Source organism: Anser anser, assembly GCF_964211835.1.
Source record: "Anser anser genome assembly, chromosome: 3".
Classification (NCBI taxonomy): Eukaryota; Metazoa; Chordata; class Aves; order Anseriformes; family Anatidae; genus Anser; species Anser anser.
The window spans coordinates 14,571,099-14,643,187 of NC_139722.1; the positions used below are offsets into that span (position 1 = coordinate 14,571,099).

Here is a 72,089-nt window from a genome sequence, read left to right on the forward strand (position 1 = left end):
GCAGAGGCTGAAAGAAAGATAGGTATGTTCATTTAGCAGCCAGTTGGCCTGATATTTTTGTCTGCAAAGGACACATTCCACTTTGGGGGCCAAATAGGCAGCTTGCTCTTCTTTCTTCTGTGTAAGTGAAATGAGACTATGGATACCACAGTCTGCCAGAAATCATTGCTTAATTAGAAATACAGAGCTGTGAAGAGAGAGTATAGGTAACCATATGTCTGCAAAGCAGGGCTGAAAGAGAGAACAGGGATAGATAGACACAAATAGGGATGGCTAGTGTGAGTGGGCTGGAGTAGAGAAGGAAATTGGATGAAGAGTAAAACTACCATCACTGCAAGATACATTTTTCTCTGGATCCTGGTCCTTTGAATGTTCTTATCCTTCTGCTGTCATCAAATAACTGGAACACTGACAACAAAAAGAAAGGTTTTCTCCTCTGAAGGAAAGAACAACCTACTAATGCCAACAGTTAGTCTGTTTACTCAAGTGAGCAATTTATTTACTCAACTCTATTTACTCAAGTGACACAATTCCAGGCTGTCAGAATGACTTCAGCTAAGCAGTTCTCTGTCAGAAAATACAACTCTGTCAAAATCAAAATACTTCAGAATTCAATCACTTTGGTACCGTATTCCCAACAAAAGAGAGCTCACCAAGTCAAAGCATCTGATTTTTCCATTTCTTGAACAAAAAAGAGGGATAGAAATGAAGTATTTCAGTCTTGCAGAATTGAAATGCCCTGTACAGCTACAACAAATTCATTAGATATCTATTTTAGGTATAATATTTTGGAGTTTGTTTGAAACTGATGTTAAAATAAGTTTCAACATCGTGGTGGAAAAACAAACAAACAAACAAACAAAAAACAATGAACACTCTTTTTCTAGCTCTGTGGTGTATATTATTTGATGTGGGGGAGGGTTGTTTGTTTGGTTTGGTTGCTAGTTTTTGTTTTTCCAGAGGACCACTGCTTAATTCAATATAAAGAGTATGCTAGGAAATAACTTATGGTCTTTTCTCTCTGTTTTATATTTGTTTCTTTTCAGCAGGCTGTTATACACAAGTGATGACAAAGGTGCAAAATGCTTTTTCCTTCTTTCACTGGGGTCTGCAGAAGAATCAGGAAAAAATTAAAGCTCTGTTCCCCCTGTGAGAGCAGGGAGGGGAGGCAGCCATGATTCAGCTTTCTCCACCCTCTACTTAGACACCAGAAGCTGGACTACACCCTCCAATAATTGTGTTTTGAAGGCATAGCTACTGCATTCCTAGCAGCTCACAGAGAAAGACTGCTTCTGTGCTCCTTCTCCAGATACACACCTGTCTGAAGCCATGCTATAGTCTATGCCAAAACAGACCTGTCAGCCTTCTCTTGCTGTTCCTGTGATATCCCAGTGCAAGCCCTTTAGGTAGAAGGTTCACACACTGTGATCCAAAGACTGCCCTTGACCTGTTCAGAATGTGTTGGTTCTTATGGCGATAACTTTGCTGGTTCCACCTGCTAAATCATATTAAAAGACAGCTAAAAGCACATTGTTATCCTGGATATTACTTTTCCATCCAAACAATGCCAGTATTTGATACAGAGATAGTTTTCTCAGTCTCAGGATGGACTGACAATGAGAAAATCAACGGTCCAAGATGCTGCTAATAGGAAAAATATGGGAAAACATATTTTTCAAGACGTAGAAAAAAAAACCCAGAGCTCTCACTTGAGTAATGTATGTTCTCCCTTAGCAAGAAGAGCTAACAAGACAGAAGACAGTAATTTCCTTCATTTTGGGTGAGCTAATCGGTTGTTGAACTCTCCTGTCCAGCAATGACTTCTTTCCCCTAGGACCACAGTGTCTAAGCAACCCTTCTCTCTGAAAGGTAGCTAGGGGCAGGTGTTTCCAAAGGATTTCTGTATCAAAGCCTATGCTCTTATGTGCTCTGTCTTAGCACATTGAGACTCATGTTGCTCTGGTCTGTGCTGTGAAAGCTTACAAAACAGATAGATCAAGAGAAAAGCATAAACTTTTCCAGACATTTGAACTTGATAGAAGTTTGTTTGCCAAGAGCAATGCCTTCTTCCTCAATTATATATATGGCAGCATTTGTGTGAAGACAGCAAAATAAACACATTATTCCTCTTCTTTCTCAATGTATTTTCTCTGCAAATACACTTTGGCTTCCCCAAGGATACTAAAGAGGCCTTCCTTTCTCTTCCTTCTGGTGTAAGCTGAAACTCATTTCACTGAAGAAGTATGAAGCGATGCCAAAATAAGGGAAGAGAAATCACAGGCAACTGTGTGCTGTGGTGGAGGAACTTGTAGAAGCTTCATATTCAGCAGGAAAAATGACAGTGTTAGTACTTGCCTCAGCTAAGTAGATTACCAAATGTTCTGAATCTCCAATTTAAATGCATCAATCATTTTAGTTATTATTCTAGATTTAAACTATTGGAGCTAAGAACAAAATCGGTCCTTTGTTTTTAAGGCAGCTCTTAAATATATGAAGCCTACAGCAGGCTTCCTAGTGAAAATAAATAAATAAATAAATAAATAGACCTACACATACATCACACCACTGCTAGCAAATGTACAACTAGAAAATCTCAGGATTCATTATGGATGCACAAATTATCATAGCTCTTTTGTCATCGACTAAGCTGTACCAAATTGACTACATTTTACAAAGCAGCCAATTCATCAGATTGTCTGATAAATCTTCCATGGAAAACCCATAAAAGAACAAGAGCTTAGACAAATGCTTTCTAAAACACAAAAATGAGGTAGGCACCTAAATCTCATCATCTGTGCACATGGTGTCCCTAGTTACTGGGAATTGCCAGCAACTTAGATTGTCTTTTCACACTAAGTCATTTCTTAGGTATTCAGTTCCCCTTAAATAAGTCTGATACAAACTTGATTGGAGTGTGGATACAATCAGATCCTGTCCTGGTTTGAATAAGCTGAATGGCTTCTCAGTTGCTTTTGTTAGATGTTTTTCCCTGCATGAAAAATTCTATCTTTTACCTAGAGAAAGATAGGCAAACTGTGTTGTGGTTAACAAACATACTGCAGACTTGTATAAGAAAGTATACAGGTCTCATCTGGGAACCATTATGCGTTGATTAAATTCTAAGTAATTTCAACCTAAGGCTTACAATTTTTTCATTTGTTTGAGTTGGCTACCAAGATTGATCACCTTGGAGAAATGAATCATAACAATAGCAAATCCTAAGACAGACCATTCAATTAGACCTGCTGCTCTCATTAAGAGTTAGTTTTACCTTATAAGAGAGGACAGTGGAAAATATAAAACATCTGTGGAGTAAACAAAGCAACTGATCCATATATAAAGCATTAATCCACAAATCACCTATTATACCTGTAGGACAGTAGCACATGAATGGCTTGTTTGTGAATGATAAGGACTCTCATTGCTTATCGTTCATCTTCTGTTGTGCACATCCATATCATCCATCCCCTATCCTTCCCCTCTTCCACTTATTTCAACATGCCCCATCACTCTGACCCCTCCTCCCATCCCATCTCTGTACAGTTTCTATGCTCAGACTTGGGAGCAGGGCATTCTCTGGCTCCCACTCTTTTCGTTTTCAGCTATCCTCCTTTATCCTTTGAAAGTTCCTGACTCAGTATGGCTTTAATTAAAGTCTCAGTTACTATGCTTTGTACTGGGCATCAGGGTTCGTGCTCAGTTCCACTAACTTGAGAACAGCTGTGTAGGCACGAGCTCCATTCAAAGACAACTTGCAGGTGGCCCTGAAGACCTCCGGAGGGCACTGTAAGGACACATAAATGAGACTCTGTCTTTGGTGAATGCCTAAGGAACGAGTAGTCAATGATGAGCATGTCCATCTTGCCAGAACCTGGGCCTCCACTCAGGTAACTCATAGAGCACAGCTGGCCCTTTATAAAAGAGAAAGGTGTCAGGGGGGATCTCATTTCCCTCCTGATAGTCACTATCTTGTATAGTGGTCTTAGTTTTGCTCATTTGACTAATAAAACAGAAGATCTGGGCTCTGTGATCTCCTCCACATAGCCTAAGAAGGTTTGCAGTTGTAGTCTGAGGCAGAGAAGGGAGAAATCTTCTATAAGTAGTGTTTCAGATCCCACTCTTTGGAATACACATAGACATTGCCTATTAGACTATAACTGCTTCCACTTTTGTGCAGTTTTGGGAATATGAATCTGAATATGAGGGCACTGTTCATTGAATATGTGCCCTAATTGCTTGAATCTGAACTCACCCTTGATTACAATCACGGTTTTTCCAGGTCTCTGACTCCTGTCTGGACCAAATGTCACAGGCAGGTAGAGCAGAATATCTAGTATTGGTGATTATGGCTATGGCACTCTGGAAGTGCAATTTCACCTTGAATAAAGTAATCTCAACTACGTGTATATACCTAGCTTCAGGAATCCAGTTCAAACAGTGTTGCATGGACAAAATATGGCAGGGCTTATAGCAATTAGGTGGTTTGGACACTGGATAAGACTTGGTTGAAACTGAGGTGCCAAAATCTCAATATATATAGGTTTAAGAAAGGTTCTGTTCCTGTTTACACTGACGTTTTTCACAGTGAAACCTTGACTATTCTTATTACACTGATGATTTATCCGTTTCTTCTACTTTTGTCTAATACATGGCATTAGTCCCTCACTGCAGATTTGCTCAGCCCGTATTGTCATATCTTCCTGGCTACTGCAACACAACCACTCAATGATAAAATGAAAAATAAAGACAGTGGTATATTACACAAAGTTTTGCTGTACCAAATCAAAACTTGAGTTTATAAGCTTGTCAAAATACTTTTTAATGTTTGATGTTGAAGCTCAATTGAGTATCAGAAGCAGTGAAACCAAGCTCACCACTCAAGATATGTTAATTAGCCCTTCTTTAGAGTTAATTTTAGTAAACAAGGGCATGCCATGTTCGTATAGAATCATAGAATCATTGAGGTATACCCACAGTAACAATGATCAGATGCTTCCTGATGGAGCAAGAAAGGTATTTAAAGCAACCCAACAAATTAATTCTGGGTGTAACTGTTGAACTGTTATGCCCACTAAAAATATTGACTAAAATTAAGACATCTCAAGATCTACATCTGAAAGAGACGCCACTGAGACAATCCACAAGTTAATGTAATCCTATAATATCTGATCTGGAAGCATTTGATCTGAAGTTAATTTTCCATGTGATAATGTCAGTGGCTAGTACATCATGACATAACCCCTCCTTTAACAGCACATTAGGAAAAAAACATTACATCAGTACATTTAAATCATCTCGATTTTCTTTCTCTCTCTCTTTCTCTCTCTTTCTCTTCCTTCCTTCCTTCCTTCCTTATTTGCTTACGCTGTGTTAATGTATGTTTCATGACTTGTTGGCTGAACAAAGTGAAGCCCTATAGATGACTGAATGTTATATCAGTCTGTAAAATAACTGCAAACCACATTTTATTCATTCCAAAGCTTCAAAATAATCATGGGGCAGAACACATCTCATATTTACATAAGTGAGAAAACATAAAGGAGAAACATGCTGACAGATCATCTAATGTCACAAGTAAAAGCTATGTTCCCTATAAAACTCTGGTAGCAGCTTCTCTTTTTTCTTTTCTACTGGGTGTAGGAGAACCGTGCAGGTAGGGATGTCTTCATGCTGCGTTAAGCCTTTTCAGATGGAATTTTTGTTCTGCATTTGGGTTTTATTTTCGATTAACAATTAGTAGGTATTACAGTTATTATTTATACTGCAAAACTGCGTAAAGCTTCAGGCACCTGTGAGTGCCTTGTTGTGCTGAAGCATTCCAGAAGCACAGCAGAAAAGTACTCTCTCCTCCAAGAAGTTTACAAGACACACAAATCTTCTGAAAGCTACCAGTCTCTAACATGTTTTACTGCTAGATGTTACTTCTAAATCTATTATTTACTGTTCTACTTCTTTGTCAGTGAAAGCAGTGATTTGGAAATTATACAATTTTCTATTTAAGTAATCCTGTAGGTTCTTGCCTATTTGTAAAAAGTTGTGATTTTGGATTTTGCAACATATGCATTGCATCTTTCAAACATCTTCCAACGATACACATCTTTCAAAATGTCTTTTAGAGCAGTCTAGGATCACTAGCACCCCAAAGCTGACAGGAAAATCACTGGGTTTTGCTAAAATGACTAATAAACAAGTCCACCTACCTTTAAAGTTAATGGAAAGTCTGACATTGTCTTCTGTGGGCGTTAAATAAAACTCCAAAAACTCTCTGCAAATTCATGCAAACTAAGTATGAAGGTAACAAATATATATATATATACGTAGCATTTAGATTCCTTTTATCGAACTGTCCATTTAACTCCACATTACGGGACAGTATCAACTGTAACTCCTCCTGAACTGTTATCTACTTTTACCATAGTAGTTTGACTTATTAGTCTCTTTAGCTGACTGAATCTTGTAACAAATATTTAGATCTTACATAGCTTGCAGTTTGAAACTGCAGCCATTTGCATGCTGCTCATCATGTATCTGGAAACCTCATAATAATTACAGATATTTCAAATATAACAATTAACCATCAAAATAAATCAGAGGTAAACTGTTATTATGTGGATTTAGCAAAATTATTAAAAATGAAACAAAACAAAACAGATGTTTTCAAGTATACTTGGTTATAGAACAACACATTTTTCAAATAGTCAGTGTTATTACTGCTATCATTCCAATTGGAAACTGAGATCTATGATAACATTAAAAAAAAAAAAAAAAAGGGATTGAGAAAGAACAGAGGCAATCCAGTCCATAAGAGTGAGTCTTTTGCTTTACCCTGAGGTGAGTCCACATATATCTAAGGAAAGTGAAATTTGTTTTCTGCACTTGCGCAGAGCCTCCAAGCACTGATACAGTTGAGATGTCTCACCTTGATCTAGTTGACTCAGGCTGCATAAACAACATGACATAAACCAATACTTTATTTGAAATTATGTCGGTCTTGGCAACAGCTACTATCCCCCTTTAACACAGTAGTTCAAGAACAGCTTGAGCACTCATGTAGAAGGCAGGAGATCATGGTTCAGCCCTTCACACTGAGAGGCACATCTCCCAAGGAAGTGCCCTGACCAAGGGTTAGAAAACAAATCCAAGCTGTGGATCCTGGGTGAGGATGTCTTACTAAGGCATGCAGGGCTCAGAGATTTCCAAATTTTGTGATTTTTCATCTCTCCAGTTTAAGCCTTACTCAGTTTTCCACTGTTTTGTCATTCATTTTCAGGGGTCCAGATTTTGAAATTTCTTGGAGAGGGGCACAACACAGAAGTCTGGATTTCAAACAACACATGGCTGCCTGGATGTTAAGACCTGCAGTCCCAAACACTTTAAAATCTGAGTCTTCCTCTATCCCAGGTTATGCACTGATGGAAAACAATCGTAGGTGAGAATTTTCTATATGCCTTTGAATGTTATCTATTTAAAACCTCATTTAACCTGTCCTATGCCACAGCATCTGCTGTTACTACTAAAACCAATAAGCAGAACTCCCACGAGCCAATAATAGATATTAGTGATACATGCAACATGCAAATCATCAGCTATTAGTAATTCAGAGAGAAGCAAAAGTGTTAACAAATGCTGGTCTTCTGTTATCCGTATTACTTAATCTAAGCTTCACATTTTTTGTCTAGATGATTTATGGTAACCTTAGAATTCACAAAAGAGAAAAAGTGATGTCACTACATAACAAGTTACGCTGGTGGCATGTTATTGCTAGTATGTCCAAGAAAGTCTTTTGCTGAATTGTTAAAAATCTGGGAGTACTAAAAGAGACTCAGTCTTACAATGAATATAACCAAATCCTTGATAATATTCAGAGCAGTATGCAATTCTATCCCTTTTGAATCATTTATGGAGGCTTACATGTCCTGCGATTCAGCAAACCTGTACGGAGGACTTGTCATAGCAAGGTTTGCCTTCTTGTATATTTCCATGAAAGAAAGACTCAATAATCTAATGACAAAAAATCAGACATTTTAAAAAATATCAGCTATTACAAGATTAAAGGATATGACACTGATTGTTTACTCTTCCATATACTCCAGGTGTAATAGCAGCTGTGATACTTTAGCCATAGATTTGAAGGGGAAAATGCTAGGATGTGGCCTATCTTTTCCTACCTTTCTTCTCATAACCATCAAAAATGTGCCAGTTATGACACCATTCTTATTCTATCCAGAAGGAACTAAATTTTTGATTTGAAATAAGGACTTCAAAACATGAAGAGAAATCAGCATAAATAGCACAAATGATTAAATAAAAGATATTACTTTTCCCTATAAATATTGTTCCTTTTATCTTCTCCAATGTCAAAGAACTGAATAAGCCAGTTAGTCATCACATCAACCACAGATGGTAAAAGGTGGCCAGATCAGGTACAGAGTCCTTCTTCTCACCAGGCATATACATGACATAATGCTGCTAACTGACATGGAAACCAGCCAAAGCTATCAAAGCCTTCTCTACACCCGGAGATTGCTAACCGGCATATTTACAAAAAGAATGAATCAAAATGGGGGATAAAAAGATGAATAGAAATAGGGTTTATCCAGAGACAGTTTGTGTGGGAACCTAGCTGTGAGTATATTGAGCCCACGAGTATCCAGATGTGAAGCAGGGGAACAGCATATACACAGGGCACCTGCCTGTGTACATGCAGACTGCTATTGCCTTCTAAGTCAGGTTATGATCAACAATTAATTTAAGCTGACATAAGCAAAGACCATTACCAAAAGAAGTATCTTGTCCTTTTCCATGACTCTTTCTCCAGATCTTCAAACCAAATGCTTCTCCTGCCACCAAGCAGACTAAAATGTAATCTGACAATAAGAAGATATTAATTTCCACCTGGATCATTTTCTTGACAAGCAGAGCCATAACCCCATAGCTAATTGCTGCTGCAGAGAGACAAGGAAGACAGAAGGACACAGAGGCAGAAACTGTGAGTTGAATGGCACCTAACAGGTTCTTCAGTTTAAAATGATCCTTAAACCACCGATAATTCCCTTTCAAAAGAGAAACAACAGTTATGTGACTGCCATGCCCCAAATCTTTTGTTCAGTCTGCTTTTGTTCAGCATGCCCTTGAGAAAATGGTATGCCTAGAGGACTTTTGCCAGGAGCATGAAAATTATCAAGTACATTTATTCTATTAGCATTTTATATGGTGATTAGTGTCTAATTACAAGTCATTATAGTAATGGTGCATTTAGCAAGTATATCCCAACAGCACTATATCTCCTGCCTCATTATTAGATGAGTAAGTCATCACCTGCAGGAACTGAACCTGGAATTTCAAGTTAAACTGTTGCCTTCTCTTATTATGGCTAAAAGTTAGATCTTGCATCCAAAACTGCCTCAGACTCCACAGCACCAAAATGTATGCACAGGAGTTGTGGCCTCTCCTTTTTCCCCTGCAAAAGCTCATGCCAAGTTCATAATGCTCTTTGACACATATGCCCCAGGGCATCACACTTACATCATTAGTTCTCTGGATGGATTACCATCTGCAGACATTTAGATCTTAGGATCCCAAAGCACAAGTTTACACTATTTTAGCTGAAAAGAAAAAAAGAAAAAGAAAAAAAAAAAAAAAGGAAAAAAAAAAACACCTGATGAGGCTCCCAGGTCAGGACAGAATTTTGAGGGGCACTTTCAATTATTGTTACCCCAAAACAGCTGAAATGACTCTCGGATGGACCTTCCTCACAGGTTTCTTGCAGAAGGACTCTTCTACCAGGCTTGACTTAAGATCAGCAACTCAACAGCTTTTTTTCTTGGCCTATTTCCATCTTGCCAGAATCCTAGTCATATGCAGACTCTTTGTGATCATCTCCAAAGTCTTCCAGACTCTTTTGTACTCCTTCTCCCTCCTGACTGCATTTTCACATAACCCCTTCTTTCTGTCCTGCATCCTTTGTGTGTGCAATGGTTTTCAGGGAGCACAGCTTTGCTCAAGAAGTTCACCCTGTCCCAGACAAAGCAAACAGTCATCTTTGCAGAGGCCCACCTTTATAAAGGAACAAAACAGATAAATTACTGATAAAACAGTTATTTTGCATCATACACTGCAAACTAGAACAGTTTGTATTAACCTTTCAAATACATACAGTGTCATCAAAGTAGCAGAAACAAAGAGATGACCCCAGCTGGGATGAAAAAAGCTTTGACCAGAAGTTGAAAATGAATCACAAATCTGTTTACTTTTTTAATAATATACAGTCGTGCATGCTTTATATCATTACAAATATTTATGAATAGGAAACCTTTAAAGAAAACTATCCCCATTTAAATTACAAAAAATAAATAAACAGAGAAATGACAGTATATTGCTGCTCGCAAACCCAAGTACTACAATGTGTAAGACTAAATACAAGATAAGTACATAACATACTAGATTAAAACTTTTTTTTTTTTTCCTAGAATGTTTCCAATTAACTTCATATAATAATGTGGTAGGTCTTTATACAATAATGTTCTGAGCTGTTGTAAATCCTGGGAGCAAAGTGCAACAACAACAACATTAGGCTGAGGACTGGCTTCATAGCATGATCCACACCCTGTGAGAGAGGAGAAACTATAGTGTCATGTTATAAGTCTATGAACAGCAGGACCTCTATAAATTCAACTGTATCAGTATGTAAGGCCATTCTCAAATGTCATTTGTGTTTGGCATTTCTTGCCATAGACATTTCTTATGCTTGTATAGACATCTTCTTCCTTGGGCTCTGCCATAAGGTTCCAATTCTTGTTACTCAAAGATGCTGACCTGAGCTAACTCATCATGGTTAATTTTTTTGTACATATGCTTAAAGGTGAGTTTAAGTTAAAAAGTGTTGCCTAACCAAGATTTTAAATGATAGCCAAACAGTCATTATTTCTCAGGAAACTTTTAGAACTGTCTGTGTACTGGATAAAAAAAAAAAAACATAATAATAACTTTATCAAACATTACCTTTATTTAGTCTATGAAAAATAAACTTTTTGCCAATATATGGTATCAAAATCTTCACAATGATTATTTAAACCTTACATTTTTCTCTGTAGGCCAGCCTTTTTTTTCTTTTTTTTTTTTTGAAAACCTTCATTTAATCAAAACTTAATTTTCCATGGTGAAATATTTAGTCAGTCCTACATTTTCATACAGTTCTGTAGGAAATTGATTCCTTTATGTATTACCATACTGATAAAAGTGATTGATTCCCGTCATTTCATTTCATTTTTATCTTCCATTTTCCTGAGAAAAGTTAATGTTTGAGTTAATGGAAGACAGAAATTCCTGAGTCTAGAATCACTGGTCACTCCAAAGTAAAGATCAATCCTATTAAATGCGAATGTGAATTAAATGTGAATAATGGCTCACAAAAGATTCATATGACATATGTGCTCACTTTGGGGACCATCAAGCAGTAAAATTGTTATCCATACTTTAAAACATTCCTTTTCTAATCTAGAATATTCATATCAGAAGATATCAATCAATCTCTTTAGAAATATATACACCACTTTCTAACACAGTAGTCTGTACATAGAGTCATGCATGTTTCCCAAAGAATTACTGTCCAAAGGTTACTCTAGTATGCTGACTTTAAATTAGAAGAATTGAGGAAGGGCTGTAAGATAAGGACATATAAATTATAATAAGAACAGGTTGCTTTCATATCCTTTCCAATTTAATTACAATCACTGTCGTAAAAATGGATGAGATACTGCTGGTTTCTCTTCTCATTACCATCTTTGTCATAAGAATGAGAAATCCAAACTTTAATGCTTGTCAGTTTTAGCCAAATGCTACATAGTTCTTTAACCTTTCTACAACTATGTCATTTTATTGGCTAGCTTTTCCACTTCTTTCATCTTTAAACCATAGGAGCTTGCAGAAATGAACTGGAATGGATAACCAATCCCATAAGAGCATTTTGAAAAGGCCAAAGCAGTTCATCATTGTGTAATCAATATAATAGATTAGACAACACAAATCTTATTCTCATGAAAAAGAGTAACAAAACATGCTAACATGAATTTATCATGATAAAGATAACTTATATGGGGAAAACTGATCCACATTCTTAAAGTTTTAGCATTTTATATACTGAAGTTTTATACTTTGGCATTGCACAGATATTGCTGAAATTCACAGTTAAAGCTACAATAATGCTTTAAAGACATATGTGCACATTCCATATATTGTTTTTAAAATGCATCTTCCTTATTTCCTTTAAATTCTTATAAATTAATGTTCAGGTTTATATTCTCTTTTAGGAGGATGGACTAAAGTCCAGTCATAAAGAGTAAAACTCAGTAAATAGTGGCATTATTTTCAGGCTGGGATGCCCAAAGTGTCTGTTTTTATGCACTCATATGACAATGCCATCGAATGCATGTGCAAGAAAGCACTGGACATGTACCATGGGCACATGCTCCATGCTCACCTGCAGAGCCCTGGGGAGCGAAGGCATCTGCTTCCAGGATAGCACTTCCCAGCCACTGCCTGCTTCCAGTCTCCCCCAAGGACCAAGCAAAGTGCCAAGGAGCAAGCAAGGTGACATCTCCTGGGGACTTCTCTGTGATCTTCTCAATGGGCAAGCCTGCTCAAAGATATAAAGAAATTAAGTATACAAAATCACCACTCATGAAATATAAAATGTGAGACTAGCTTGACAGTGAGTGTTAATTTTCATGATAAGACATATCATAATACTATCACACTCCAAAATCCTATTTTTCTCCTGTCCATTGAATGGTGAGTTATACACTATTGTTAAATATAGTTTTGTTTTGTTTTGTTTTGTTTTTAAGCATGTCAAAGCTGAAGTCTGCAATATAGACAAATTTATTAATTATATCCTGGATATGACCTTGCCATTAAATGTGGGGGCTTCACAGATACACTAATCCACTTATTTTTAAACTATTAATTTAAGATTACTTGACAGCATTATTCCCATTTTACACATAGAGAACTGAGGAGACAAAGATTGAGACAATTATTTCTTTTCTTTTTTAATAACCTGTAAGGGCCAGAAGCATCTTCAGTGGAGATGAAATCTTTGAAGATATTAGCTGCCAATTACTTGAGGCTAAATCTAAGTGTATGGAGGGCCTAGATTATTTTTTATATCTTCATTATTCATTTTACTGAAGTGGCTGTAGATTTTACATTCATATTCACATGTTGTGTCCTAATGTAGCACAGACAACTGTTTCTCACTATACAGTAGAAGTCTAAGGATGGAAAACATCTATATTTTTTGTGGGAGTAGTCGATACTGACTTGAATCATTTCCACCGTACACACCCCAAATTAAATGAGGAATACACCTGCAGAAGAAAGAAAAACAGTTGAGGGCTTTCCAACTACTATTTATTTTGGTCAAGATAGTAATTTCAGATTTCAAGCGTAGGGATTAACATAATAAATATGCAAGTTTGCACAGCTAAGGTTAAGATGTAGTCCACAGTAAATGTTTTATCAGCGGCAAAGTGATGGTCCTGTATACCTCAAGTGACAGCTTTACTGGAAGTAGGAAGGGAGCCCAGGTAGCAAAGAGTTTTAACTTGGCAGTAAAAGATAATATCTATTTTATTTTAACAAAGATTCAATGTGTCTTTTCTCATATAAATGTCTGCTTAGTCAAACAGATTTCTAAACTGGAAGTTTGTTTTTCTAGGCTGCTAGGTGAAGAATAGAGATAAACAGTCTCCTTGGATAGCATTTAAAACAATATTTTTGTTAGATTGCTGTTGCCAGGAGTTGGGAATGAATATTGAAAAATAAGTACCTTGTATTTCTCTGGGTCATGTTCCTCTGTGGATATTTGCATTATGAAATATACAATGAAAAGAACATTAGTCACCAGCCACCAGAGCCTGATCCAGCACCCACTAAAGTCAGAGCAAAGACTTCCATTGACTTCAATGGAAATTGGATCAGGCCCACAAGACTCTTGTCCAAACTCTGTGTATTTTGTGCCAAACGTGTTGGTATTGGAACAGAGCTTTTTTCAGTGACCTGTCATATTGCCTCCTCCCCACCACGAGTTCCTGGGAGGAGCACAGGAGCTGTGTAAGGCTGGAAGAGAAGGGCAAAGGACATCTACTCCAGGCAAGGGGAAGGAGCCAGGCAAGACAGAGAGGAGGAAGGAGTCACAGGAGGGTGATTGCTGAGGAAGATGTTGTTCTGGGTTGTAAATTAGGAGTGGGGAATCTGGGGGAGGCTCTAAGGAAAGCTGGAAGGGAGCTGCTGGCAACCAGTGCTGCAAGATCAGAATGAAGTTTCCATGGGGAAGTCTGGAGTGGCTGGAAAAAGGGAGGCAAGAAGCTACTAAGACAGGCATCAAAAGAAACAGACTAAAGACAAAGTTCAGCAGAGTAGAACAGTTGCTGTAGAAAGTTAACTCTGGAAGCACAGAATGGAGTCTGCCTGATGAAGGTTGGGTTGCAGCATTTGATCACTGTAGTGTTAAGGACTACACGCTTGGTGAGGCATATCGTCATGGTTCACAGTGCTCAGGAATATGGGAGGAAGGTACTAATGAGAGGGATGGAGTGCACATACTAATGAGAGGGATGGAGTGCACAGATTCACAGACAAGCATAGTTACCTTTAAACAGGGCTGAACCTGGCCTCAGTGGGACTCGTCAGGTACCTCAGGTCAAGGCTTTTAGAGAACTGGGAGCTACATCACTATTAGAGAACACTGAAAAATACATGGAGCTGTTAACGCAAACCTGCAAAAACATAAACACATACAATCAAAAGATGCAACTCTGCTTGATTCTACACTTTATTGTTTCTATCCTCTCAAAACTTACACAACACAGCAGCTGTGTTTCATTCCTTTATTTGAATGAAACTGAAAAAGAAAACCTGGAGCTGTTGTACAAAGTTAACAGAATATAAAGATATAACCTGAGGGTGGCTTTAATGGTTTGCATTCTATATTGTTTTCCTGAATCATTGAATAAATATTTTTCAGTACAATAACTTTTAAATTAGATTATATCCAAGAGGCTGATGAAATTACAGAACTGCTCAATTGCATCGTTCTTCCAACATAACAGAAACACGGCTGAATGGATTCCTGATAAATTTTAGATTCTTTTATTCAGCTGCCCTGTGTATTGTTTGCAATACTGTAAATTTGGTAGAGAAATTCAGTTCTCAGTTGCTCTGTCCTATGACACATTGGAAATGCAAAGCTACCAAAGTCGAATTATTACTTATTATTTTATTACTTACATTAATGATATTGTAGCAATACCTAAGAATCTCAAATAAGATCAGTATTCTGTCTTGATAGATGCTGCTCTTATATGTAAAGAAATAGGCTTGATTGACTGAAGAAAGTGTTGAAAATGAGACAAAAGAAAAAGAAGTACCCTCATTTTTCATCTAGAACGAAACACACAAGAAGTTTATGGCAAAACAGAAGATCCAGTCTGGCAACTTGTACACAGTTTTGACCACCCTTTCCTCTGAAAACAAGTGCCAAAGGGAATGGCACTATACCTGAGAACAGGAGTTATAGATTATTATAAGAGTTATAGATTGCAGTCCTTTAATCTTTAACACAGATTAAATCAGTATCTTTCTCAGTAATATACCGCACTTTCCCCACCTAAAGGTCATATGCCATTTTGCCTACTCAAGGAAAAAAAAAGCATTTTTAAATGATATTGTAAATGATAAAAATGTATGAGCTCTTAAATAAAATGATAGCTTTGCAGGAACTGAGTGGCTGATGCACTGCAAATAAGTCACCTGTCACTACTGAGATTTCATGAGAGACCTTCAGAACTGAAAACAAACAACAGTGTTTGTTAAAAAAAAAGAAAAAGAAAAGAAAAAAGGACTGCAACAGTAATCAGTTTACATTTTTTTTTCTTCAAACCTACATTAAGAACCAATATTTATTGTTTTCCAGCAACAAAGTATGCCACCTTCTCATAGTCTGTGTGTAATCGTATTAGGTCTTAATATCATTAATCTAAAGATGTTAAATTCATGGCATACATGCCAGAAATGGTATATATTACCATAGTAGATATTATTTTGGGTTATCCAGAAAAATCCTTTTAGCCTACTAGCAACCCCAACAGGCATGCAAGGAACCTGGGCACAATGAAGTTCAGTAGTTATCCATTGACAGCTACCAGGCTGCCATGACCAGCCACTCAGGGACACTCTGAGCCCAAATTGCTACCCTGTGTTTAATAGATATTTTTGCTTTTGAAGCCAGGTAAAGTTTGACAACCAGAGCAATGTGTTGCACAATTTATATAAATGTAGTGTGAACAAAACCCTTTTCACATTGTTTTATTATTGTCACCTGGTAGCTTCATATACTTCCTTCTACTTTTTACATTATAATAAACATGAATAACTTTTCTCAAAGCCATTTATAGACAACTATCACATTGCTCTTCAGTCATCCATTTCCTGTCTATCTAGTCACAATCCATTTAGGACTCATATGAGAGTTGTGCAAGATTCTTCTTTATCCTTACTTTTTATAATTTGTTTTTTTTCTCATTTGATTATATTGTGAGGAGAGGGGAGGGGAGGGGAGGGGAGAGGAGAGGAGAGGAGAGGAGAGGAGAGGAGATTGAAGACTCATAGGATCTTGCAAAGACTTTTTTTCCTAATACTCTATATCATGCAATTTGTTTTTGAGTGCTGATGATGCCTGATCTGAGGTTTGCCTTTCTGACCAGAGGTACTCCAAGATCTCTTTTCTCAGTAGTAATATCTAGTTCAGAGCCAACCACCAATTATGTATAGTAGAGGTGATTTTTTTTTCCAATGTACATTACTCTATACTTAGTGTTTAAAATTATATTTAGTCTGCTGCTTTGACTAACTATTATCACGTAGCTCTGTAGCATTTCACAGTCAAGATTTCATATTTACTACACTGTCATATTTACTGCTCCAACAGCAACCTCCTTCCCCTGCTGCAGTTCTGGGAACATATGTTGCTGGTTCCTCAACCACATGTAAGGAAGCTGAAGTCAAACCTTAGGGCTGTGCTAGCCCAGCACAAACACAGGAGGGCAAGAAATGAGAATTATGAGGACTGAACCCCTCATTGCAGAACTTGAGGTGGGAGATGCCTTCAACATGTGACAGGACACCAACTTGAGATATGACAAGTTGTCTATAATTTCAGGAAAAAAGATTAACAAGGTCATATTGCTCTCATCAAAGACTGAAAAAGAAATCCAAATCTGAAATATATAAATCTTAAAAATGGTTCTTTCCTAGTGAGTGAGGTGCTAAAGAAAACTAAGCCTTATCAAGATTCAAACGTGTAGATAAGTAATTGCAGGCTTGGGCTTCCCCCTCTTCAAAGCAGACAGGATGATCAACTTTGAACAACCCAGGTAATGAGGTCTCAGATAGCAAAGACATGGCAGACTTTATCTGACATGGCCCTTAATAGCACTGTTTTAATTGCCAGAAGTCTCTAAAGCCTTGTGCTGTGCTGCAGACGAAAAGTGATGTCTGGAGGCAGTTAGATCACTGCTAAGGAGTTAGTTCCTTCCATTGCATTGCTGAGATTTTTTGTGGTCTATCAGGAGCCTCTTAGAGCCTAGAATGATAAAACAAAGTGGAGCAACACTCTCAGCATGAAATGAAATGCTCAGTGTAGGAACAGGTTGAGACCAGCTGCTTTTGCAAATGAAGATAAAACCACATAGACTCTTTTTGCTGTAGCATGTGGGTGGTTCAGGGGAGGGTAAGAAATTAAGCTGTTGTGGTGGCAAGGCTTAACTATGGCTGAAAAAAAATATTTAAAACTGAGTTAAATACAATAGGCACTATGAAAGCGGGGAGAAGTGGTTCTGTAATGAAAAAGGGCATCTACTACATATTAATTACTTGCAAAATAAAAAGGAAATAAAACATTAAGAAAGAACCGACTTATTCATCTACACCTGTCTAGAGCCTGATGTCAATTTTTAACTCTCATATTACTGCTTTCTATCAGGATGAAAGAAATTAGTGGCTTCACAATAAACCAGAAACATACAGTAGGCAGAGGAAGCAGATCCAGCTACAGAGAAAATCATTTGACAGTGCTTCACTATGAGAAGCTGTTCTCATTCATTGTACAGTCATCAAACTCAGCAATGAAAAAATATATCAGAAAATATGCTGGCCTGTAAGCTGAAAAATGTAACTAGGTAGCAGCCTGTATTTAATTAAGCACCAAGAAAGGCTAAGTACAACAGCAGCTTTTGCCTGTCAGGCTTCCAGAAAACAGCCCCGCGCAGTGCTGTCAGTGGTGTGCAGGGATGTCCGAGCTGGCTCCTGTGCTAGCATTTCTCTGCAACACAGTGCAGTGCTGTGCAGAGGTACACTGGCTTTGGAAACAGCAGGTTGTGTTAGCGTGGAGCTTCCCACAGACCAACCCTTCCTCCTTGCACAATCTCAGGGGATTAGGGAAATGTGTTGCTTCCAGCATCAGACCTCATTTGAGTGGTTCTAGGTCTACTCTATTTGTTCTTACAACCAACAGTGGTACATATGTGCAACAAACCAGAGAGTTTTGACTTGTAAAAATTTACTCCAACTTTAAGAAGTAATCCCAACTTCAGGTGACTGTGGCTGGTGCTGCATCATATATAGATGGCATGCTATACCCTCCCTGTACTCTCCAGGCACTAACTCAGGTGGACTAGACAACCTTCTTAAATAACCTGTATTCCACAGGGAGCAAAGCTATCCAGCAGCACAATAGCTCTTCAGAGGAGAGTTTTTCACCTGTTTCCACTGATACTACTTGTTGAAGAAGAGGAGGCTGCCTCTAGCCCCTTTTTTAAGGCAGGCAGTTTTTTGGTAGGCCTTTTAAGGTACACCAGTCCCAGCACTAGTCCAACTAGTGGCCCCATCCTAAATATCTATTATTTATATCAGTAGTTCAATATTTCAGTACCATTTTAGTAGTATGATAACTTCTTTTCATGTGAAAACCAAAAACAGATGTATCTCTGTATACTGGTATTTAGTAACTTCTGATAAGACCTTATATTATATTCCATGTAAAATACAGCTAATATAAAGATTTCATAAATCAAGTGTTACATGGCATCTCTTTTTATGCCCGTCTTCAGTTTCCTTCATAGCTAAGTCTATCCTGGTTAGTCTTTGGATAAATACTTTCTGTCATAATTTATTTACTCTTTTCCATGCAAACTGCATGCATATGCATGGCTGGTAGCAAGCATAGAAAACACAACAGACATGCGTGGCCCCATTTTTTAATGCTCACTTTGCAGTGTTTCATGCACTCCAATCTGAGTTCAGAATTTTAAAGGTGTTTAATATTAAAAAGCATCTTTAGTTTTATAAAGGTGCTGAGATGCTTGAGAAACTTTATGAAATACAGTAATTATTCATTCTCCATATTCAATTTTTGTTTTCATGTACAAAAAAGTTTCAATGCAAACCCAGGATACATCAGTTGCCTTATCTACATTTTGTTGGTTTTCCAGAACTGAAGGAATCCTCTGTGAAAGCCATCTTCTTGCTGGTATCACAGTTAGTTACTGGGCTAGGTTACTGAGTTCCTTACACAGAATCACAAACTCTCTCAGCCTTTCTGCATACGAGAAATGCTCCGTCCCCTTCATCATCTCTGAGCCCTTTGCTGGACTCTCTCCAGTAGCTGTTGTGCTGGACACAGCACTCCAGGTGTGACATCAACAGTGCTGAGCAGAGGGGAAGATCACCTCCCTTCACCTGCTGGCAACACTCTGCATTATGCAGCTCAAGAGGTGTTGGCTTTTTGCCATGAGGGTGCCTTGCTGGCTCACGTTCAACTTGTTTTCCACCAGGACACCCAGGGCCTTTTCTTCAAAGCTGCTTTCCAGCTTTTCAGTCCCCAGCATGTACTGGTATATGGAGTTGTTTCTACCCAGGTGCAGAACTAGCCATTTATTTTCTTGAACTTCTTGAGCTTCCCCTCTGCCCACTTCTCCGATTTGTCCAGCTCCCTCTGAATGGCAGCATACCCATTTGGCTTATCAGCCAGTTTCAATGGAAAGAGGCAGGCACCTACAACAATCAGGTCCTTTTCACAGCTTTAAATATTTTCTTCCTCAATAGCTGTAGGGGCAAACTAGAAACCAGCTTAGACTAGCTCCTAATATATAGGTACCTGCTGTTAAGGAATTTAAATCCTATTCATTTAGCCAGTTCAACGGACTTCCTTGGTTATTCGCTACCAAGTAATGTTGTTCATGATTATGTGAACACAGCATAGATGTTTTGTACATGTCATGTACAGTTATATGATCTCTTCTGTGATACTTATGGAAGAAAATACTTCCTTTTCATAGGCACTGAAAGCTCAGCTGCTTTTGAAATGTCTTCTTTTTAAGTAGACTTTTATAACCCCGTTGTGACAGGATAGATCAAAAAGGTCCTGACTGAGTTCTGTGCTTTTCCTTGTTTCTTTCCCTCATAAAGGAATACATATAACAATTTATTTTCAGCTACACAGCTGCTGCTGGATTGCCCATGAGCTCCATGCTCATCTGTAAACTGATGACACTGAAATCTTCTGGCATTCCCCTTACATCACAGTGACTGTGCTTTTTGTATTGACCTGTACATCTTCTAAGACCCCTAACTTCTTGCAGACTCCACGGTATTTATCACTGGATTGACAACAGTTAACATCATGAGACAATTTCCCAAAACATAAGCATTCGGCCTTTGACAGTGCTCCAAGCTGTGCCTTTTGTTTGACACCCACTGGTCTGCCACACAGATTTCACACTGTAGTTGCAACACTAATGTCTTCTGTACCTTTCTCTTAGTCTAAACCCATTTGTTCTCAGTGTGAGTGAATCGGTGGGTACAGAAAACTTCTCTCACCAATGGCATTGAAAAGCAGCTATTCTGTACACTTTTAAAAATGCCTGGAAATGCTTCATCTGCTGACTTAACAGGAACCATTTCATTGTACAAATTGAATATTTTACCTTCGTAGTTTTTTGTGAATATTATATATTGTCCGGGCCAGACAGAGCAAAAAAACAGTGTTCTGCCGGACAGCCAGTCTTTAATCCTGTTTTCCCCATCTAAGCATAAAATACAGTTGTACTGCTGCAGGCTGCAGCTGTAATTTCACTTCCAGTAGGTCTCCAAAGGACTCTCACTATATTCCTGGTTTACTTGCTCCTCACCATTGCTTACTGCTGTGTCTTTCCTCTCTCAGCATAAGGTAAGACTAGACAGATATAGCCAGATAATTGCCTTTACTAATTTCAGAGAGTTCACAAAGGTTGCACAGGCTATTTTGGGGCTTGATGTTACAACTTTTGGCTCAACCAGGGGAGAAAACAGAGCTTTAAAATTGCTAGTGGGAGAAGAGCTGCTTAACACTTGCTTTGCTATGTGTCCAAGGCCAAATGAAACACTGCTGCATTAGAAATCTAAAGGCTTTCTGAAAACTGAACTCCCTGTATACTTGGGAGATTAAACCTACTTGGAGCAAGAAGGAAGTAGACTTTGTGATATCACTGTAGTATTTCTAGGAAAGATGAGTCATGGTGCTTGACCAAATATAGTATTGCTGTAGGGAAGCTAGTCTTTAATTGATGCTTTTTTTTTTTTCTCTCTACAGGAGAACAGACTCAGGTTTCTCTTGTAGAAAATCTGAGAAAACAACTCTCTTTTTAAAAACAAATCCAGAAAATATCATCAAAATTATTCTAATCATGGACACAGCATAAAGAATACAAAATATACATTTTAAACCTGTTGTCTGAAAATCACCTATATCCCTAAGTGTTAAACACAAAAGTTTTCCCACTGGAAATGTAAGAGAATTCAGGAAATCATCTTCATCAAATCAATATAACTGCATCAGTACTTTGCTGGTACAAAGAACTACAGAACTAGTTGTGCTAACTGGTTTTGTTTGTTTGTTTGCTTTTTTTTTTTTTTAATGCTTGGGATGAGACTGTCTAACAGAACTGAGATGGTAAAAATAGAATGTAGCAAAGTCTTATAGTCTTATACAGATGTAATTCTTTCATGTGTCAACATTCGGTATTAAACTTCCACTCCTTTGAGAAACATGTAAGGAGACAAAAAAAGACTTCTAAAATTCTGCATTAGGAAAAAGATAACATTTCTACCTACAATACAGCTACTCATCAAAAATACTCTCCTGCCCCAAACACCACCACCACCACCAACAACAAAACAGTATTATGTTAATTACATGCTCATTTAATCAATTTTTACATCTCTGAAATATATTACTCTTACACTGATATTAATCAGGGAAGAACTGTGACAAGCTATTGCAAAAGTCTGTGGGAGCATTTGAGGGGTCTATTCATATTAGCTTGCTAGTCATATTTAAAACCGATATTTAAGAGTATGTGACTCATCAAGTTAAATTTTCTCATAACAGAGGCTGTTTTTAAACATTAGACTGCGACTAGTTCATGAAGAAAGACCAAGACATTAAAGAAAAAGCTGTAGATATAGTGGCTAAACCAGCACAGAGTCATTTAAAGAGTAGATTTTTGACACAATCATCTATTTATTTTATTTTAATTTAATTTTTTCTTCCCCAGGAGAGTCTCTCACTTACATTTTGGGATTGTATTTAGAAATGTTTTCCTTCAATATAAACTTTGTTATAAAAATGCTAGTTCAAATGCAACTATATCATTCTCAGCTGATGTAAATTGCTGTAGCTCCTTTTTCTTGAAAGGATTGTCTTTAATTCACATGTAGGTTAGATATCACAGGCACTGAAGATGTAAAAACTTACAAAAGTGTTAACTATTTTATTTTATTACTGTTATTAATCCTACAGGAGCTCTCCTCATTAAAACAAGTTCCTATAAGAATATTGACAACACTAACTTGTCTGACCAACATGTTCTTTCATTCCCATTGGAACTAAAGCACCATTAAAACAAAGTTACTATAAGCTGTAAAAATAATATATGCTTTTATAGAAAGGAAGCAGTTAAATACACACATTTCACAAACACCTGACAAATTTACATGGTATAGCATTCACACTTAACGAAAAATGAAGGAAAACATTGTGGAAAAAAATGCATTTTTGTTGAAGTACTATGGCATTGCAGAGTCCTGCCAAACTTTTAAAATAACATGATTTTTGGTTTGGCTTGTCATCAGTAAAAAAAGGCAAGTGAAAAAAGAATTATGCTATGTTTTGAAGGCTACTATTCTACAAGATGAAACCCCCAAAACACATTAACTTCTGAAAGGACAGTTAGTTAACTAGTCCTAATCTTCAAAAGCATGCTGCGAGGCTATGAGGTGGTATTTGCCACACACAACTGATATTTAATTTATTTTTTTTTCCAAAGGAAGAGACTTCTCATACGGTCTGCCTCTTTCCTTAAAAACACTAACTAATTTCAGAGCTATGTAATACTGAGGTTGGAGCCAAGGTGCTATATCCATGTTAGAGAGTGTTTAATATCCTGCAAGTAGTATCTTCTTATCAGCTGAAGGCAGAAAAAAAGCATCAGTCTATGGCAGAAGTCTTGGAACACTTCTGATTTATGGACTGTTATTTTTAGCCCAATATTGTCCTTTTGAAACCAGGATGACTGCTGAAATTTGTAAGTTTTCCCAGCCTTTTTATCACCATAGTCTTTCAGAACAAGGAAAGAGCTACGTAAGTGAAAATGTAGGAAATGGGATTCTGTGAACAGAGCAGGACATTTCACTGGATAGGGCATTGACCCCTTCCATCCTATTATAAAAAAGTGTCCAGATTATTCCCACTCTTTGCCTAATAGTTAAAGTAAAGCAGAATTCTCCTCATTCCTCTTTAACACAATGATGTAAATTAAAATCTTCTAGGAAGATGTGCAGTGCTTATTTTGTCAGTTCCTATTAAAGGAGGATTGTATCTATGTTATATCATGAATACTTCTTGTTTGAATCTCCTAAGTGTACAAAAAAGGCTCAAACTGGAGCTCTCTATTGATTTCAGCAAAAGACACCATAATTCTCTGAAGACAGGACTCAGCTGTTTGTCTTTGAACAGCTGAAGCTTTGGAAAGTGCTTAACAATTCCAGTCCTCCTATTTTTTGGCCAGCTTTATTGCTGTTAGCAAAAGACCCTTGCTGTGGTGTGATAATGTCTAGTACCGGTGCCTGAATAGAGGGTGTATCAGAGCTCAGAGCACCAAGTGACATCCTGCCGAGGTATTATTTCTGGAGTGTCAATGAAACTGAAAGCTCCGGAGGAATTCAGAAGTGGGCCACTACCAAAGGCTGATCAAAAGGACTCGGAAATCAAGCAGTCGCCTCTAATTGGATCCTTATGGCACTTATGGAGAGAATCCTTTCAGAAACCTGCTTTTAGAAGGCGACATGTAGAAAATTTCAAATGTGGTGTAGCTAGAGTACCAGTAATTAAAATCAGACTACCATTCAATGTATACTTTAGAGATGACTGATTCCCTGGATGCTCAAAAAGGCCCTTTTCATCCTTGCCAAATAATACCTGAGTTTGGGGACATCCTACCCTCTCTATTTTCAGACTTGGTCCAAGTATTCTTACCTTCTCTGTTAGCAAGCCCTGCTCTTGTGCTCCAGAACAGTGCAAAGAATTTAGTTCACATTTAGAGTGATACAGTTCTTCTAAGGGCTGTGAGGGAAAAAAAGGGATCCCTTGAATTTAAAACTTCCTCGGCAGTGGGCTGAAAGCGGTGGCAGGTTAGAGCAGGGCCTCATGTTTGCAGTGTTACTTTTGGATGGCACCCACGCTATGGAAGGCATCTGCCCTGCCACGGAGAAGACTGACATGACAGATAGAGGCACATATCAATTAGCTGAAATCAGAGTGCTTATTCTCATGCAAATTATGGATTGCAAACGCGAGAAACAAACTCAGACTAACACCTGTCATATAACACCTACAAAAGATTTCTGCTTTTGTGTCTCAAGGCTGTCTTGGGTTAGCCATAAATCGTATTTTGACAGGGTTTAATAAAATACAAATTATGGAACTAGTGAGTCATACTCGGTATTTCCATCAGACAAATCTGAATGGGTGTACATTTTAACTGAGCTGTAAATAGGTTAAATTGCAAACCCAAACCTCTGAACTTCTGTAGCTTTACAGATTTTGAAGGAATATTATCTTGCATTCAGATTTTCTTCCTAAAGTAATGTTGTGTATGACTGTGTAACATACTTGTTAGGAGGCAGGCTTTGAGGGATTTACCCAGCATTATATCAGATGCTGTGTTTTAGTTATGTGTACATGTGCTGGTTTTGTTACTTTCATTCACCAGTGAAGCAAATAAAAGGAACTAAAATGCTCTTGAACCCCTCTGCAGCATGTCTGTAGGCTCAGATTCATCCTTCTGAACAAGGTATGTACAAGTACATAGCCAAGGTACTTAAATTCAGAGAGGAGGTACTGTAAGCATTCTCCAGAGTCAAGAAGACCAGCAGCTCCAACTTGTAACTCACTTAGATGGGCCTTGCCCATGGGAGGTTGCTCCCCAGGTGGTGGCTGCAGGCTGGCTCTTCTCCCTCACCCTGCAGTACAAGCTCTTAGAAGGGAACCTCAAAGCATCCACACTCCTCTGTTGGGTGCCTTGTCTAAATGCTTTATTCTTGGTGGAGGTGCAGAAATTCTCTTTTTCATCTTGTAGAATTGATTTTGCTGTCAAAAATAAGATCAAGTTTCTATAGCAAAATATTAGGGAAATAAAGTACAAACCCTTGAGGGAAGATGAAAAGATGGTAAGGGGAAAAAAGAATTCAAATGTCCAAAAATTTTCTTTAAACACTCACATGAAAAAGCACAGAATGGAAACTTTTTGTAAAATGTCATTCAGTTTTGAGTGAGTCTTGAATGAACCTATTATTTGCTTTCTCTTCCTCTATCTCATGTCTTTTGGACTACCTGATACATATTGCCCATACAATTTAAGTTTTAAAGAACTAAAAGGGAAAATATTAAGTTAAATTAAATGGTCTTGTGGTTTACTTTCACATCAGATGTCACCTTCACATCACAGACTGCCTCCTGAAAATTGTAGCCAGGTAGCCACATATCTTATACTTCTGTACAGTTGTAAATATGAATAATGTTAAATTAGTCTAGTTCTTTCTTGCTTACTCTTTGCTATGGCCTAAGCTTTGAAGGTTAACCTCATTCCTTTTACATATATATATATATATATTATTTTTTTTGGTGTACTTCTCTAAATAAGTCCAACACTGATAAAATCTTTGTAATAGACCTACAGCTGAAGTCCTAACACAAGTGGTATACATGATTTATCAAATATTTGCAGAAATGAGTGCTATGCCTGGGCTGCAGTTTACATGCATACATCCCGTATTCAGCCTGACAAAGGTAAATGGAAAGGGGAGTCCATAAAGGACTTGCCTTTTTTTGCCCACTTCACTGACTCTTAAGAGTTAACTAGCTATCTGAACATCTAAAGTTGGTTTTAAATGCTTGAATGAAATTTGTCTGTCTGCAGAAATCTGACCTGTTTTAAATCTAGAATCCTCTGTAACAAGAGAATTCTAAATAAGGTTAATCCCCCTTCCCCCCCCCCCCAAAAAAAAAAAAACATTTTGTCTTTTCAAACTGGCAAATATGTTTATTTATTCATTCCTATTTCTTTCTTGTTTGTTTTAATCACCTCAGATAGTTGGTTAAGCAACAACTAAAAATTCAGGTTTCTTTACTTTTCATCGACAAATTCTCAGCAAGCCTGGAATTAGTATTACAAAAAGAACTCTCTTAAGACAGAAGAAAATATGTTTCTAAACTTTTTACTGATATATTGGAACATGTCGCCATTTTATTTGTTTCATTTTACGGTGAAGAGAGAAATAATAAAAGAAATATTAGAAAAAGCTGTTGCAGAACATAAGTGCTGCTTTGGGTTAAATGAGTAATAGCTACATAACTGTCATCACAAGATCACTTTTAGTCCTCTTTCATGGTATACAGCTGTGGTTTTGGGCAATGCAATTAATTAGAGGGTAAAATCAAAGCCATGCATCTTTCTTCTTGTGTGATTTTACTCCCTGTCTTTACATGGCTATCGTGACCTTCTAATTATACTAAATGCAATTAAATGCAATCTTTCCAACCAACATTTTCATATTCCTGTCCTTGTGCCAAATAATATATGTCAGGTCAAAGAAAAACATATTAATAAGTAAAAGGTATTAGTATCACTTGTAAACATGAGGAAAGAAGTCTCCAAGAAACTGCTGCACTTTTTAGTCCACAGGGCAACCATGAAGATTATTGCCGATCTAGGAAAAGGAGAGATATCACTTAAGATCAGATTTTCAAAAATTTCTGATGACTGGCAGGGCTTTCATTTAAGGATGTTGAGTTCAAAATAGCTTAATTTAGATCCAAATGTGGAAATATTGTTAGTTCTAATATTTATATTTTAAAAAAAATATTTATATATATTATTTTGTTCTTTAACATTTTTAAGATAGATAGTGTGGTTTTATTGAATTCACAGTTACTCCTAATTGTTTCTTACAAGTTTAAAGCTAAATTGTATACTTGATATTTTAACTCAGAAATGACCTTCTGCATGTTTTTTGAGCATGACTAAGAAGAATCGAAGATATTATATCAGGAACAGGCTAAACAAAGGATAATTAATGATCCTCTGGATGGATCTGCTGATATATATTTTGCCACAAATACCCTGAAAAAGATTGAAGGACAAAAAGCAGCTCCCTTAGTATATCTTCCTCTTGTTCACACAAGATTTGATTTTCACAGGTTTTGCAGATGTACACCAGCCCAACTATACACTTCTGTCTCAGTCAGACCTCCACACAGAAGAAAGAAGATCCTTGTAAGCCCAATATATTTTTTCTGCATTTCACAAGATATTGCTAAATTTATGAAGACTGTGCCAATTATAAATTTTCTCTCTCCTACCTGGTAGAAAAAAGTGATCTGTAAGAAACAGCTATTTCTGAAGGAAAATTATTTTAGTGATGAAATAATTCGTTCTGTATTTAGCATAACTAGAAGTGTTAGATTATGTGTTCTCAGGAATACCAAAGAACACAATTTCTTTAAAATTAGCACTAGTATCTGTTAAATACTTCCAACTGTCCAGCAAATAATTTTGTGATACTCTTAAATCTATTCACAGAAAGATTTCTCAAAGTGCCTATAAGGGTCTTTTCATCCATATCATAACCATCATGAAATCAGAAGTTGATATTTATAACCTTACTGAAATCTCTATTTGAGGCACCAGCCACGTAGTGATATTTCATTTCTCCTAGAGACCTACCTTCCACATATAAACAACATGAGCTTAGTGAAGCAGAAACCCCTGAACTCATCTGTGCAACATAACAAATTTCCTCTTGTTCCATTGGAGGAAATGATGCATCTCATCCTCAAGTAGAGAAGAATTGTCTCCCTAAGTGTCTCTTTTTCTCCAGTGAATATAAAAAGAACCTCAACAAATAGCTCAAATGTAGACATCTGTGTAGCAAACAATTACATTTACATGAAATGAAATTTTACCCTAAGGGTCTATAATTAAAGTACAATTATATCCCTAAGTTACATGGACAGGATCCCACCCACAGTCTTTAAACTACTGTTGTTGCTATTATTTATTTGCAGTGAGCTAGAACAAGCAGATTTGGATCAAGGTTAATATCTCATTGTACTTAGCCTCATTGAAACACTGTCTCAAAGCATGAGACTCAGTTTAAGACTGAATATAAATGAGTAGGACACACAGAAGGAGGAACGTGAAGAAGCACAATAGTAATGTACGTCTATAGGTTTTAACCATGAATTTGTATGCTTAAGCAGAAATCATCGTTTATTTTCTCTATGATGAATAAACCATAAATCCATAAATTGAGAGATACTAGCAATCTCCACTGAGACTTACCTGGACAAGATTTCCTTCTGGCATGATGGAAAAAATAGTTTAAGTAGCATTTGGAGGAAGAAGACATAAGCTTTACACAAGAGATATGGTGACAGTATTAATGGCAAATAACATAAATCACATTTTGAAAGTATCCAAAATATATTGAGCAAAATTTCAATATCCTTCCCTTCCCTTCCCTTCCCTTCCCTTCCCTTCCCTTCCCTTCCCTTCCCTTCCCTTCCCTTCCCTTCCCTTCCCTTCCCTTCCCTTCCCTTCCCTTCCCTTCCCTTCCCTTTCCGTTTTCACTCTTTGGAATTTTACTTCTATTTGTCATAATGTGTCATTGTAAAACAGCCTCTGTAACTACAGGTAGACTGCTACAGCTAAAGTACTGTGCAGTTTAACATCAGCTCGTTCTGCTGTGACAAGAAATTGTCTTGACTTGCCCTTGTGAAAGATTTGTGTAGTTTGCTAAAATGGATCCCAAATGGGTAGGGAGAGATGAAGGTGGAGGGGCCTAGAGTTGATGAAACACCCCCTTTTGTCTCCTCTTACAGCCCTATTTCCATTAAAAAAAAAAAAAAAGGCATGAATTAGAACAATAAAAGAATGAACAAGAAAACAGACTTCCAAACAGGAATGGATGAAAGCAAAACATTACAGATTGATCAAAAAATGGGAGGCCCCCAAGCAGTCTTCTGTGTATGCTGTGAAAAAAAAAAAAAATATATATATATATATATATCAGGAAATACGTGATAGCATATGGAAAGGTGGATGATAAAACCTCTCAAATAAAAAATCTGTAAGGGACAAGATACCAAAATCTGCTGGAAAAAAAAAAAAAAAGGTACAATGCAGACACAGACCATGTTTGGAAAAGCACCGGATGTACCTTACAAGCTTCCAAGCCCTTTTAAGTAATGAATTTGTGTGTTTTCCCTTTTGTCCTTTTTCTTTTTCTTCCAAAGGATGATTAGTTTCCAAGCATTACCGAAGTGTGCAAAAGTATTATGTACATGCAAAGACATTGCTAAGTGTTGTAGAAGTCTGTCATCAATTATATTTCAAGCAATTACTTTGATATCATCTTTCCTTTGTTTACAGTAGGCTACCATGAACAAGGATGTCCCTCAGGAAAAAGGATTTGGGGAGGGGAGAGAACATAGGAAGAAAAGGCTCTGAAAGCAATATTTGGCTTGAAGCTTTTTCTAAGAAAAAAAAAAAATGAATCATGCACAAAGTTTTCAGTGCAACAAAAGAAATCTTGTTAGCTCGCCAAAAAGGTTTGTTATAGCTATGACAGGAAACAGGAGAAAAAGAGGTGGGATCCAGAAGATTTTAAGAATTAAAAAGAAAAAAAAAAAAAAAAGTCTGCAGATTTTGAAGTAGCTTCTCTAGTGTGCATGTTGTTTGTTGTTTTATTTTATTTTATTTTTCCTTGGCAGATATGTTTTCTTTGGGTAGTTGATAAAATAATAATTGAATAATAATTGGTTCCATGTTCAGCACTGGTTTGGCTTTGGCCTCAGTTCCTGAATGCAAGGAAAAAGGAATGTAGTTTACAGTCACGCTTTTCCTTTTTTTTTTATTTTATTTTTTTTTTTTGGTAGCGATCTGAAGAATGAAAGTATGATTCATTTCATAACAAGGAAATGATGCTGCGGCTACATGTAGAGCAGGCCTTCTTGCACTGCACTTGCTTGCATCCCACCATGAGCAGTGGAGGAGAAGTGCCTACATTGGCAGAGCAGGGATGTCTGCACCTCGTCTGGGGAGCAGAGGAGCTGAGAGATGAGCCCATCAGGGCTAAGGCTAGGATCTGGATTGTGCTGCTGCATCTAATCTCAGGTTTCTGGCAAACTAGCCAATGGAGAAAACTGCAAATTTGTGGTGCAAAACAAATGAGAAATGCTGCAAGATCCATACTGGGACCAGAGTGAGACCTCTAAAAGGTGAGAGGATCTTGGTCGGCTGTGCAATGGCAGTATCTCTTTCTTCCATCTAGCAAGTATGCTCCACCATCCTTCCTCTGTAGTCGTGGCAGTGGCTGCCTGTACTCTGTTAAATGAGAAGGAAGCTTTTAGCTTTCTGGAATAACATTAAATGGTGTACAGCCTTAACACAATCTTTACAGACCACCAAAGACTCAGAAGCTACTGCCCTTATCAAGATACAGAACAACCCAGACACCATCTTGATACTTCTAAGACACTGTTATTGGTACATCTTGAAGGTAATCTCCTCTAGACCAGCAAAGTTTGAAAGCTTTAAAATCAGTCTTTAAAATTATAAAACACAGCATGATTCTGCAGCTGGTACTAATATGAATTGGCCCACCTAGCTATCCAAAGTACAATGGTAATGCATTGGAGCCATCTAAACCAAACATACATACTGATAAAACATCTTTCATAGGGTGATTTTGGTACTCCAATTGCATCTTCATGATAGTCAGGACCTAAAGATGTGACCAAAGTCTCAGGGCTTCCTCTTGCCTCTATGTACTGAAACATCCTGAAAAGCCAGAATCAGACCTCTAACATCCAGTCCACCTGTAAAAGCAGCATGCAGAAAAATCCTTAAGACACCGGAAAACAGTTCCTTGCTTAATGTAAGCATTTAAGCGTGTGAATGGATCTAATATCTAAGAGTCCTGTACCATCTCAATGAAGTAGGACTTTAATGCACCTTGACAGATAGTTAGGAATCAGAAGATTGTCATTATATAACACTATCAAAATCCTTTCATAGTTCTTTATTTTTTTCCTTTAGTCATAGGAAATATGGTTTTCAACATCTAAATGTACTCTCCTGATATAATTATGAAATCACAATTTAGGAAAACAATATTCTTTGTTCTTTGCAGGTCTCCCCTATGAGGAATGATGGCTGCTGCAGTATGTTTATTTAAGTACCATGCTTAAACTAGACTCTAGCTCCCACGTGACTCACTAGCTCAGCTTTCATTGCCCCTGGCTCTTTTTTATTATTTACCTTGCTTCTGAAGTTCCTTGTAAGGAGATTAGAATCCTTTACCAAAAAAATACAGTGAGTTTGGGGCTCATTTAAAATGCAGTTATTCACCCTGCAAAGGAAGGATGAATAACTTGGTGACTGAGTGACAAGCCAGCTTTATTGCCTCCCATGTGACATTGGCCAAGCTGGTACAGGACCACTGACCATGTCTCGCTCATAGCAGGACAAAGGCAGAATAAGAAGGTGATGGAGGAGAGAAAGAGAAGAGAGAAAGAAACATGATGAGTGAAAAATCATTCAAAGTATTTGAACCTGTCTGTAGAGTGATTATGAAATGGATCTGTGGCTTTGAACAGGCTTCCAGAATGACTGGAGAACCTGCAACACGACAGAGGTCAGGAATGAGAATCTGTCTTTCAGACACGGCCATGATGTGAGGAGACATCTGCCAGCTCAGGAGGGAGTCTGAAGCTTAGGAAGATAATTGAAGCAGTAATAAAATCTCATTCAGGGACCCATTTTAGGTGAGCACTTTCATCTGCAGCTACATTTCAGAGCAAGAGATGCCTTTCCTACATTTCAATATTAAGCAAATGATGCAGATACAACACTTTTCCCAGCCCCCCTTACAGCATACTAAGCAAAACAGGCAGGTGGAGTCTTTTGAGCTAATGACAGACAAAAATCATCATCTAGCAACTGGTGGTGCCTAATAGATGCCTGCAGATGCCTAATTAGCGTTCATAAAGCCCTTGAATCCCTTAGATGAAGTCAGTATACAGTAAAAGTGCAAATTATTATTATTATGGGTAGCAATTGCTTCAGAAAACAATTTTGACTATTCTAAAAAAAAAAAAAAAGTATTTTATTAATCCTTTTGCTAAAATGGAATTGAGTACAGACCAATTGAGAATGTTTTTTTTTTCCTCACACATTAATTATTGTGCTCTTGTGTAAACAGTAACAAACCCATGCTAAAAGGTGCTTAGGAGTCTCAGGATTTTGGATTTTTAACAAAATTTAAGAATCCCGTTAAATCTGACAGAAAGTTGGAAAAATGAGTAACCATCAATGTGTCTGAATATTTAAAGTGGGCTATTTGGTAATGCTACAGAGCTGCTAAGAGAATTCTATGTCCTTTCCTTGTCCCTGACCCTTAAACTGCTTTGCATCTGGATATTTAAATACTTTGCACAGCTGTGTCTTGCAGACTTCGCCTTTCTCCATCTGCTTGTTTGTTTTCCTGTTTTTATTTTTCAGGCTGCTATTTTGTGTAAGCAAAATTATCCTTTTATGTCTCCTTTGCCTCTGTTGTTTCTTCTAGATATTGTAAACTACGGCATCTGTGGTACTTCTGCCATTATAGATTTATATTCTACTAGGTAGTGTGGGATAAAGATAAGAAGTCTCAATAGAACACGAGTCTGATGCCCTAGCCTTACATATAAATCCCCAAAGCTTTTAGCTGAAATTTTCTACAAAGTATAAGTATAAACGACTCCTGTTGATTTTTTAAAAAATAAATATTATAGGTCAACAGAAGAAGAGAAGCTACTGGCTATTTCAGAGAAGAAAATTACTCTTTACATTAGCAAGAGTGAAACTTTTTTTTTTTTTTTGTCAGATAATCTGAATGCTCTGACAACAAATCTTCCTCCAAATTGGATGCATGACCTACGAAAAGTAAGGATTCAGATTTGAATTTTAAATCATTTCTCTGTCTTTTGGTCAGCATGTTTGCACAATGAAAGGATGTGTCCTGACCTTTTTATCTTTGGAGAGTGGGAAGTAACTTCGGATTTAGAGATTTCTCTCTTATATCCTAGAAACTGGGCCAAATTTTTAACCTCTATCTCCCAGTTATTTTGGGATTACTGAACTTCACTTACTCTGAAGCATTTCATGAAGGAAGTTAAAAATTAACACCCCTGCTTAGCTATATACTTGAAAACGATCTCAGTTTTCAGCACAAAGAGATGTTCTTTGCTTAGTTAGGGTGGTCCAAAAATAATATATATATATATATATATATTTGATGTGTTATGTTCTAAGAATCTGATAATGACTTTTGATGGACTTTCTGGATGACTCTGTTAGGTCAGGATCATGGTACAATATACCAGATACCAGAAACACGTATCATAGGACAAAAGATAGGGGCCACATACCAAAAAACCAAAGTGTTTATAATATCCTACAGGTTTCATATTCATTAATGCAGCCCTAAACCTTTGTTCCCTGTGAGTGGTATCCTGTGCAAAGCCGCATCAATATGAAACAAATTGCAAGATCAGAATCTTACCTGCTTAGAGAAATCTCTCAGATTACCTTAAAATTTAATTGGTCGGGTTTTGTAATAGCTGTTATATCCTGTTGAATTGTGAAATATTAAGAACAAGGCAGCAAAACATGCCCTACTGAACAGAAGATTAGGAAACAGGAATCACTGAAATATAATTCTGGATGACCTTGGGGAGAAGGAGGGGAAAGAAGTTAGTGCCAAATTTTTACTGTAGGTTCTGATTGTGATCTTTGCCCTTTGACACAGCTTGCATTCAATTCATGGGTGGTACATGGAACTTCTAGCTCCCGTTGACTCCAGTAAAGTCTTAGAAAGGTCAAGAAGGCCTGAGCCTTGCAGAGAAATCTAACCATGCCCAGGTAATTCCTGATACTTCTAAAAATAATGAGCACACAACACTTTGAAACAGAAACCTTAAAGGGAAAAAACATCAAACAACAACAACAAAACAAAACAAAAAAAAACAGCATCAAGTTTAGGTTAAGTAACTTTGGGGTTCACATTTTATTTACTCACGAGTTCTTCTAGATTCACAGATGTTAGAGAAGTAATAATAATAATAAATTAATTTAGCTGATGTACATCTCCTGCTTATCACATATGCCTACTATTTCCCCACATTACCCTTGAACTGAACTCAGTAATTTGTGTTTGACAGAAGAAGGTAATTTTTGTCTGTATGACACCATTCATCAGCTCCTCCAAAGTCAGTGCCTGTAGCCTATTGTGTACTAATTTTAATTAGGCCATGGCTGCATTAATAGTTGTTGCTGGTTTGCTATTTTGTATTTGTGCTTAGGAATCCCAGTTGTGAACCATTTTGCTCTCAGTGTTCAGAAGTGCAGCAAGAATTTATTCCCTGCCTCCCACAGATTACAGTCTAAAATAATTCAATGGGGAACAGTAAACTCCCCATGCTTTCTTACAGTATTCTAAAGGCTAATGCTTTGGTTAGAAAGGTACTAATGGATTATTATTGCTAATACTAATTAAGGAAACATGAAAGATTCAACACAATTTCTTAAAGAAAGCTTACTGAAAATGAAGAGCTAAGGTCTCGTTCTTATCCATTTTGGATTAAAGCTCTACCTAAGCAGTGCAAGGAGAGGAAACATAATAAACTCACTGGCCAGCCCTGAGGACTGAGGCACCTGAAAGTTTTTATATTCCCATCTCAGCAAGTGTCAATACTATCCCTGAATGTGACTTTTGTTATATTTACTTGGTAAGTTTGCTAGTTATTCTGAAGTGCAATGATTTATGTACCCATAATAATGGCACATTAGGAACAGTGTGTGTTTTACAACTTGAGGCCATAGGTATACATGACAGCAAATGTTGGCTTTAGGGCTCCTGACACCAGTTCAAAACGCCAAAGACAGTTGATGCAAAAGGCTGATTCTAAGTCATGTCATTCAACTGTCTCCAATTTGTTCAAAAACAGACGAAGGGTTAACTTTGTACCAACAGGCTTTGTACCAGAGTAGGTATTGTTCATCTACATCATCCCATCTTAATACCAGCACTTATATCACTTGTTCTCCCATCTCTGGAAAAAAACATAATGCCAAAATAAATTCTGATGTGTGTACTCTGGCTAATGTGACAGAAATACAGACATCTGACTGAAGCTAGGCTGGATCACATTTGTTCACACAGGACAGATTTTGCTACTGATCACTAACAAACATAGCATTAATGATCGCATAACTGTAGTGTAACCTGGTACTCTGAAGGAAGGAATAGCTTCTTCCTGTCTCACGACACAGCATCTTTTGTCCCAATCAGTATTGATATGAACAACTCCAAGGTGTCCAGAAATACCCCCTGCCCCAACTGAAATACCTTCTTCTTCAAGAATGACTGAATCTGTTAGTGTCCTCCACCCAAACGAATAAGGCATACACTTAACCTCAAACTGAAAAAAAGGAAATAGTTTCATACCTGACAATATGGGGTAGATTTTCACTTTCCCAACCCAAATACCACATGGGAAATGTTCTTGGTGGGTAGAGCTAAAACACACCCCAGATAATCCCATGATTGCTCTAGTAGCCAAAACATCCTACGGTGTTTTTACACCATGTCCTCCTAATGAACAGTGTCCTGGGTGAGGCTCTGCGGCTGGCCTTGTTTTCCACATTCTGTAGTTATCTGTGTGTCATTTTCACAGAATTATATGAAAATGCTTTCCAGTTTTTACAGACTTCTTTGGAAGGAACTGTTTTTACCTACAACAAAAGAACGTTTTTGTTTCTTAACAGCACCGAGGATAAGCCAAAATGCACTAATTTCTCCTCACTTGTTAAACATTTAACATATCGCTACCCACACCCTGTAATTTCAAGACTCCTAGGATTTATATTTTAAAAGCATAATTGAAACTTCTTGGCAAGGGCCCTATGACTTCCAGTCAAAATGGTTATAGAAGAAAAATTCTCTGTCTTCATGTAAAAGAAATCCTGCCTAAATTAAAAGCAGTTGATATTAGCTCTTTTTCCCCTATAATAATATCTAGCATTAAGATGACAGCTAAAATATAAGGTGTTCTTGCATTTCAAGGGACTGTGAAAGGAAAAAGGGTTGGTGGGGCTATTTTGGTTATGCCAAGCTGAACTCATATTTTGTCAAAACATCAGTTTGCCCATCTACATATGGAAATGCATTTTTAATTTAAAATTCATTCAACATCTCATATATTAACCCATCATATCATAATAATTCAATGTCTAATCTAGCACAGCAAGGAAGGTTCAAATGTTCCTATTGTGCGTGGTACACTGCAACAGCAGTTTTCTTAAAATTTTAAAATAATTTAGATGAAAAGAGCTCATCTACATTATCTCATTTTCAAGAAAACTGGATGTGGGAGTGTTGCTGGGGTTCATCACTTTTTTCTGTCCTACACGAAAATATGTAAAAGTTCTGGAGAGAAGCAGGTGTCTAAATCATATCAATACAGAGGGCACTTGGCTTCCTATCTTTTAGCAAAATTGATCTGATGAAAGCAGTACAGGGCAAATCTTGTGAGGAAATGTCAAACACCATAACCTATACTGAAATATATGCTTTTCTTTTTTAGTCTCTTAACCTTGTGTTTGTCTAAAGAGATCCTAGAAACTCTCTGTAGCTGTATTGCATCATTTATTTTTTCCCCTGTTTCTGCCAGGCATAAAGCTAGATCCCAAACCAACATCTTTGGCCATGGACCTGGGGCAGTAACAATCCTGTTTCCTTTGCAGAACAGTCATCAAATTTCACAGCCAGTGTTTAGATAGCATTTAGATACTTCCCAGTGCAACGAGTATGCATCTCACTGCCCTCCTCTGCCAGTGAATGTCCCCTTTGCAATAACACCTGACGCATTACAATCCTTATTTCATACTACACATACTACAAACTGTTCTGATTTTGCTTGCAATCCAGTATTTTATTTTCTACATTTCATTAGCTTACAGGGAGAAAAAAAAATGTTGACTGTATTTCATTTCCTGCTCAGTGCTGTTGCCTGTAGGCCAGAGACTGATGGCAGATCTACAACGCCAGATCAAAACGAAAGGACAGATCTGAATTTAAATTATTCAAAGTAGTGTTCAAAAATGGGCTCTCCCTGCTACAATCTGCATTAACAATTACACAATTACACTGATGCAATGGTAGTTCTCAAAGAAAAGCATGAGATTCATGATGGGTACAAAAGCTACTCATCAGTCTACCAAAGTTATGAAATTCTATTGCAAAGGAGATGAGAATGATCACTAATCTTATTGTTTTCATAGTAGCTCTCCTAAAATAGCAATCACTTTCAGTAGGTAAATAAGATTTGGCCTTACAGGAGATAAGAAAAAAATGTTGAAGTTATGCTAATGAAAAGCCAAATGGACTGCTGTGGTTGCCATGACCTTTTTTTGTAAGCTGTCATCAACCGTGCAGGTCTATCTGTAGTTGAGCTCTAAGACCCTTAGGCAGGGAAATTGTTAACTCATTAGAGAAAGTTTCATCTTTGTTCTAGAATCTGTATAATGCTCAGCAAAAGCAGCCTTAATCCCCTTAATACAAATAAAAATAAATAAAGGTATAATAGTAATGTGGGGTTGGAAGGGACTTCAAAGAACCAGTAGTCTATCTCTTGCTTTGAGGAAGAATTAAATGTGCCCAAGCTATCCATGACAAGTTTGTCCAGACAATTCCTAAAATGGACCTCTCTCTTCAGAAAAAAAAAAATGGGACTTTTCATTTACTCTCTGAAGTCTGTCTCACTGCCTAGCTCTTCATATATTTAAAAAGTGTTTCCAATATACAGGTAGAGGGGAGACGCAAGGGGAAATACTAATTATGATAAAAAATATTTTGTGTTTTGTTTTTTCTTGGTCAGGATGACTGTGATACACATGCTGATAAGGCAAAGAGAGCCCCAAGTTTCAGCAGGACAGCTTCAGAAAAAGAACACATTATATCTGCATAATCAGAATACTTCTGATGTCAGTGCCTGGTTTCATATGCAGCTATTCAACACTGAGTTACACAGAAAATGCAGTTAAGTAGCTCAGAAGTAAGACTACATGAAATCTCAGTCAGAAATACAATAAAATATCATGAGTGTTTTCTCTTCTATCCTTCCCCAAAGTTTGCATATACAATGTGCTCCCTCTGTTCTGTTCTGGAGGACAACGACATCTGTTTTTTGTCACAGTAAAGAAAATCTTTTATTTTGCTAATATAGATAGTGTGTCCTAGTCCATGATTTCATTGTTGCTAATGTCTACCTTTGGAATTGTAACATGAGAGAGTATCAAACTGTAAAAGCTTCGATATGTTTATTTTGTTGTTGTTGTTTTGTTTGGTGGTGTTTATTTGTTTTTAATATGAACCTGGGTAATTGGGTAAATATTCCGTGAAATAACCCATTGTAGAATAAAATTTTGCTTTTTTCACTTGGACTCCATTCAACACAAACATAAATGTCTTACTGATACAGTTTGGAGGATATTCTTTGTAAATTTAGGTTAGCAAAACCCAAAATCGTGTGTTGATAGACAGGAAAATCTATGTCTAGATAGGACTGAAAACATGCAGATATAACTGAGCTAGCTCTAATCTTCTAATCATCTACTTAATTCCTGTATTGATGGCAGAAAACCTAACAGAACATTGGTTTTGCTGTGAGCAGAAACCAAGCTCAAGTGCAAGCACAATGTGCAAGCATAATTTTGAGCAAGCAATATTACGCTTGCACATAAACCTGAACACTGACTTGGCAGCTGTATCCTATGGTATGCAGTCTTAAATTAAAACTAGCTTGGTATGTCTTACATGTGCTATAATCACACTTCAGTCTGAAGTCTCCATATAGCCTAAATGGAAGCAGCAATGCATACTTCACACTTAGAAATGGTCTTCCAGATCTGGCCATCTGTGGGACAGATGTGCAACACTTTTCTCACATCCATAGCAAAAACAGTTTCAGACCAACCTTCCTGTTGTGCTTCTTCTCAACGACCCATTTCCAGATCTCACTGATGGTAGCAGTCATGTTGCATGTTTAAGAGCTTTGGACCAATTTTCACCCATCCTGTGCTTAGATCTCCCCCTTGGCTCTCTTGGCAATGTCCCTAATGGGCATAGAAGTGAACAGGCAGGAAGATGACAACTGTGGCACTGAAATGAATGTGCTCCTACTAAAATGGGAAAGCCGTGCAAACCACGAGAACGTGTGTTAAATTTGATCACAAGAGCTATTGGAACAGGAATCCTGGACTGTCAACATACTTTGGGATCTTGTCAGATTTTATCAAACAGGCCCATAATCCCTTCACCACTGTGAGAACCGAACACACACCCTATTGCACTAATAATCTAGAACTGACTACAAGTTAATTGAAAATAAAACATAAGAGCCTTTAGTGCACTTTGCTGTGTGCATTTGCATAACCACTTCCACCCCCCCCCCCCAAGCTACTATTTTTATAATATGATCAAAGTGCTGTAGAGAAGAAAACACATCAGGGTGCTCTACCATCATATAAAATGTTTTTCACAACATAAAGTACTCATCCAGTGCTCCACACAGTTGCTAGACTTCACTTTCAGATGAGAAACCTCTGCATGGAGATGATTCTCCACAACATCCATTGGCCCTTCCAGCAAGCAATACCTACCACATGGCACCCAGTATGGACTGAAAAGCAGAGGAGCGCACGGGTCGGTGAAGCTGGAGCCTTACAGCGTTACTATTTAAAAGAAGAAAATGTGCTGCTTTTTTCTGATAATATTTGAGTCAGAGCACTGCACGTTATTACCCTACAAACTACCCTGCTGCTCCTTCTGTAGCTGTAAAATGAAATTGGAACCCATGGAGAAGGGGGTCTAACATAGCTCATTGTGATTATGTACATTTCACCTAACGTGTCCTCAAATCTTCTGGTGAAAGTAATTATGAAAGTGAAATATATGGTAATATGTGATGACAAGTGCTTGTTTTCCTGCTCAGTCATTGCAGCTCTAGTGTGGGAATATTGGGTGCCATTGTCATATCTTGCTGTAGCTTTGTTTTTGCTAATAATAATAATAAATGCGTGTTGTTAATACTATTAAAACTACTTAAGAGTTTGCAGTTTGTTTTGTGAAGAAATAGTACATGATGAAAAAGAAATGTCTTTACGTTAATCTAGTGCTAACATGACTTGTAGATCTTGTTGTCTGAAATAGACTTTTCATACCAGTTCGGATAAACAAATTTTTTTCTCATTTATTGTACCATGAAGGACAAGACTAGTAACTGTAGATAGACTAAATGAGAGCAATTACTGGTATTGCACAGATATCCATTACAGCCCAGCAGCATTAGCATGTTGTGTCCTGTTTGATGAGAACTCAGCACAGTGGTATTTGCTAATGTTATTACTTCTACAGTCAAAAGAAAGTGAAATGGGTCAAGATTCAGGAACTGTAACCATAGTAATGAGTAGCAGGATTCCAGCGTTTAAAGGAGAACTGTTAATTTTTTGTAGGAGAGAAAAAAACAGGGAAATAATATAGGAAAAGCATAAAAGACTATAGCCTACCAGCAATGCCAAAGGGCCCAAACCTGCTCCTAGTGAAATTATCTAAAATCCTACTGATTTATTGGAAAGAAGATCAGAGTTTAGTCTAGCAAGTAATAACATTTCTTTATGAATTAAAGTTGCTAGAGAGGATACTCCTGTGCTTGGCGATCCAAGGAGTCCTAGTCAGAACATGAATCTCCTTTCCCCAGTTCTGGCCTTTCCATATGCCCAAACAGAAGGACGCACACTCCATTCTAAACAGTTAAAGACGGCCCTTGCCAAATGCAATAAGGATTGAAACTTTGACAATTTCAGCATGTTGTGTTTTTTTTTTTTCTTTTACCAATAAGCAAACATTGCACAACTCTTGAAGAAAAGCCATGTTCCACATTTTCCAAGAATTTTAAGAATCACATAGTTTAACTGTATTTTATTCCCACCATACCAGTTTCCAGGTAATGAAAGTGTATGATCTCATACCATACTACATGAGATTGAAATTCTGTCCTCACACCTATGCAGTACTCATCACTTCAGTAATGTTGTATGAATAAACTTTAGAACAGAGTTTGTTCTAAGATGCTAAGATTTCAGTTGCTTCCACTTTGACACATAGTAGAATCTAAATTGTAGGCAGGCAGCCAGAGAGCCGCAATTTTTTTCTGCTCTTTACAATTTATTTTTACCTCTTAGATTATTGATTTACTTATTAATCATTTTTAAATATTCCTTAAAATTTGATATTTTTTAACCTGAGCAATTGTATTTGTATTCTCCAATTTTATTTCCAGGATGCTTTGTTACCTTTCCTTTAAGTGTATTGTGCTTCACCAGAGTGCAGTCTCTATCAGTGAATTTTCTGCATCAGAAAGTTAGACAGTTAGTCAAAATTAGCCATCAAAACTCTCCCCATCTGTGGAGAGAAGCAGTGAGGGCAATTGACCTGTCTTTCCTTAGCAGCTACATGAGGAGTCTAGACAAAGAGCTTAAAATAGACAGCTAGCTTTTAAATAGGTAATTCTGGTTTAGGTAATTAACAAATAATAAAAATAAATGGTTGCCAGCCTCCCAGGATGTTGCAGATTTTAACTAAGGAACAAAGGTGCTTTGAGAATGCTGAAATATTTGGTTAATACTGTTCAGCTGTTTCTACTTCTGGTTCTTTTAAGTCCATCTCCCATTTTTGAGTTAGTTCACTTTTGTTAGACATGAAATACGGCTATAGGGTGGTTACATTCTACTTTCTTTCTTGTTACAGACAAACCCCTTCAACCAGGAAATTTGATTATGAAAATCAGGCTTCTGACAGAAATATTAGGTTTCCATTCTTCCAAGGGAAATTATGATGTTCTGGGGCGTCACAACCCCAAGCAGCGCTACAGGCTGGGAGATGAGTGGTTGGAAAGCTGCCTGGCCGATAAGGACCTGGGAATACTGGTTGATAGGCAGCTGAATATGAGCCAGCAGTGTGCTCAGGTGGCCAAGAAGGCCAACAGCATCCTGGCTTGCATAAGAAGCAGTGTGGCCAGCAGGTCTAAGGAGGTGATTTTCCCCCTGTACTCGGCTCTGGTGAGGCCACACCTCAAGTACTGTGTTCAGTTTTGGGCCCCTCGCTACAAGAAGGACATGGAAGTGCTTGAGAGAGTCCAGAGAAGGGCAACGAAGCTGGTGAGGGGTCTGGAGAACAAGTCTTACGAGGAACGGCTGAGGGAGCTGGGCTTGTTTAGCCTCGAGAAGAGGAGGCTCAGGGGAGACCTCATCGCTCTCTATAGGTACCTTAAAGGAGGCTGTAGAGAGGTAGGGGTTGGTCTATTCTCCCATGTGCCTGGTGACAGAACGAGGGGGAATGGGCTAAAGTTACGCCAGGGGAGGTTTAGGTTGGATGTTAGGAAGAACTTCTTTACTGAAAGGGTTGTTAGGCATTGGAATGGGCTGCCCAGGGAGGTGGTTGAGTCACCACCCCTGGAGGTCTTTAAAAGACGTTTAGATGTAGCCCTTAGTGATATGGTTTAGTGTAGGACTTGTTAGTGTTAGGGCTGAGGTTGGACTAGATGATCTTGGAGGTCTCTTCCAACCTAGACGATTCTGTGATTCTGTGATTCTGTGATGTTAGAGTCCTGGTGGTCTGCCTAACTTTTCCTTATCTTAACCTCCAAACTCCCTCTTGCTCCTTTCATTCTTAAGCAGTGCTTGACCGTGATTATTTTTCTCAAAGTGGCTTTAAAATAACTTTTACCCTTCTGTGCCCATGGGCCCCCTCCAGGTCTTTTCATGGTTACTCAAGCCTGAGGCAATCCCTGCTGGACCTAAGATGCTTCAGAGTCTTATCACCTCTCTGTAACATTCTGTCTCACAGGTAGTCTCCAAAAATCAATAGAATGCATATCTATAGGGCTTCCTGTATGTCCAATCAGTTTCTCATCAGGTGCTACAGGAGAAGGAACCAAAGGGGAACCATTCAGAATGGAAGGAAATGATGCTTCAGAAGAGACTTTAGGCTGCTAACCTTAAATCTTCTCACAGTTGAAGTGAGAGAGCTGTTGTTTTATGGTATGACAACACAATATGAACCCTGGTCAACCAGATGTGACATGGCTGCTGCTTTGTGAGGTGCTATATATGCCAACTGAGTTTGCTCACACAGTAGATAAAATGTAAAATTCAGGTCTTCTTTCAAAGTTTCATCTACTACTAAGGTTTACCACATTCTATGATCCCTTGTGGTCAATCAGCAATCAGCTTGGGTGCAGGAAATAATACTGAATTAAGAAAGGAGATAAAACCAAAATAAGAAACTGAAATCAAACCCAGCATGCTCTTGTCTGCACACACACGCACACAAGATGGTAAGACTTGCTGAAGCACATAGTCAGAGATTTGTTTTTCAAAAAGAGGTAGAGCAATAGCTTTAAAATATTATCTTGAATTTCCTTAGAGGTTCCCTTTGTAAATCACAAAAGATTGAAATAAACTATCAACTGCAATTTGTTAATTTTATATGCTTTACTCCCTATATCTATTTGTGAAAACCTGCCAGAAAAAAAAAAAAAAAAAAGGTTTTAGAACACATTAGTGATTTCATGTGTTCTTGAAATTGATTTTTTTATTTATTTTCGGTACTTAATCCTCCTGAATGTTTGGAATGAGTATCCAGGAAAATGACTGCTACATGCCATGTAGTAATGAGCACAGTAAATCAATTACTAATAAACTGTTAGTCTGATTGAGACTCAGAACATTTTCTAAAGGGGAAAAAAAAAAAATCTTTATAATAATTTCCTTACTGGCATATAATATAATTTTATATATATATATAAAATACAATTTGAAACAAAAAGAATTGCATTTAAAATAGCTGCAACAATTTGTACAATGCTAAGTATCACAAGAGACTCCTGTCATTGTATGAAATTTTCTCTTTAATGTAAATGCACTGTAGAACACAATATTGCTTAAAAATAATATCACCAATTTAGGAGGAAATGAAAAGGACTTCATCTCCCTGAAATTGCAAAGTTCAAATTTTTGTTATGTGAACTGAGATTTTAGTAGAAGTTCATGTTTAGAGCTTACTTGAAGAATAAAACAAACTGAGCTGTGTTCATTTAAAGGGTTAATAGACTTCAGAGAGAATATAAGTGTATGCTGAGAACATCAAGGGAATGAGAGTGGGAACAGAACGATATCACTGCTGTAAGCAGCGCTATCAACGCCAGAGTTTACAGTGTACTAATATGAGCTTCCGATGATATGAGCCACAGCAAAATTCCTGCAACACAATATCCAGTAATACTGAGCACAGACTCAGAAAGTGTCTCTACACCAGTTAGAAAGAGCTTACACCTTTTCTTTAATCAGATAAGGAATGTTGTGATGGCACACTATGTTTACCCAACACCTAATGCCCTGAAATATCACCTTAAATACTTGTCAGATTGTTTTCAAAGAGACTGGATCTCACTAGTGACGCATTTGTCAGGAATGTCAGCTTGTATCGTTCCTATGACCCCAACACAGAGATATTCAGATTTACTAATGGACTCCTGGGAATAACTATGAAAATAACTGTTACCCTCTTGAGAAGAATATGGAGAAAGAGCATGACCTACACTTATTTTGAAACTACAGATGTGTAACTGTCTGTACTGGCAGCATCAATTTAAAATGGGAAAAGGTGGCACTGATTGTAGCAGATTTGAGAAATATCTGTCCCACGTATATCTGGCTCAGAATTAGCCCTGAGATGAGTTGCACAGTAGGTCAGCAGTAGCAAAAGGTCAAGCAAGATGCGAGGGGGGAATTTTACTGGAATTTAGGATTCCATACTAATGAGTTTGGAGAATTTGCAGGCTGAGATACTCTGCAAAGGAAGCCATATAGACTCAGAGCATAGCCATCAATTTAGATTTATTTTTGTATTTCCTGCTAGCTGGTTATTAGAGTCCTTAATAAATTTTTTTCCCATGTTTTCAGTGAAGAGAGAACTTACCAAAATAAATTATAAAATCCCATCTTGAAAAGCCCTTTTTTCTCTAGATCCACTGAGCATTGTACTGTATGCTGCAGTGTCAAATGTTTGCTAGATGTTTATTTCTTGTTTGTTTGTTTTGGTTTTAGTTTTTTAATATAATTAGATACAAGGTTAGTAACAGAAGACTCTCTTCTCAATGGTAGCAAAATACAATAAAGGTACAATAACAAATCCTTTCCAAGGGCTGTGTTTTGCATTTATTACTGATTAGACATTTTCACTGCAGTCTACGTGATTCAGTAGATTTATATTTTTGAGGATTTCTGTATCATTTCAGCCAAAAATCAGTGAGTTCCATTCCAAAAATAATGGTGGACATAATATGGCATTTGACCTACATAGAAAACAAAGTTCTAGTGACCTTTTCTTTGATAAATTCTAAGTCCTTATTTTTTGGAGCATAGGCTTGCAAAAGGGTGGAAAAATAATTTTTTGCAAGATATGTCTCCTTTGTTGCTCCTGCAAAACTCCATCAGAAACAAGTCAAAACAAGTCTTAACACGTAAGTCAGACTTTGAAAAAAGTAAAGGCATTCTCCTAAAAGTGAGGCAGCTGCACTGCCTATGCCTTCTGACTCCATCTTTCTGAGCCAAACTCTGGGCAGAATGAAACCACTGCATGGGGATGGATGGAGAATGGGGCAAGAGACAAAGCACGTTAGTGAAAGAGACATAGATGGGAGATAAGCATGTTAGGGATGGAGGGATGAATGGGAGGCAAACATGTTAGGGGGGTGAGGGAATCTGGAGTTTTACACAAAACCACAACAGAAAATCTATTGATCACATTTAGGCACCTACAGAGGTTAACTGTCCAAGTCACAAAAAAATATATATATATATATTTAATCAAAAAAAACTGTTAAGCATCCATGAAGAAGCCACTGCAGTTCTACAGTGAGGAAGGACTAGGGGGTATGTGTAGATGTACTCACAGCTACCTTGCCCTTCCTATGTCACACAACCCTAGTCTATGACAAGTGTTCTCTGTCATCACCTCCCCACCCCCCACACACTCCCCCCAGTAATCCAAAACTTGAAACACCAATGATGATAGAAGAAGCTCTCCTGTAATAACTGATATTTAAATCCAATACAGAGGTGCTACATAGAAGGTGAGAGAACATAATCCTATCCTTGTCCTGCTTTGTGAGACAGAAGGAAAGTTAACGGTGGTAAGGGTGATTTTTTTTTTTTCAGTTGTGGTCACTGCTTCCTAGGAGTGGATCTGGGAGCATAATGTTCACTTTACACAGGCCCATGAACTCACCACATTTACAATAAGTTCTGAAGGGACTGAAGCTGAAAAAACAGAAACATATCCCTCTGTGGCTTGTATATACCAGAATTTAAATGGATGCTGATTTGTGCTGACATTCCTATACACTTTCCAAGGCTGTAATGACTAATACTTCCGTAGAAGTATCATCTCTGACTACACTAAAAGCTTCCACTTTCCTCAACTATAAAATTTAATTTAAAGTTTCATTTAAATTAGGAACCTCCTCTTGCCTTGTAATTTTCGTGCATAAGAATGTTGTAAAATAAACTTATTACAAGAAAAAAAAATCAATTGGTATTCTCATTTGATTTTTCCTTCTAAACAAAATATCTATAGCTGTTGATGGACTGTAACATTTCATTTGTAGTAAAAGAACAAGTAAGCAATATAAAGGTTTTGTTTGTTTGTTTGTTTTTGTACTTTTTATTATCCAATTTAGGTTTCTTCCTAGCAGGATACAAAATTGTCAATTGAATCCCCATGCTCAGTAACTGAAGCTTAACACCTTGGAAATTATTATTTTTTTTTTTTTTTCACTGAGAAGAAATGAAAAATCATCTGGAAAATATTCCACCCTTTGATCTAATACACATCAATTTTAGACTTACCTTAATGGCTTTAAGGGTGGAATTCCTTATTTCCAGCCTTTCTCTTGTTATCAGGACAACATAGAGAGTTCTGTTTACCAGCAGTCAAATGATTTACAGATGACAGTCAAAAAGGAATTTGCAAAGTCTCTGTTCCATGAAAAATCATGATCCACTTAGCTCAAAAAAAGATCTCTAAACTACCATTTTAAATATTTTCAAGAATACCTAAAAATCTAAAAGTCCACACTGAAGCATTTTTTTTTCTTTTCTTCCACCATAGGTTCAAAACATTTGTAGTCCTTGCATCTATCGTAAATATAAATTAATGTTTCATATACAGGGCTAGAACTCTCTATCTGAGCTCTTCAAGGGTATTTTTCTTCATTTACTGCTTAGGGGACAAAGAAAAAAAAAAAAAAAAGAAAAAAAAGAAAACTTTTTTTCTTTCCTGTGAACTATTCTCAAAGGACATAGGTGGTGTAAATACCAAGCTCTTAGCCTCTGTTATACTCTTTCTTTTGGGTGTGTTTTTATGGCCTCCTCTTGCAGACCTTGCTTGCTTTGGATAAGCTTCATTTACATCAGTATTTAAACTGAAGTGAATGGAACTTCTTACGTAAGACACTACTTGACATGAGCAATGTCAGCCAGGCTTTTTGTAGGTATTGCAGGATATTATTTTGCCTTACAACAATAGCATGCTTCAAAAGAAAGGGCAAGAAAGGAAATCTCCTTTGAGCCCAAGTCCTTTTGAAGCCACACACTGAAGTCTCAAACCCTAAATCAGTACACATACCCTTCATGAGAGCACTGAGCAGTTTTTACCAGCCTGAAACTTTGCATTCATTTGTCAGACTTCAGTGACACTCATATTTGTGAATACAGATGTTTTCTGAATTGAAATGAATGGAAGCATTCATTTACACAAGAAACTGGCAGGCTACTAGTGTGAAGTGGTATATGTCAATAGACTTCAGGTGTCTGATGCTCTACCCACAAAATCTTAGCCAGTATATAGGAAGGGTATTAGTATGTGCAGCCTGCAAATTTCAGCATAGAGTGCAGTAGCATACTTCCAGACTTGCCAATACATAGATTTTGTGTATGTAGAAATGTATATGAAAAGCAGATAGGATGCAGGATTTTTTCAGTGTTCATTTAGGATTAATTTGTCCTTGATGAGTATTAAACACAGAGAAGGGTGAAGCTGTAATGAAGTTTCTCAAGCTAGCAGCCGTAGTGGAGAATGAAGATCACTGTTATCCCAAAACTCTAAAGAGCACAGAGACTGATGTTTCTCCAAACTATACATACCTCCAAAATACAAAAAGATAAAAAAGAAATAGGGTGTTACTTCTTTCTTTTCATGTCTTGTATGTTTGACCCAAGGCAGCATCACTGACTTTGATGGCCAAGAACTCCATAAGACTCCATGAAAGACAGCTAACCCATACCTAACAAGTAAGTACGTTTAGAAAAGGAGCTAATCTTTCACATCCCCGTTTTCCTTCCCATTAACACCAGTATCACTTGTCATTTATATTAAAAAAAAAAAAAAAAAAGTTTTCTATTTTTCACTATGGATAAGCATGTAGATTTGTCTCAGCACATAGAATTGTCTCAGAAAACAAGTTTTCACTGTGTGCCAGAAAAAGTGGCCTAGGGCTTGCCCTCAGAGTAGGAGTACCCTTTCCAGAGGCGCTTGCTTCTAAACCGCGTGGCCAATGAGGTGCTGTAGGAGGCATGGCAGCCAGCCAAATAGATATGAGACAGCTTCCAGCAGACGATAGGTGCTGTGTGAAGTAAACCTGTCTAGCTTCATGAGCCTCCAAGGCAAGAAAACTCCAGGCTCTGACTGTAAAACTTTTCATTGATACAACAACTCAGCAGTCCTTGTATACCCACTGAGGTCTGCCAGGTCCTCTTCAAGTGTCATCTAGTCCTTTCTGAGCTGCGTATGTGAGAAGCTGAGCAACCGAGACTCCATTCTGTCATATTATTCACATGACTGTGAATCAGCTTCTGTGAGGATTAGAAAATGTTTAGAACCAGAAAAGATCTAAGAGAGGGTGTTTGATTGCCACAGTAGTTTGCAGATCATGACAGCCTAGCACAAGAAAGCCCATAACCTTACGAAATGCAAGTGTTCCAGGACAGCTAAATGGAAGATTTCACTTGCATAATCTGAGAAAAGTTCAGCTCTGAAGTATGACAGGAAAAGTCTTGCTCAACACTGTTGTTTCCATTTTAACTCAAACTGAATAAACAGATCCAAACGAGTCTGGCTTTAGGACAGGAGATTTCCTGAATGTACTCAGGTGATACATAAAGCTCTGTAATGAAATGAAACCTGGCCAACTACTTGAGACTACAACATTCATTGTTCTAATACCTAAGGAAATAGTCTCCCAAAATTATGCCTTATGAAGATGCATTTCACTCTCTTTTTACAGGTTTTCTGTATAAAGATATTCTGTACAGCACTAATTCCTAGGTCTGAATAATGTCTTCAGAAATGTAACAATATGGAGCCATTACGCTATGATAACAGAATGGATCAGATAATATCACAAGACTACTTAACGCTGTACATTTTTGAAAAATGTTCCTATCTCTAAGCAACAAAGAGGCCTTTATTTTTCTCTGGTAAGGGAAGTCTTTTCTTACCATTCTGTATTAAAGAATATGTCCTACACCCTACTCAAGAATAAAATGGTGTGCTCTACTTCTCAGTCACACTCCTGTTACACAGAACAGTTTTTGGGTTTTGATATAAAAATTACCCCAGCCTTCCAGAAATGTCTGTTAACCTTTGCATTTCTAGCTGAAATGCTAATGGAGATAATTCAGGATACCATGGGAATTCATGGAGCTGGACAGGGAGATATTGACCAGTAGGTACAATATTGTAAGTGAAGGACATTTTATTTGTTCTTCTATTCCTACATCACAAAACAGTTTTCAAAGTGTGAAATGTTATTCTCAGGGAAAATTTATTGTCATAATCTATAGAAACTTTGATCAAATATGCTAATATTTTACTAGTTCACAAGTCAAATATGTTGAATATGATGTATAGCAGCTAAACCATCTCTATACTTTGAATGCAAATCTTTCTCTTTGAAATGCTTTGTACCAAACACTGTTTTGTCAGAACTCCTAAATGTTAAACTACTGTCAGCCTAACAACTTCTGCTTTAATTAAAACATTGTAAGGTACCTTTGGTTCATTTCTGAACTTGTCAGCAAGGGCATGAAAATCAAAGAGGTAAACAGAAACCCAGATACAGTACAGGGTGGTATTATGGAAGATTTCTTTCAATTTGGTAGCTGTTTTTAAGTCCTTCTTGTTTTGAATTTGCTGTTGTTTGTATTGAGTTACATACATAACCAGAGTTCTGCTCATTACATGGTGCTTTTGTAAGACAGTCAGAAAAACATCTCTGCAGGATATCTGGTAGTATATGCAGAACTTGGTCAAAAATAGATAACATCTGAATTACCACCATAAAGGGGAAACTTTACACTAGATAATCATTTTTAAAGCTTTTTAAAATAAAATTATTAATATTATTATAACATTGATTATTAAAGAGGACAGGGGCACAGAGCAGTGGGAGGGGACTATTTTATTACTTGTTAACTAAAAATAAAAACATGCTTGGATTAGATTAGGGTTCAGTCCTGAAAGTTGCCAAGCTTTCTGGTCCCAATTCAGTAAATCACTTAAGCATGTGCTTAAGTTTTAAGCACATCATCAATTCCAAAGAAATGATCTGACTCACACATGCCTCGTACATTTCTGGAATAGAGCCAGGGATCTCAGGACTTTCCAGTATTAAGACCTTCATTTCCTAACTGAGCTAAAAGTAAGAGGTAGATTGCACAGAGTTTGAGGCCTCCCACAGACCTCCACATTGGCCACACGAGTTGGGAATCACATCTGGATCCACTGTAACCCACATGCCTCACAGTGTGTTGTACCATCCCTACCATGGTACAGAACTGGCCACAATGTCCCTGCCCTTCTCCCTGTCAGGGGTGAATCATATTCAGTATTGCTGAAATTCCTACTTATCCAAACAAGCAATAATAGAAGCATTTGAACAGAAAGGAGTTTTGAGTCATGTAGGTGGTTTTCTTGTGTGGGAAACTACTCGCTTTGTATCTTTGTGATTAGGAAAGTCAGCTTCATTTGCCTCTGGCTGTCTGAGGCAAACAACAAAAAGAACATTCATTCTCTTATTCTTTTCTCCTCTCAGGAACATGGAAAGAGGAAAAAAATGTTAACTCCTATGTCATAGCCAGGTTAGAAGAACATATTCCCTGTTTGTAAGGCATCACTTCTACCAGTGATTTTTTTTCTCTACCAGCCTTATTTATTTATTTTTTTTATCCAGCATTTTATATCGCCTACCCTGAAATCCCATTCAGCTAGACAGAGAAAGTGTTATCCAAATGCCTGCTGAGCAGTGCACAAACAACTATGCTGGGACATCAGCAATATTGCAATGGATATGCTCAGCATTGTATCAAACCCTAACTGGAAGTGGTATCTACCCAAAACAGGTCAGGATCTGACTAGAAGAAGCAACTGCAGGATAGAGATGCAGAAGATGCAGTGCAATAACACATTACATTTCTCTGTGTGTGCCCTTGTATTTTCTGGCATGCTCTGACAGAAATCTTAAAACTGATCAGTTTTCATGGAAGACATGAAAAAAACAAGTCAGCTTTGGAGATCTTTATAAGCCAAGAGTGAGGAGCAGCATGGGCAATAGTCCAAAAGGGTTTCTCAAAAAATTAACAGACAAGAGACACGGGCACCACAGTCAGAGAAAAGATAGCAGACAGTAGCTTCTCACAGCAGCATGAAAGTGATATGACTGGTTATAAAAAAAGGTCAGTATAAGATTTTAGTGGAGGCAGATCTGGAGCACAGCATCGGATCTGGAACCTATCAAGAAATATGGAGGGAGAATGAGGAGAGCAATCCCTCAGACATGTTGAAAACCCAGGGAGGACGCAATTTCAAGAAGAGCAGGCTGTGAACATCGCTGTGTTGAAGATGGCTGGTGAGCCAAAACACCAGTCAGAGGCATGTTGACTGAGCAGGAGGAGAGCAGAGGGAGAGGACTCCTCTGAAAGAGAGGAGCTCTGCAGCCCAATGAGAGTAGTGCCTGCCGTGAGGCCAGGGATTGCAGGGAAATGCTTTCTCTTGCCTGGATGGGAGACAGGCTGTGCAGGGGAAGCATTAGCATGTAAAGACACACATATGAGCAGATGGATACACTGGATATTAGGAGTTGGGATATGAAACCTTTCCCAGTTCTGCTCAGCTTTGACACCATGCCAACAACTGCACTCTCCAACTTGAAACAGGTATTTCACGGAAATTTTGCCCAGCACCCAAGAGATTTTTTAAAAATCAATATGACAAACTGTGACATCTTTCCCGAAGAGAGCTTAACAGGTTTGCATCAATTTTGCTAGCAGCCTTTGGGCTGCATTTTCAATCTAAGTGTAGAGTACAATGTCTGCTGAAAGTGTTCAGCTGAAACTGGTGACATCAGCAGTGACAAAGGATGGGAATTGCTTTTATGCTGCTCTCAGCAGCCTTAATAGAAAAAAGTATTAATCATAAGTGGGAAAAAAAAAAAAAAAGCTGTCAGAATGTTTCAGCTGTTCTACCATTAAATTGTACTGGCTATGTCACTTATTAGTTCTGGACTGACTTTTCTATTTTTAATATAAACAAAGGGTAGGTAATTATAAGCAACATCTGCATGTACGCTCCCAAAGTGTGGATAAAACCTCTCAACACACTGAAATATATTTGTTAGTGTATGTACTTAGCTCCTGTCTTGTAATAAGAAACAAAGTTATAGAGAAAGATTAAAAGGAAATAGTCTGTGCTACCTCTGGTCATCTCTTTATTGATATTTTAGGTAAGAGATAATTAGCCCAAGGAAATCTATTTATATAGTTATGTACATAGACAGTCTGTCTGTGTTAATCCACAAATAGATCTATAGATTGCTGTGTCATCAATGACAGAGACAGGCAGTTATGAATATTTCAGAGAAACTATCAGAAAGTTGAAGTGCGGAAAAAATTACAGACTTTCACTTCTATGCAGAACATGAAGGAATGCTCATAAATGTTTGGTAGCTGAATCTGAACAGAATGGTCTGTAGATTAAATGGCCATGAAAATAAAAATATTCTCATAAATAATGTGAAATTTACATCAAGAGAATTCAACATTGCAAAAATAAATATTAAAGGAAAAAAAAAGTTTATTTAGGTTGCACAAAGGTATAGCCAGGTACCCACTTGGCATCATCTTTTAATTTTTTTAAATGGGGGGGGGGGGGTCACCTACAGAAGGGTGGAAATACAGATTTGTAAGTCATTCCTGACAAACATTTTTTTTTTCCAAACTGCTTTAAGGTTTTGCTTGTTTGAATTCAAACTAAGCTTGTGTGTGCTTTCTCTAGCAAAGAATGGTTTATCATCTTCCCCTTTGAAGTAAAATTTTATATTTTTGAGGATTATCTAGACTAAAAACTACTGATTTCTTCAGCCTTTCATTGAAAAAAATGTTTTCTAGAGCTCTGGTCATTCCTGTTGGTTTCTTCTGGAGTATATGCAATTGTGCACGTTCCTTGATTATATGTTAATGTTCTTATTTCTCAGCATTTTTAGTAACTTTTTTCTGAAGTAGTCTCTTATTTTCAAAAAAGCAATTTAATAATGAAAAAATAATGAAGAAAAATACAACGGTAATGTAAGTAGTACTTTATCTGAAAGCTGTTAGAAGAAAACATGTTCAGTACATGCAGAGAAAATAACTAAGAAAAAAAATATGCACTTCACATCACAATTGTATGTATTTACATGGTTATGACCACTAAGATGATCATTCGTAATCTTTAGTACATCCTGCAGCCCCTTGTGAGAGAGGGAAGTATTATTATTCCCATGCTACCAACAGGGACATAACAATTACATATATATTAACACACTTATCAACAGTTACATATACACACATCAAGACAGAATTATATGCATTTATTTATCTTTGTATAAATAATATATCTCTATATATTTATTGTTATTATACTCAATGTGGAAATACCTACATTATCTTTGAAAGAGCTCGCCAGTGTTCCAGAAACAGCAGTTAAGCCGAGTTCCACCCACCCAGGCGATTTGCTCAGCAAAGAAACAAGATTTATTAGCTTGTGCTAACATTTAATACAGTTATTCTGTTTCTGATGCACAACCAGCTTAGGTTTCTCCAGATAACCCAGACTCATGCCCTGACAAAATACTTGAGCTGTATTGCCAGATCTGTGATAAATGAGCATCTCTCTCAAATTCCACTAGTGCCCAAACCCTTCACAATACTTCCTCACCACATACCTTGCTTCGTTTCTTTTCTTTTTTTTAATTTATTTTTATTTATTTAATTATTTTTTATTTTTTTTAGGAAGTTTAATGACTCTAGGGTTAAAGCAGAAATACAGGCACAAGACATGTCACCTCAAGTTGAGGTTCTTTCCACACTCCCAGTACAACTCTTTCATCAACAGAGGAGGTACCCACCCTTTCTTCTGGGTAGGAAATAACATGACTCAAAGACAACTAGCTGAGACTCGTGGCATACAAACATACACCAAATACTCCATGTAGACCTAACAATTAGCTGTGGCAGGAATAAAACACTCCTTCTGAGAGCAGGACATAACTCTAATGGCATTTGATGCACGAAGGTAACCCATTTAGCTGTGTCCTGGAATCTTCATGTTTCTATCACAGGGCTTCAGGTGCACCAGACAGGAGACTGAGCTGCCAAAATAGCCAACAGAGCCAAGGAAGACCCTGCAATGAGTGACCAGGAGGACTAACATGCCTTCTTATGCACACACACACAAAAAGGCTGGGGGAAAAGCAGTGTAGGGATTTTAATTTCCAGGAAAATTCAGAAACACTGGATATGCAATAAATGCATATTTTAGAATCTCATTCATTTCTGAAAAGATATTGTCATCCCCTGTCTGGACAATATTCAGAGTATATTTTTTCATAAGTTTAGAGTGAATTGAAGTTTTGCCAGAGTAAAAATTGACTAAGAAACTGAGCATGCACAAATGCCAAGACCCAGGACCCACATGAAATATGAATGTCAAGATCAAATCAAACAGCTTACTGCAAGATAAAAGCTTTATCTATATATACACTGTACATTCTGTGTAAAGGAACATTTCAGTGGACTGTTAGACTTTGTTAAAATATTCCAGCTACATGCCACTACACACACAGACACACACATAAAAGAAATTTAGTTTACCTGCATATAAAGACATCATGGAAATTTCCTTTCACCTATTCAAAATTTGATAAGCAATCACCAGAAATGTGGAGAATTTGTTATTTTACCTCCTCAGTATTGAGTTACATAGGAGAGCTGAAATGTCTGAAGCAATGAATATAGTGTATTTCCCAAATTACAAAATTATGGGTACATACAGTAAAGGTCTTAATGATCACAGTGAGTAAATCACACCTTATTTACACATTTTGCACTGACACCACAAAACCCATTCTCACTCTTCCCTTTGCCGACACCTTCAGTCGCATCATAGCTGAGAGCTGCTCTTCATTTATATGTATTAAACTAAAACGATAAATTGCTTTCCTTTCCCCACAGCCGCAAGCATACTACGGATGAAGTCTATACATGTAATATGATCATTCAGACTGTTTAGTAAAAAATACTTCATTATTTGAAGAATCAGCATGTGACATTTTGAGTTGAGTTGAGTCCACAGACCAGGAGACTTGCAAATGGATCTCGTGTAATATTTTCATGTTAACTCTACATCCATGTAACCAACTCTAAACTTCATGGTCATGCAGTTCCCTGGTAGCCAAATACAATCTTGCAAGACAAGGTTTCTCATTTGAACTGGGGACAGAGCTTCTGCAAAGAATCCCCAGTGGCAGATTATTTTTTCAGCTAAGTACATGGAGACAAATGCGGAAGAGAGCAGCTGCTATAGCATCTTTCTGCCCAAACAATAATAGTAGCTATCCATCCAGATGATTTTTGAGTTGGCAGACATTTAGTTCAGCCAGTCCAAATGCATGAGCTCTGCTCCTAGAAACTGTAAGTGAAACTAGGAAAGCCAAAGAGAAAGACAGTCAGAAAGGGAAGGGGGAGATACCTAAGGAAAGGAGGAAGGGAGAAGGTCTAAGGCTAAGAAAGACGAGGTAGCAGAAGGATGAATAAATAAAATCTGAGGGCTGTAATTTTGTAACCTTTATGGATTTCTCTTTTGTTGGCTTATCATCAAGTAGACTGCCTATGAATAGATCAGAACTTTGGTTAGGCTATCTCATTAACATTCACATTAATAAAAATCTACAAAGTGAAGCACATATTAAAGCCTGTTGGCTTTGGTTGTAAATTGTGTTTTCATGACTCTTGATATAAGGACAATTGGTCACCAATGTGGGTTTGCACACTATCCCTTGCCTGAAGGGAGCCAGGTGGCTCACCAAATAGGGAAATTTGGGGACAAAGAGGCAGGAATGGCTCAGATATTAATTCCGACCCAATACATTAAAGCATGCAGCTAATGCCAACTACTGAAAACTCAAGGCTATACTTTTTAAGTATTAATTTAACACGTAGCGTATTTACCTCTTCACTGTCATTTTTTTGTTACTAATTTATGCAATGTAGGTATTTTTCATCACTATTTATTGCTGCCATGTTTTTACACTTGTAAGACATATATAAAAATATTTCCTATATTTTTCCTTTCTTTTTCTCCATAAAAGTGCTAGATGATTTTTTGTTGTTTAGCACTCACAGTTTGGAAGACTTCAAAATAAGTTAGTCTATCACCCCCCACAGGTACTTCAGGTGTTAAAACAAATTTGTGCCAATCCTGTACATTCATATGCACAGAGATGGCCAAGAATAGGATTTATCTAACCTAATCTAAGAGATAGGAATCTAATCTACACAGTTGTCTAGGCTACAGTTCTGTTGTCAATTGAGAGACGCAGAAGTCTAAGATAGGAGGTATGAATCACCCCTCTGGAGGCAAATCTCTCTGTTGACTGCAGAGGGAACCTAGGAAAGTTGCTTAGACTAAACATCTAACATTCAAATGATCAAAACTAAATGAACTGCATCGTATTTGAAGTGTGTGAAGAGTACACTGAAACCAATGCAACTATTCCCCTGACAAAATTTATGTACGTGATAAAATAATTATATAATATGTTCTTTACACTATCCTTTTTTTATGGGAAAGGCTATTTACCTGCAATGTGTTTAGAGGAATACAGCTTTGATCCCTTACTGTTATTTCTTTGTTAAAAATATTATGGGATGTAAGTCAGAAAGGTATAGAAAAGTATAGAAAGAAATACATTTAGCTGTACTTTGCAAAATATTTTAAAATATAACTTTTGCTACCTTACCTGATCTTTCATTCATTGTTAGAGCTGGCCAATTTGTTTCTGAACGGGAGTCTTCACAAGAATTAATGGAAGTAAGATCAGTTATTAAAAACTGCGGTATAGAGGTGTTTGTGAATAACAAAATTGAGAAGAAAATGTTATTGTCATATATCAGCAAAAACTAATAATGATCATACATCTGAACCCTTAAAACTTCAGCCAAGAATAGCTGCGATGTTGCCTGACTTCCAAGATATTATTCATAATTGATTTTTGGTAGGAACGTGCATCTAGTATTTCGAGAGGTAAAAAATATTTCTTTGAAACTCCTTTGGTAAACTTAAAAAATCTTAAAGAGGTTAAGGACTTTTTAGTCTCACATGCCTGAGAGGCATTTTGTGGTCTTGCTGACATGAGTCCTGGAATGAACACTCAAAGATATATTTCCTCTGCACTACCAAATCACTGATTATGAATATATTTCTTCCTTTGCGGAGAGCAAATAGCTTTGTTTTTTTTTCCAGGGACGGAAGGAAGCAAATCCCACCCGCCTTGAGGCATTTGATTTCAAGGGCCCTCTCTTCAGGCAGCATGTGTTTGTGGGGAGCAGAGGCTCGGCATACACGCAGCTATAAGCAACTTGCCAAAACCCACTCGGCAAAACACCGTCCCGCTGACGTAGCTGAGGGGGTGACTGCCGTGAGAAGGTATAGACTTAAACAGGAATGCATCCCCGTGCAGAGCCCAAAAACTTGGAAGTTGCCATGCTGAGCAGTTAGGAAATCCACCCCCGTAGCCCAGGGTGCACAGCTGGAACACAGCCGCAGGCCTCTCGGCGGCGGCTGCAGGACACACTGGCATCAGCAAGTCGCTGAGACACAGCACACCCCGAAAAGGCTGTGATATGCCCCTTTTTCACAGCGGGCAGGAGGTGTGTAGGCAGACACGCAGCCGAGGCATCTCCACATGCCACTCAGCTGTCAGCTTTGTAGCGTCGGCCTGGGATCAGGTGGATTTCACTCGGCGCTCTGGGGAGACAGACTTTACCGCTTTGTGACTCACGCTTGACTGGGGGAAGTGGGAACAGCAATCATTTGTGAGTCACTATATTGTATAAGGCTTTGGAAAATCATTTGCCTGCATACTGTATAAATACATATTGGAAGTGTATTAAATATGTTGAAGTAATTGGAACACAATTAAAATGTTCTGAAGCAAAAGAAAAAGAGAAAGGTTACTCATTACCAGTCTCTTCCCTCTCACAGAGATAACCTATTAGCAGAAATGTGCAGTATTTTCCTTTTCAAGTAGTCAAGGCTTTAAAATTCTGTCTAGAAATAGAACCATGTGAATAGTTTGAGGTGGGGGTTATATTTAAAGAAAAAAAAATAGCAAAGTTATTGGCTTCCTGACATTTTTTTCTTTTCTTTCTTCCTTTTTTTTTTTTTTTTTGAGTAATGATTCCAAGCACAAGAAAAATGCAAGTTCTTCTGAAACTGTAGGAACAAATAGATTTTGAAACTCCCTCTGAAAGCAAAGTTGTGCAAAGGCCTACTGCTCCAACCAAGTCCTCTGAATACGATAGACTGTAAAAACTGTTACACAGGCGGGAAGAAGCCTGCGGGGTGGAGTGATGGTCCATGCAGTTCTTTGCTTTGCTAGAATTTAAATGTGGACCTTAGAAAAAAAGTGTCTTCGGGCTAGATCTACAAAAGACCTGAGGTGTCTGAAGCCTCTAGAAAAACATATAAGTTGGGGTGAGATGCCTCATACTTGGATGTGTCAATTGATGGCAATACCAACCACCTTTCCTCAAGACTGAAGCCATGTATTTGGAAAGGAAGAAATTTTGTCAAAAGTGGCTATTTTGGGGACAATTAGCTCTCCAACTCAGTGCACTGCATGATCAGACAAGCCGTGGTGGAACATGACGGGTGGTGGCAGGATGGGAAGGGGAACTGACCCTCTTCCACACCACCTTTAAGTCTGGAGTTGCAGACAGGTCAATTTGCAGAGAGCAACTGCTTCTTATCACCAAAAACTGAAGCTAAACTAAAACAAATGCAGGCAATAGCTGATTGCTAGATAATTGCTATCACAGCAAAAACAAGTTAAAAACAGATCAGGCCAGGGCAAGTCTGGGCATGTTTCTAAGCCCTGCAGTGTCAGGTCAGCAGAAAGCCCTTGACCTTGCAGTGGACAAAGTCGTACTCAGTGGCCTGCACAACAGGGGCTGGGAAGCAGAGGGGAGGTGAAGGATGGTGCTTTCACTGCTGTGAGAAGCAGATCTGCCTTAAATACGTGTGGTATAGCTGGGGCAGTCTGTATCCTCAGTCTGGGTATCAAAAAGTGTCCTGTTAAGATACTCCTTGCTAAGCCAGAGATGTGACTCACTCTGTTCTAGAATGCAGCCAGGGTGCCTGGGCCAACTATTTTCCAAATTATAGCCTGAATATTAGCCCTGATGTGAAAACCTCTTCCTTTGTGTTTTCAGCCACATGGAGCAAACCCTCCAGTCTCTCCAGAGTGGTGGGATGGTGAGAATATCATTTTTTTTCCTACATCTGTAGGCTTTCTGTCCCTCCTGTGCAGACAGAAATACAGAATTCGTGGGTTCAGGAGAGAGCAAAACCAGCATAGCACCAGCTCAGAGTATAAGTACTCACCTGGTAGGGCAAATCTGAATTTATATCTAAATTTAGGTTAAACAAAATAAATAAAGCAATAAAATCTCAGTACAGGATATCAGGCATTTGGGCAGAGGTTGGGATCCTGCTCTTTAACTCATTGGCTTCTCTTACAAAGCGTGGCACCTCTGCATGTTGCAGGTGGCACCCTTTCAGTAGTTTCCGCCACCCTTTTCGCATGACTCCTTAAACCATCACAGTCTCCGTGCACCTCTTTTATATAGCGCCCTACCCATGCTAAAGGACACACTGCTCTGTGCAGGCTCTTTGGAGCATTTCTGCTGGAACATCCTGTGAGCTCTGTGAGACCTCTGTGATTTCCCAACGTTATCCAGCCCAGCATTAATTCCATTCACTCCACAGTGCTGACTGGCTCCTTCTCCCAGACAGGGAGAGGTGTTCCCCTCACAGTCACCTCAACAGCAAGTAGGACAGAGTTTAAAAGATACTACAAGCCTCACAATAAATATTAAAATACAGCTAACCTCCATTTTCCATGAATTCTCCATTATCTGTGCTCTTTTTTAGTTCCTAAACAGGGGCCCAACTGATTTCTCTGCAAAACTGATAAGAGCTTAAATTGAGGGGTATTGTTGGAATCTTATTTTGTTAATGTGCAAAAAAACAAACACAAATCCAGTGTAAACCAGATTATTATTATTATTATTATTATTATTATTATTATTATTATTATTTAACTCCTAAACTCACAGCCATGTGCTTATAGCTCAGTATAGTGCCCAGAGTAATACCGATACAGATCAAAACAGCATTTTACAGGAGACAGAAAATCTTTCTGAGTAGCTCAGATGTAAAATGTGACCTGTGTACTACCTGAGCAGTGGAAATAAAGGAGAATGAATGGTCTTAATCTCATAGGGAACAATTTTGAAATGGCTAATATAACCAGCTAAAGCCACTACTTTAAATTAATTACTGGATTAAATTTTAAAAATCAATCTCAGAATGCTGCTTTTCAGCAGACAGAAGGAAGAAAAGACATTTCACCTTTTCACAGTGTTTTCTATTGGTTGTAAAGATTTTAGCAGATAAATAAGCTAGATGTTATTGTCAAAATCACTGTGATTACTACAGAGCAGGTCTATAGGAGAGCAAAGACCTGTACAATAATAACAAAATTGCATCAAATAAAATATTAAGGAAAGGAAAATGGTAATTCTGAGCTCTGTGGATTTCAAGGAAAAATGACAATATTGATTGTGGCCCAGAAGCCAGAGTAATAAAATATCACAAGATAAAGGTATTAATTTTCCTTGACTTGGGGCAAATAGTCCAGTCCCCAAGGAGTCTTTTTATTTTTTTCTAAAAGAAAAAAAAATAATATATATATATATATGTGGAAAGGAGGACAGGTTAGTTTTGCACCTCTGCAACTGTGGTAGTTACATATAAATTATTTTTGGATACATAAAAACATGTAAGAGTTTTGCAAAGGGAACGAGGAGTGAAATTTTCCAGCAAATTTTCCATTGGATTTTTCATAAGATGAACAGAAATATATTTTTGGGGGAGGAAAAAGACTATCCTTCATATTTCGAGGTAGGGGTAAGGTGAAGATTAACCGCTGCATTCACTAACTCTTTATTCTCTTTGCAGAATAATATTACTGGATGATGTGTGGGCATTTAATCAGACCCACATGTATGCAAAATCAAACACACATATATGCAGAGCGACTAAAGAACAGAGACTTATCTGTCCGGATTCTGGAGCAACATGAAAAAAAAAATAGATTTTTTTCTTCAAACCCAAATCTGTTCCCTTATACACTGTAGATGTATTACAAACTACTTTTTTTTTTTTTTTCAAAGAAAGAGATTAAAAATGTAGCTGGTTGTTTTTCAAACAGATGAACAAAGACCTCTCTGTTCTATTATCAGTGTTCATATCTGTTCTGGTACAGGATGTGTCATTGCTCTTTGTACCAAAATGTTACTGCATATTGTAACATTCATTGAGAAAAATAATTAAAAGGAAAGCTCAGGAAGTGGCTAAACCCTAACTGTATCACTCTGGGATCTACATGCGTAAATCATGTCCTGTGTTACAGAATGAACTCAAGAGACAAATTAATATTCTCTAACTTCTCTGGAGAATTCTGGAAACTTAGTCAAATTTTGGGTAATTTTATGGAAGTATTGGCTTAATATTCATGAAGCACCTGAAGATGTCTTGGCTTTACCAGAACTTTTTTTTACTCAACAGTTTCAAAAATAAAGTCATTAACTCATGTATAAAAAACTTCAGTAGGCTGGCCTGATTTTTGGAAGTGCCAAGCAGCCAAAGTTTTCACTAAGATCAGTGAAAATTACAAGCACTCAGTAACTGGAAATCCAGGTGCTTTTTGTTCATTTTTAAACTGCATTCAAAAGATTTTGGCTATCTATCTAAACCTGAAAATTTTAAACCTAAGCTTGGTCTTGCAATGATGTTATAGGACAGAAGTTTGGGTCAGTATTTTAAAAGAGGAAAATTGCGTCATTAAGATTGAGGTAGAACAGTCAGTTCAACCTTGGTCTGAGGTCTTTAACATTAAGAAAATATCTTCTCATGTTTTGGGGATTTTTCCTGAAGTTTCATTTGTAATGTAATTAAAAAGAACGCATACTCTCCCATGGGTATTTCAGGAGAATCTGGTGTCATGTTTAAATACTTGTCAGAATAGAAAATGTGGAGGTGGGGTGAGAATACAGGGTGAAAATTTCTCTTGGGAAACATTTTCATTTCCACTGGAGTTAGTGACAGAATTCCCACTGACTGTTAAATGCAGTACAACCTAGTCAGCACACACACACACATACACAAAAAAGCATAAACAGAAGCATCCCGAGCCTGCTGAGACTTCATTACATAATTTTAAAAATATGAAGGATAAATACGGAAGGCTAAATGACATATACATGTGTTATGCACCATTAATAAGTGATGAGAAATAAATAAATGAAACTGAACATGCCCAGTGCACCATTGCTCTTCACAGGATGTGAATTGGAGAGCCTAAAAATAGAAAAGATGATTTTGTGTGCAAGTGACATGAAGGAATAGAGGTTCAGCAGGGAAAGATGTAAACAGAGCACCAACACAGTCCCAGTGGGAGTGTACAAATGTGAAGGAGGGCACAGCTTCTCTCGCTGTGCATCACATGGAAAGGCCAAGGTAACACACAAATAACACAGGTCTAAAACATAGTGGTAGTTGCCCTCTCAGGATGCTTGATATCTGATTTTTTTTCCTTCATTTTTGACTTGTCTTTTGTGCCTGAGAAATTGTTGCTGGCTACTAGTTTTAAGTGCCTTGTGTATATCAGGTTTGTTTCCTATTTTTTGTGCCTTACTTCTCTGTTGAATAATTTATGCTATGAAAACCAAGTTAAGCAACAAGCTTTTTTTGTGCTTTGTTCAGAAAGCACTGATGTTAGTGGTCACTGGCTAGGGAAAGAAAGACCATCCCAGGAACAGTTTGAGCCAAATATTTTGAAGGTTTTGAAGATCAAGACCAGATCCTTAACTTAATTACATAATAATAAAGGCCAGTTGCTAACTTCCTCCATTTGAAGAATGATATGTTCATTCTGCTTCTAATTGGCAGCTCCTGTAGGAACCCATGGCTCACTGCAATGATCTCAGTATGACAGCTCCAAGCAAAAGCCAGCAAAACATCAAGAAATATCTAAGCACAGAACACAACTGTTTTCTCTTAGCTGATGATTTGCTTACAAAAATAAATCTCACCTGTTCCAAAATTCTGACACAACAATGAAACCACAAGCAGTACCAAGCACATTGATTACCTCTGGAGCAGCCACAGGAGCCTCCCAACAGCTCCCCGTAACTGGCTGGTAGCTGCTGAAAGCAGACGTAGGGATGAATATGTGATAGCTGTGCTTCTTTGTTGTATGCTGTCCGTGTAGATTCTGTTCTTAGCAGGCACAAACACCACAAAAAGTAAGACAGATTATCCTGAAGAATATTACCCATGGTGGTTATACCTTTGCTCTTATTTTTTTTTATTTTTTTGACTTCCACATGTCAGGGTATGGAGGGCCCAGTAACAGACCAGTGAAGAATCCTTGCCTCAATAATCCCAATTTCTGTGAGCTGCTGGAGGTTGGATGTGTGATCCAGACTCTTCTCTTTATGGCAGAGACCAAAATAGTTCAAAATTAAACAAAGAAGGGCAGAAGTTATCCTTTAGCCACCAAGACAGAAAACAACACTGATTTCCTTGGATTCTTACTTTGCAGAAACATCTTCTCAAATCACATGAATTGTGTGCTTTCAAGAAGTCTTCTCATCCACCTAATTTTCAAGGTGTCAGGTGGAAAAACTAGGGATCTGGGCTCAGTATCTGATTTGAGAAGTCCACACTGGGAAATGGTGTCTGAGTATCCATTGCAAAGTTCAGTGTGAGAATCGGAGCAGAAGCCAGAGCCAAGTGAAAGACTACCAGAGTGAGGTAAACCTTAAGTCCAAAGAAGGGTGTAATGAAGAAGGTTTACACATGCATTTAGAAAGAAGAGGTGCTTTTTTAGCACATGATGGGTGTATGATCTGGAATATACTCTGGTGAGAAGCTGAAAAAACAAACAAACAAACGAACAACAACAAAAAACACCAGTGCCCTCTTCTCTGCATGCAGAAACTAACTATGACAGCTACCTAGAGTTTAGCAGATAAGAAAAAGATGGTGTTAGAATGTGGACCCCATTTGTTCTGGGCTGTACCATCAACGGTAAGAAAGTTCTCAGTGATGGCTGTGGTTATCCCTTACATCTGCAGCTTTTGTCAGCCTGGAAATTATGAAGAGCACAGATGTCAGTACAGTCTCATATACAAGGGTTGCAATGAGATACTCAGAATCCAATGAACAGGCCCCTGAAGAAGAGCTCACAGTTTAAAATAAAGAGCAACATTTCAGTTATTGGAAATGTATCAGTGAACATCTCAATCCATAAACCAGCAACAGAGTGTACATCTACCCCAGTGCATGCTGACAAATTCAAGGCCTAAACTCAGCACGATAACCTTGCACCAGAAAGTGTTGGGGAACGTTGTATCAAAACACATGACCAAGTTCATGAAGATCAAGTTCAGCACTGAAGCTTGATATCCACATTCAAAATATATTACAATTAGATAAAAGTTATTGATTAAGCTAGCTTTAATGAAACCAGGTCTACGCTGATTATGAAGCTCAGCAGATCATTCCATGAATTAACTGCACTATGTCATGTGGATTTGCTGACACAGTTTCCTCTTTTCAATGATTTCTGCACCACACTTCATTTTGCAGCGTTGATGTGTCCTCAGAATGCATAAAACAACAGAGATCTGTTTTGAGTTGAGACAGCTATGCAGATTTATACCAGCTGAAGATCTGGACTATAATATCACCACATTCCTTTCCTGCATGCAACATAATACTGCTGCGCTGGAAGCAGCTGCTGAAGTTGCCGTATTGTGACTAAGGGCAACCACCTTACTTCTAATGAAACAAAACCTTGTCACATGTAATGGACAGTGACTTGTGATTCCATCCTGTCTCCTTTAGGAAAAAAAGAAAAATATATATATATATATATATATACACATATGAGGAAGCTGGTCTGTATATGAAAGACTATTTTTCAGCCAGTACTGCTTTGGTGATAATTGGTCATCTAAAAGAGCCAGTATCAACAAAAATGAACCCCTTCCTTGCTTCTATAGTTACAAAAAAATGCAGATAGGACATGCATTTATGAAAAAGTAAAGAAGAGATGTCATATTCTCCCATGCTACACAAATGTTGCAGCCAATCCTCCTTTCCACAAAAAAAAAAACAATTAAGTAATGATAGCTCAAGTATGTTATTCAGGGACCTAGCCCCAAATGTCACTTTCAATTCTGAATATTCCTGAAGTCTGGAGTAGTTAAGATATCCAAACCTTTCCTCATCACTAATTCTATATTTCTTGTGTTTCACAAGCTGTTTTTTGTTGTTGTTATTGTTGTTTTCTTTAAGTGGCAAAAGCCTTGCAGCTTGTCCAGCTGAGATGTTCAAGCTTTTCAGCAGCAGGACCCCTTAGTTCACGAGCAGGATTTCTTTGCACAGGCTAGAAGGCAGGAAATTCTGTATTAAATAATGTAGGAAGAGTGAAATAATTGCAAACTTGATACTTCTTCACGACTCCCACATTGAAAACCTCTGTTCTGTGGGAAATGGGTTGGGTGAAGAAGATCTCTATCTACTCTTAGCTTGTAATGATCTGACTTCACTGCATTTCTATGCGGGCCTGATCCAAAGCCCAACAAAGCCAATGGAAATCTTAAGGTGGAAAACATATTGTAACAATAACTGAGAGCAAATCTTTTGCAGCAGTGAAGTAGAATATACAGCTGAATTGGCACTGCAATCGTAACATAGACTATTCACCTGGGCAGCTGAGTGTATTGCCTTCATTGCCGCAGTCACTAGAGTGAAATCCTATGAACAGTTTAGGAGTATTTTAGGAGTTTTTGTGAAAGACAAGGACAGATGAATAGCATCAGCACGCAGACTGGGAAGGGAGGAAAAGCAGTAAATCTAAAGCAATGGTTGGCATTTACTGATTTTAGAGCCTTTCAAAATATGCAGGGTCCTTTAGAGAAGGAGACTATAATCAAATACCAATCTGATGTGGTAAGTGATGTTAACAAGTTTAAGAAGTGGGCAGCTGAAGGTTATAGCAACAATGTCAGACAATAATCCTTTTCAGAAAAGCTGCACTTAATGGCTAAGTTTTCCTTGTCAACTCCCCAAAACATTCATTAACTATTACTCTTCTTTGGGTATCTCAGCATAAAGGAGAGGAATGGTGTGATATATCAGGACTAAGAAGGTAATTCTGGTAAAGGCAAGGAGTCTGACAGTAGAGGCAAGAGCTGAACTGAGAATCTCAGGTTGGATCTATTAGCAGACACTTCATGCAGTGATTTTTCATTCATTATTGTGATGATCTTAAAAGTATTTCATTTGAGCAAAAGAAATGTGAAAGAAGCCCTGGAGGCAGCAGATGCTCAAGAAGCAGGGCTGACAGACATTAAGTATTCTTGCTTTAAAATCTTTATTAAATCATAAGGTAAGCAACAAAATAATCTAGAGAAGCAATATCTCCACAATCACAAGCTAGTTTGCAATCAGCACAAGAAATTTTCCTTGAATTCATTACAACATTCTAGCAGAACTACTGTTGCAATAGATGTCAAGAGATGCTGTTACATACCGTCTTTCCAAATTGCAGGAACAATCCTAGCATGTGGAGTAAGATTCAGTTTGGAAAACAAACTGAGAAGTTAGTTTGGGTTACATAAAGTCTGGGAAAGACAAAAAAACTTAAAAAAAAACTCTAATAAAAGTCAGTTCTCAAGTATTGTAGGGGGAGAATTATCCTCTGATAACTGAGCTTTTTTATAGATTGTGATTTCTTTTTTATATATATATCCTTCACTCTCTTTGACAGTTTGCATCAGAATGAGATTGAATGAGCATATTTAAAATAATCTCAAATTGGGTAAAGAACAGAATTTCAGAGGCTTCCTCTGCCACATTAACAGCATTCCCATTTCCCTAAGTGTGCTGTGTATTTGAATTCCCATTCTCAGCTTTATCTGGTCAAGACATTGCCCACTGGCCTGATTGAAATATTGATCTAAAGATGGACCATATGTTCTCATATGAATCACTGAAAAACAGTCAGTTTTGTGATACTGCAGTATTGAATAAAGCACTGAGTTCTTGCATAACAAAGTTCTCATAGAACACCAAAAAAATAGATTTTTTTTTTGTAACTGGAAATAAAATATGTGCTTATCTGCATACTAAAGGTGTAATAAGTCCAATATTAAATACTTTCTCTGATTATGTAGTAACTTACTCTTTTCTGTAGTGCTTTTAATTCCTTCTGATTGAAGGAATTTGTTGTATACAAATAGCTAACCCATTATTTATCTTCTCCTGACCCAATAATATACCCATCTGACAACTTTTTCTTTTGACCCACTAGAAATCTTTTCTTTTCTACACACTGCTTATTTAAGTCTTGCCAAAATGTTTAGACTTCAGAAAGCTGACCTGGGTACTGAAAAATAAGATAAAATCATGTAGAATGCAAGAAGGAAAACTTAAGCTGCAGCTGAATACGAAAGGGTGTGACCCTTTGCAGAGAGTTTTGTTTGGGCAGAGAAATAAAGGCTTTAAAGCATATCAACATCCACTGGGTATTTGTTCCAAAAGACCAGATTTCCTGAGGCTGAACTTACAACTTATGCTATTTTAGTACACAAGGGTCAATTCCACTTGACCATTTCTATTTTTTTAATTCTGAATATGAATGGTTGGGAAGCAAAGCACATTACATACAGGGGATGGTATGCTACACAGTCAGGGAGTTTGTGAAACAACCCCTAATCAAATCTTTAAATACAAAGTAGAAAGACTGAAACAAGAGAGTAGCTCATTCTTCTGTAACCTTTGCAGCATGGTTAAGGACAAAATAAATTTCATTATTCTACTTTATTCTCAAGATAACTTTCCACAAGTTTCTTCAAGAAATGGAAGATGAGAATGTAGCGAGTGTAGTTGACTAAATATCCTGCCATGTATTTATTCTTTTCATGTACGCCATTTCTGATACTGCACCCATCACCACAATGTCTCAGTGCCTTCCAGTAGTGCATTAAGCAATGTGACTAACATCTGTCAAATGTTTGTGCTCCCTGCTTCTCTCCTCAGGGGAAGATGTGTGTTCAACAGTGGGTTTTTGTTTGTTTTGTTCTTTTTTTTTTTTTTCTGGAATTTATTTTTAATAAAATCTAAATGCATGTGCTATTTGTTTATGTTAGAGAAGTAAAAGAAATATGCCTTGCCCTCAGGATGGTGGGTACACAGGATGCCATAGCCCATGGCTGTCTCTTGGAGAAGAAGAATCACACAGTGCTGACCAGGAGTCAGTAAAAGCAGGAGGCAGGGCACGAAAGGGGCAGGTGGTGGGTGCTTAAAGGCAGCTGTAGCAGAGGGAACTTCTCACACAAGCACGAAGGAGAGGATGAGGCTTTATTTTTGCATCCTTGATGGCCTACATTCAAACCTTGTGTTGCAAATAAATTTTATTATATATATGAAAAAAATTAGAATGTGAACATCAATATAATTCCCACATGCTGGCATCAGAGCCATTACACACGTTGCTACATCTGCTCCTGAGCATCCCAGAGTAGGAACAAGAGGGCTGAAGCACTGAAGCATTTAGCTGACTTGGGAGAGCATTTGCTGTCTATACTTCCATAATGTCCACCTCAGGACAACCTTAACAAGTCCCATTGTGTCTTGCATGCATATTTTAAAACATGAAGAGAGAGAGAGACAAAGAAAAAATAAAAATTGTCAAGCAGTTGCAGCTGGCGATAGCATGAGTGAAAACCTCTCTCTGCTGGGAATTAAACAATTTCCAGTTAAACTTTAAAAAAAAGGACTTTGAACACACAGTGGAGAAACAGGAATGATGTGCTTTTTTTCTGTTCAGCCATTAAGAGAGACTCTAAGGGACTCCTGCAAAAAGCCAGGAGAAGCCAGCTCCATCCTGCCACCGTTTTCATCAACTGAATTTTGCCTTTGACTGGAGTAGATGTGTTCATGTTCATTAAATAATTGTGTGTGTGTGTGGTGGGGGGGGGTTATTCAGTGGGATCTTCTATCCTTCTGAAATAATTATCTTGTGTGCCTGCTCCTCATTTAAGTGCAGCCTTTAGAATTAACTCTTACACTATTATTCACATAAATAGTATATCAAGTAAATTGTCCTGTCTCTGTTTTTAAAAGGCTTTTACTACAGCCCTGCAGCTAAACTATCCCCATTCTCAAAGAATATGCCTAAAATAAACACTACAGATAAAACATGCAGTTGTCTTCAGGTGATATTTTATTACCCTTTCTATCACAATTGTCACTTTTCTCTATTTCATTGTTAACTTTTTAACAGCTAAAACCTAGCGTGTTTATAATGATTTAGAAAGCAGGATATCCCTTGAGTTGGAAAGAAGCAGCATTATCAAACAAAGCTTTAAAAATATCATTGTTCTTTGGTTGCAGAGACACATGTGCATTTGCATTGATGCAGACAAGTGCTGCCCGTAAGGGAGGATTATCTTATTTTTCTCCATCCCAAGATATAAATTTAGTCTCGGTGCTCCAGTCCCCTAAACTCCCACACATTTCATTGGAAAATATACCTGAGCAAAGACTGCAAGTTCTGTCCTTGGGGAGACAGAGAGTAGATTTTTGTCTTAGATTTATACCAGCAGTATGTGGAGACAGAAAATATGCAATAAGTCAAAGAGATTTTACTTATCAGAGTTTTAGACAACCATTTGTCAGTACTTAACTGTATTGCTGGATGACTCATTCCCATTTCTAATACCTAGGAATACAGGGCATGTGTGGGAACACAATGTCTGCATTGATTTTAATCTGGTTTCTTTTTGTACTGTCTACAAATAGCTCAAAACGAACCCAATCAGATAAGCAGAGCAGAAAATGATTGCAAAAACACATACAGTAAGCCACTCACAGGGGCCTTAGAAAGGCCAAAGAACACACAAAACAGAAACACCAAGGTAGCCAAGAACCACTCATAAAAGGGTCCAGTTCCTCTCTATTGTGGATGAATAATTCAGCTAGGCAAAGTGAATCTTTTTAAAACAGCTAGAAAGATAAAGGTTTTCTTTTTAGGTGAAGGACCAGCAGTTACCTTGCTCAGGGAGGACATACTCAAAGCTAGTAGTGTTCTTTTTGAATCCCTCTCAATTTTCAACCTTCTTCGTGCAAAGAGAGCTCCATGTCAGGACAGGAGTCCATCACTTACTCTAGGCAGGATGGAGAAGGGCAAGCTTTTCCGCTATTGTGTTATCAGTGTTTAAAACACTAAACGTGCTCCAGCTCTCACTGAACACCCTTTCATAGATGCCTGCTGCAATCCTTGGCTTCAGAAGGCTTCTTGGAAGAGTGGGTGTGATAGACTTTTGGGAGTTTTCCTGTTATGGGAGTGGGGGGAATTTTAAGTTATTTCCAATCCAAAATGTAAAAGAAAAATGAAATTTTCTTATTGTTTTACAAGCTGTTCCTCTGAAAACAACTCAAATCAGGTCATTTCAGATTTTGATATTTGCTTTTTTTCTTCA

General features: G+C 37.7%; 1 long non-coding RNA gene across 3 annotated transcripts; it reads right to left on the reverse strand.

Annotated features, from left to right (window-relative positions):
- Positions 1-9,918: 9,918 nt before the first annotated feature.
- Positions 9,919-56,863, reverse strand: LOC310896893. Of its 3 annotated transcripts, XR_014581906.1 has the most exons (7): positions 54,850-56,863; positions 31,375-31,531; positions 30,923-31,037; positions 28,995-29,064; positions 14,651-14,777; positions 12,479-12,634; positions 10,177-10,606 (listed from the first exon to the last, which is right to left on the reverse strand). It is a non-coding gene; the product is annotated as an uncharacterized lncRNA (long non-coding RNA). The 3 variants fall into 3 exon arrangements; XR_014581904.1 differs by lacking the exons at positions 10,177-10,606; positions 31,375-31,531 and adding an exon at positions 9,919-10,056; XR_014581905.1 differs by lacking the exon at positions 31,375-31,531.
- Positions 56,864-72,089: the final 15,226 nt, after the last annotated feature.